Genomic DNA, 60,948 nt, shown 5'->3' on the forward strand with positions numbered 1-60,948 from the left:
AGCGAAGTTATGCCCCGCATAGCGGGTCAGTGCCCCGATCCCCAGTTGCGAATCAGTGTGTATGCCCAGCATACCAGGGAGGGTACACCCAGCGTACTCCCTCTATTGGGTTTTTCATTTTGGGCCTTAGGGATTGGGCTGTTATTGGGCTGCTAGATTTTGGGTCGTGACTGGACATTATGGATAGAGTATTATGGGCCCATTGGTTGTTATGGATCATGGGTCTAGGCCAATTTGGTGAGTTGGGCCCAATTTAGTAAATTGGGCCAATAGTGGGCTTTGCTTCGGACTTTTGGACTTTGGGCCATTAATGGGCTTGAGAGCTTATTCGGTGTTGGGCCGAAATGAGTTAAGGGTGGATTGGTCAATTTACCCTTGGAAGGGTTTTGTGCTAGCCTAATGTTTATTTGTGCTATGTTGGCTAGTTCGGGATTTTCGGTGAGGCGGTGATTCGGGAATCTGCTTCTTCAGTTCAGAGTTTCGGCAGTGGCGAGGTGGATTGAAGGCCCCGTGCGGGCTGACCAATCACACTGCAGACTCGATATATATGGCTAGATTCGGAGGGTGGACCAGGTGGACTGTTGGCCGGAGCGGCGGACCAGTCACACAGTAGACCCGAAATGCATGGCTGTTCTATGATCGGATATGATATGGCATGTTATGCGTGTATGGTATATGTGGTTGGTATTTTGGGGATATCTCACTAAGCTTTCGGGCTTACAATTGTTGTTTAATGTTTTTCAGGTTCTTCTGGAGACCGTGGCAAGGCGAAGGCGTGATCGTACCGCTCCTCATGTTTATGTTGTGATGTGATTCTGGGAATACTCTAAACAAATTGTATTGAAAACCTAATTGTAATAATTTAATGAAATCGGGTTGTTTTTGAAAAATTTAAATTGGTTGGAATTTTTCGGTCGTTACAAGTTGGTATCAGATCGTTGGTTTGAGTGAATTGGAGGAACACTCGTGTGACTTCAGTCTCAAATCGAGGAGGGTTTTCAAAAGAGAATTTAAAATGGTTTTCAAAATGAGTAAAAGGAGGACGCGGAGGTACGATCAGCCGGAGCCAGTAAGTAACCCCCAAAATACCATACATGATATTGTTTTTGAGCTTTGATAGAACAGCATGCTAGTATTATGCTAGGGATCTTCAGGATTCATGATATATGATGTCTGTTAGCCTAGGGTTTCCTTGTGGGATATTTCCAGTGTTCCTCTAGTAGTGAGGCTTGAGTGCTTGTTTTGTATGTTTTCACTAGGGTGTTGTGGTAGTACTTCATACAAATATGGGTAGGTGTGGAAGGTAGTATGGGCCCTTACTATTGAAAGCACAGGACCCATACGCGTATCAGGGAAACCATGACCTCTAGGGTTGGGTTGTGAGTTGGTTCCCGGGTTAGTGGGAAGTATCTGAGATTTTGTGGTGTTTTTCAGTATCGAGATTCCGAGGCATGCTGGGAGTGGATCCGGGTCAGGACCGGGAGCAGGAGAGGGAGTTCCGGGCGGTTCAGTACTGCCCGAGGTATTTGGTCACATGAGCACGTGCGAGTTGGATGTGAGGATTCGCGAGATCCTGCATGATGACGTTGTTGAGTTGTTCCGGGCTGAGTTGTCGGAACTGTTTGGGTCGATCAAGACCGCGATGGTTGAGTATTTTGATGAGCGCTATGCAGCTCTCACAGAGGCGGCTTCCGCGGCGGCTACAGCGGCTGTAGCAGCGGCAGGGGGAGGAGCTGGTCGGGGTTTTCAGTATCGGGACTTCGATAATACGAAGCCTCCCACCTTTGATGGAGTTCAGGACCCGATTGTTGCTATGAGATGGTTTTCGGACGTGGAGGGGTGTTTCTTCACGTGTTTCATGCCCTGCTGATCAGAGGATGAGGTGTGCTCTGAACCTGTTGAGGCTCGGGGCGAAGGATTGGTGGAGATTGACCACGGGGTCATATTCGGATGCACAGAGGGCTACGGTTTCATGGGATCAGTTCAGAGCAGCCATGCTTGTGGGAAGTGTGGGATGGGTCACACCGGAGTTTGTAGATCCGGTGGTGCATGCCGTAAGTGCGGAAAGGAGGGGTACTATGCGAGGGATTGTCGTCAGTCAGCACCGGTTCGGGATTTGAGGAGGTCAGAGCAGTGCCGGATGTAGCTGCAGGTATGTTTCTTTCTTGATATCCTGTTATCTTGTGATTATTGTGGAGTATTGTTTATCTGCTAGTCTCGTTTTTCCTTGAGGGTTTGGTATGGTTATGGGTTTAGTATTGGGAATTTCATTGGTTATCATTCATGGGGGTGATTAGTGGAAATCTGGTGTCTGGTTTGAATGTCGGGTAGCATATGTAGTCTGAGGAGGGGTTAGTTGAAGATCGAGTTTCGTTCGAGCTCGGTATGATCAGTGTTGATATGTGATTTTGTGAAGGTTGCTCGTGCTTGCGGGACGTAGTTCGCGTGTAAGTGATTGTGTTGTGTAAGGTTGTTGAGGGAAGTCGATGATGGCGACCGGTGATTGATAGTCAGTGCTATAAGTGGGGGAGAATTGGAAAATTCTCTGGAAGATCGATGAGCATGTGAGGTTGTTTAGCTGTCTAGGATTCAGCAGAGTTCTGTCAGCTAAGAGCGTAGGTTGGTATGAGTAAGTGGCAGGCATGCGGGGTGGGATACAGACCAAGGGTACTTGATTGTGGAGGGCCTGGGATCAGGCCGGGATTCAGTTTGTGTGATGGAAATAGAGTTCGGAACCCCTAGAGGGCTAGAACAGTATGCATAGGAGGATTTCCCGGAGAGATAACTCGGAATGATGAATGCTAGTTGAGCGGTCCGGATAGACTGAAGGCTGGTAGGCGTACCAATCAGGTTGAAGGCTCGGAGGACGGTCCAGCCAGACTGAAGGCCCTGGAGGGTGGTCCAGATTGGCTGAAGGTTCTGAGAGTGATCCAGATTGGCTGAAGGCCTGGTAAGGCGGTCCAGTCATGCTGAAGACTCTGCAGGTATTGTTAGATCGGTTCGAGGAAATGGGTTGAGTATGTCGCGATGTGTTAGCATTAGAGGGTCTGGCCCCGGGTATTGATCTTGATTAGTGGAGATGGTGCATGGACTCGAGGGTCCTTGTGAGTAGATTCAGAGCATGTGTGTGGCATGGATAGCGGTTATGCTATAAAGGAGTGGTGTAGCGCTGGGCGAGCACTGTGGCACTTGTCGTAGTGACAAGGCAGCCAAGTGGATTTCCTTGGTAAGGAAAGAGAGAGGAATGTAGCTCCGAGAGGGAGTGTAAGTTCACGGAAGTGAAAGCAGCAGCGCAGAGATATGATTGGAGTGGTCCAATTATGGTCATTGAGTAGCGTGTTGCGGCAGTGGTATGGGATCACATCCGGATTGGGTGTCTGCTGAGGTCGCGGAAGGAATTCCGCGGGTGTAGAGCCAAGAGGCTCGGAAGGGATGCAGGAATGGAGTCTTGGACTCCCAGTTTGATTCTGATCAAGGAATTGTGGATGTAGTGGTGGTTCATCCTAGGGGGATGATTGGAGGTGTCGTCAGTGTGACGGGTTTTCCTAACCCGAGGGTGCTAGAGCTAGTGCAGCATGTGCATGCGATTGCAAGAGGAGAACTCATGGGAATTGCTCTGAGGCTGAAGAATGTGTCATTCTGTCAGCATGGGATGGATAGAGTTGGACTCGGATCGGGAACCCGGTGGTTCAGGGTTATATCTAGCTTGTAAGAGTCAAGTGATTGTTGTGATCAGGATCGAGAAAAGTGCCATGGAGTGGTACTCGGTTGATAAGTGTAGAATCGGATAAGTGTGGTTATCAAAGGGTGAAGCCGGTGGCCGGCTTGAGGCGGTAGTCAGGACACCGCTAGAAAGGAGAAAGTGAGTTTCGAGTTTCGATGGTTGCGTCTTGAGGAACCAGGTTTGGTTAATGCCAGGTGGTGCGTGGCGGGAGAAGTTCTGGAGTAGGGATGCCGAAGACTTCGAGGGTGAAGCCTAATCTAAGTGGGGGAGAATTGTAACGCCCCGTTCCTAAGAGTAGTTAATTGTGAGTCCCCGGGATTTAAGAGGAAAGGTATTTTGGTCATCTTGTGGGAAAAGTGGAAAAGAGGGCCAAATATGAAATTTGGGGACACGTCGAGTACGCCCAGCATAAGCTGGGATTACGCCCAGCGTAAGGGCGTAAGTGGACGCGGGTGCAAGGTTGAGTACGCCCAGCGTACTAGAGGTATGCCCAGCGTACTCTCAGAGTTCTAAAACCCTAAAATTAGGGTCAGCCACTATATAAGGAACATGTTGGTGCATACCCTAGACTCCATAAGCACTCTCTTAACCTTAGAAACCCTAGATAGCCGTTCCACCTCCATTGTTGGGTGTGTTTGGCCTTGAAAAACTTATTTTGACAAAGGAGACGCTAGAAGAAGAAAGTGGAAGTTGTCAAAGAAGGAGTGGAGTGGCTGGAGCTTGTAGATTTGGAAAGATATCATCCTTTGGAGCATATCTGAGGTATAAAGCTTCTTGCTTGTCATTTATATTGCATAGATCTAAGTGTTGTGAAGTTTTGACATCATTCTTGTCCCAAAAGTCCTCATCTTGATGCATGTTTTGAGTTGGTCGAGATTATCTGTCCTTTCAGATCTTTGGAGAGGTCTTGAGTGAGAAAAATGAGGTCCCAAGGGCTGTGGTTGTTCCATGTGTGAGATATGTAGGTCTTAATAGATTAAGAGCTTGGATTAAGAGCTTTATGGACGCCCCAAGTGATAAAGTTTGAGACTTTATGAATCTTAGGAATATTTGGCCTAAGGATCTGAAGTTTGGGCTTAAGAGCTTAAGCCATTAAGAAGTTATGAGGACTTAATGAGCAGCGAAGTTACGCCCCGCGTAACATAGAGGTACGCCCCGTGTAGCGGGTCAGTGCCCCGATCCCCAGTTGCGAATCAGTGTGTACGCCCAGCATACCAGGGAGGGTACGCCCAGCGTACTCCCTCTGTTGGGTTTTTCATTTTGGGCCTTAGGGATTGGGCTGTTATTGGGTTGCTGGATTTTGGGTCGTGACTGGACATTATGGATAGAGTATTGTGGGCCCATTGGTTGTTATGGATCATGGGTCTAGGCCAATTTGGTGAGTTGGGCCCAATTTAGTAAATTGGGCCAATAGTGGGCTTTGCTTCGGACTTTTGGACTTTGGGCCATTAATGGGCTTGAGAGCTTATTCGGTGTTGGGCCGAAATAAGTTAAGGGTGGATTGGTCAATTTACCCTTGGAAGGGTTTTGTGCTAGCCTAATGTTTATTTGTGTTATGTTGGCTAGTTCGGGATTTTCGGTGAGGCGGTGATTCGGGAATCTACTTCTTCAGTTCAGAGTTTCGGCAGTGGCGAGGTGATTTATCCTCACTATATCAACAGGGTCTAAGGCACCAAGGGCGGCCCTTTATCGGATTGAGATCCGGGTATTTGTTGTTATGTTATTACTTTGATATGTTTGCATCCTGGTAGTTAGGATGGTATATGTTAGAGACCTGGTTGAGGTCGGTATCCTGTTATGTAGGGTGATGCTATGCTAGTGACCGGTTAGGTCGGTATCCTGGATAGGATGATGATATGCTATGTGATCTGCTTGATGGGCGTGTTGACTATGAATTGTTATATGATTGTATGTTTATGTGCACATGGTTGTTTGGATTGGAGTTGGGTTGAGGCAGGTCCTGCTTTGTGCTGTAGGCCAAGATACCCAGGGCGGAACGGTTGTCCCGAAGGCCCAGCGAGGGGTCCAGATAGGCTGTAGGCCCCAAGAGGGCGGACCAGACGTGCCGAGGCTTGGAGAGTGGACCAGACCGACTGAAGGCCCGGTGCGGGCGGACCAGTCATACTGTAGACTCAGAGAGTGGACCAGGTGGATTGAAGGCCCGGTGCAGGCAGACCAATCACACTGCAGACTCGATATATATGGCCAGATTCGGAGGGTGGACCAAGTGGACTGTTGGCCGGAGCGGCGGACCAGTCACACAGTAGACCCGAAGTGCATGGCTGTTCTGTGATCGGATATGATATGGCATGTTATGCGTGTATGGTATATGTGGTTGGTATTTTGGGGATATCTCACTAAGCTTTCGGGCTTACAATTGTGGTTTAATGTTTTTCAGGTTCTTCTGGAGACCGTGGCAAGGCGAAGGCGTGATCGTACCGCTCCTCATGTTTATGTTGTGATGTGATTCTGGGAATACTCTAAACAAATTGTATTGTAAACCTAATTGTAATAATTTAATGAAATCGGGTTGTTTTTGAAAATTTTAAATTGGTTGGAATTTTTCGGTCGTTACACCTGGAGTTTGGGCTTCATGCAATAGAGTCTTGGACAAGCGAAGTGTATATATGTGCTTTGGGGCCCTTGGGTTGGGCTTGCCTTTTTGTTTGGGAATTGGGCCGTGTGTAGGCCCATTTATTATTGGGCCTTTGTGGGCCCAGTGGGTTAGGACATTGATGGGCTGGTAGGTGGTCTACCTTTAGACCTAATAAGTGAGAGGATGGACTTAGTTTCTAATTGAGATAATTGCGAGTTTGGCACAGAGAAAGAGGCTGGTGCGTATCAACAGTGTCTATAGGAGCTGTTCATAATCTGAAGTGAGTCTTCTCACTATACTTTACCTTGAGTGGTAGTTATGTGTGACCGGAAGGTCTTATGTGCTTACATTGAGTATTATGTTATCCTGTTGTATGTGACATGCTATGCATTATGTCTTTGTGATTTATGTTATGCGGAGTTTATAGACCGGACCGGAGGGTCCAACGATTCATGAAGCCGGAAGGCTCAAGCAGAACGGACCGAAGGGTCCAACGAGCTTAGGACCGGAAGGTCCACAGAGTTAGGGCCAGAGGGTCCAGAGAGTTAGGACCGGAAGGTCTATAGAGTTAGGGCCAGAGGGTCCACAGAGTTATAGCCTCGAGTGGCTAATATGTATTGTATGTGGTATTTTGGGGAACTCGGTAAGCTTCGTGCTTACCGTGTTATGTGACATGTGTTTCAGGTTTCTCAGGATAGCAGGACGGCACCGGTTTGGTTGTACACACCAGAGGAAGAGTTATGTTTTGAGGATCCTGGATTGTTAAATTAATCAAATATGGAGTTATGTTTTGAAAATTGAACAAATGAGATTGTTATACAAAGTATCATGAAAATTATGCATTTTAGAAATGAAAATTTTGTTTTAAATTTTCATGTCGTTACAAGTTGGCATCAGAGCCTTGGTTTGAGGGATTCGGATGCACCTTCGGGTATATCTGGACTCAAACTGAGGAATTGAGGAAAATTTTCAAAATAAATGATTTTCTAAAACGAGCAAGAGTTTCTAAGAGAAAACGAGAAAAAGCAGTGTGTACAATCAGCCAGAGCCCGAACGGTGATTTCCCAAAATACCCCTACCTTATGTGTTATGAGATATTATGAGATATTATGCATGATAGAGATAGGCTAGGTATTTCATATTTTAGGACTAGAGTGGCCTGATTTGTGATGCCTTAGCCTAGGAGTTGCTGTTATTTGTGATGCGCTTTCGAGTATATGTTGAGTAAGAGTATCCAGCGGGAATCCTTGTAGAGAGGAATTTGAGTAGAGGAGTAATCTAGGAGGGATACCTAGATGAGCATTTGTGGAGCCTACCGAGAGAGTAGTTAGATACCCGCGGGGGTAGAGTTGCAGGGTTCGGTGACATCTTTTGAGTATGAGCAGAGCAAGTGGAGTTATCACCTAGAGCGGGTTATATGTGTTTATTCGATGCTCGAATGCTGCTTGCTTCGTGCTTTGTGGAACTCCCGGTGATGGGAGTCATCTACCAAGTGAATGTGACGATATTCAGGAGGTAGATGACTGGCATCATAAGGAGTTTCTCAGCAGTTGATGGCGGAGAAGTGTGAGGACCTAGGAAGAGCCTGGGAAGTGACCTTAGTCAGATGAGTAACCTAACAGAATAGAGCATTTCGCTGGGGAGCGAGCACGTGTATTGAGACTGGTGATGAGAAGGTTGAGCAGCTACTTAGGGAATCTAGGATGGTCCATGTAGAGAGTATGGGTAGATGTGGCAGGTAGTATGGGCCCGTACTACTAAAAGCAAAGGACCCATACTCGATGAAAGGAGTATTCCAGAGGTTGTAAGTAGCAGATTGAGAGGTGATGTCATGGTTCGAGTACCATGATTGGTAGCAGATTGAGAGGTAATGTCATGGTTCGAGTACCATGATTGGTAGCAGATCGAGGGGTGATGTCATGGTTCGAGTACCATGATTGGAAGCAGATCGAGAGTTGATGTCATGGTTTGAGTACCATGATTAGTAGCAGATCGAGAGGTGATGTCATGGTTCGAGTACCATGATTGGTAGCAGATCGAGAGGTGATGTCATGGATCGAGTACCATGATTTGTAGCAGATCGAGAGGCGATGCCATGGTTCGAGTACTATGATTTGAGTCGGGTTGAGAAGAGAGGACATGGTTCGAGTGCCATGATATGTGGCGGTTAGTGCTTCTGGTTTTACCGGTTATTCCATGGAGATTATCTAGACCGAGGTCGGATGTAGAGGGGTGTGGGGCCCGAAGGCCAGGATGAACAAGTTTTAGTGGAGCATCCCTTGAGAGGGGAATCGAGTTAGCTCCGAAGAATTGTTAGTGATATGCTAGTGGAGACGCAAGACTCATGGTTGAGCAGGGATGGTGCGTTATGGAAGAATACGATTTGAGCTGGGCGACCGGCCGATAGTGGAGATGTCACTTTCTGTGACCCGAAGGGTGCTATTCCCGTTTCCTGTGGGAGACGTAAGAGGTGTCGAGATCTCGGTTTCTGAGCTAGGGAGTGAGACTTGTGGGATTGCACTGGTGGAGATCTTTAATCAGAGTATTTGTCGGTAGGTTTGTCGCGAGGTAAACATATAGCTTGATCAGGTCGTCAGTGGGGACTGAGATGGTCAGGGACCAGGATACACCCTATTTGAGTATGGTAGGGCATGTGTTAGCTACAGTGTCGGACGATCAAGAGGAGTATATCAGGGGGTGACTCTTATTGTCTTTGACGGGTATCCAGAGTGGAAATGAGGGTTCTGCTCTTATGATAAGGGACGTGATGGGGCATTGGTTGAGGAGTCAAAGGAGGAGGAGAATGATAGTCTATTATTTCCAGACTAAGAGTCAGGGTTAGTACTGGACAATTGGGAGGTCCGGTGATGGAATGGTATGAGATTCTGAATGACTAAGAGGCCGTCATGATGGGAAGTTCTGAGGATTTCATACGAGATTCAGGGTTTTAGAGTTGCTTGACCTCTGTCAGAGAGATCATCGAGCGTTATGTAGCACCTTACGGGATTAGGTGCGATGTTACTGGTGGAGACAGTCTGTGGGATAGAGTGTTGGTGCACCAATTGGTGATGGTTCGAACCCTAAGTATGGGAGGACCGGGTATTTTGTCGGGGAATTCTATGTCTTACGAAAATGTTATTTTTGACAAAATTACACAATTTGTGATGATCATTGGTTCTAGTAGCCTCCTCTTCAATCCGCTTTGTGACATAGTCAACAACTACTAGAGTACACAAATTTCCAAAAGATATGGAAATGAATTCATGAAGTCAATTCACGACACATCAAAATTTTCAACCACAAGAATAGGGTTTAAAGGCATTTGGTCTCTCTTTAAGACCCACTCCCTCCAAGTTGTTGGCATTTTAAGTAGGATTTAACAAACACATATGCATCATGAAAAATTATAGGCCAAAAGAAGCTTGAATCAAAAACTCAGTACTCGTCTTTTGAGCACTAAAATTCCCTCCGCACATGTATAGATGACAATGAGCCAATAAATATGAAATTTCATGATTAAGAACATATCTCCAGATTATTTAATATGATCAAATTTTGAATAAGTATGAATTGTCCCAAATACATCGCTTTGCTTGCAACAAGAAATGTTTCATCTTTTGTTTCTTCCAATGCCATGACATCTTTCTAGTATCCAAATAATTCATAATGTTAGCAAACCAAGGTAATCCATTAATATTTAATAATTGTTCTTTCCGCTTATCCCTAATTTCTTCCTTGAAGTTGTTTGATATATAAATGGGAGTCTAGATGAGTGATCAACTACTACACTATTACTTCCTTTTTTATGTTGAATTTAGGTCAAATTCTTGTAATAGCAAGATCCATCTAATAAGCCTAGGTTTATCGTCTTTCTTTTGCATGAGATGTCGTAAAGCACTACGATTTGAAAAAACAATGATCTTTGTCTATAGCAAAGGCAACCCTAACAACTCTTTTTGTCTTTGTATAATTTACTTGTGCATCAGAAAAAGTTTTGCTAACATAAGAGATTACAACAAGTTTTTTATTCACTTGTGCACAACATCAACCACATAATCACATATAATTTCAAAAGGTTATCACCAATTGGGTGATCGCAATATTGATGCTTGGGAAAACCGCCCCTTTAAATTTTGAAAAGCCTTCATGCACTATTATTCATCAAAACAAATTTGGTTCGTCTTTTAGAGGCATACTACATGGACGTTTTGATTTTTTTTTTTTCATTTAGGCCCAATGGTAAGGCACAAAGCCAAACGCAAGGACATGGGTGAAGCCAAACATTCAGATGACATAAAAGTAATGAAGTCGAAGATCGCAGACCTAAATGAAAAATAAAGCAAATAGTTCGATTTCTTTCAAAAAAAAGAGCATACGAAGTAAAAACTTGTGACATTAGGCAAGATACAAGTCACTACACCCAACACAACATGGCTTTAGCGATAAAAATTAAAATTGAAAATATATATACATATATATATATATATATATATATATATATATATATATATATATAACATGTAGTTTTTTTGCTTTCATTGTTTAAATAAATTAAAAAGTAAATGTGGCATGCAATTGCGACCATTCCTTGTGTGACAAAATAATAAAAATGTGGTAAACTTGAGGTGTAACTACAAATGGGTTATGCCATGTGACATAGTTGGGTCTCAATCTCATGTTATGGAATGAAATAAATAGAACGACAAACTAGGACACATTCGGAATGATATTACAACAGGAATTGTTAAACTTACAACAATTTCATTATCTTTGAGGTACAACTTGAAACGAAAGGGAATGTAAATGGGAACCAACGACGAGAGTTAGAGTTGGAGTTTTCATAGTAAAGAACATGTTTCTTGGGCCGAAAGAGGTGCCTGGAAGCATATGACGAGCGAGTAACATCTTTTAACAGAGGAAATTGCAACATAGCAAATAAGAGAAGTGGCATGGTAGCAAGAAGGGTAGCAAGAAGGGTTATCCATTTCATGTACAACACAAAGAAGCCAACACTAAGAGCAACCATCATGGTTGTTATGGAGAGGAAAAGTGTTGCCAGACCTAACATTAGCTTTATGGGTAACGATTCCAAAAAATCACGTTCTGCATAACGAGACGTGAGGATAGATAAGAACAAGAGGACTGAAGTTGATGATGAGAACAAAGATATGGTATCTGCTACTGCGAAAACTATAAAGGTTCCTTTTCGGTAAAAGTAAGGGACAACATCAGCCTGATTGTATCCCCCTGGCGCTGTAAAAGTTGCAGCAAACACTATGGTGGCAACAAGGGTGGCAACCACCATACATTGGCTAGCCTTATCTTTCATCCAATTCTCACCTTGTCTGACTAGCTCTTTGTGTTCCTCGGTAAATAACTCATGTGGTGTTAGACCTACTTTGTTCTTCTGTTTCCGATAAGAAGGTGGGATCATCTTCTCTACTTCCTACAACATAAACCGAGCATATCAATTTTATTTTATTGAGGTGACAACTATGCATGTCCATCATATAAGAATATATATATATTAAAAAAAGTAGGGGTTAAATGCAAAAATATAGCAATGTACTTTGTTATCTGCTATTTTTTGCATTTAGCCCAAAAAGTAATTTAAAAGGAAAAAGGAGATAATATAAATGAAAAAGAGAAAGATAATGTGCATGAGAACTTCAACCTAGAAGAGATTAATGTACCTTGAACCATAAAAGTTCCCGTTGCATCTGTAAAGCAACAACTCTCGACACATCCTCAAGTTGCTTTTTCTTGGCAGTCTTCCCAACTAAATGCAACATAGTGTTGTCATTTTCATCTTTGAGAGGAGTTATCAGATCCTTCATTGATCCTATCTCATACATCAGATTGTAGATACCCTCATGGCGATGTTTTACAGCAATGTGAAATATACTTTGATTTTTATCATTTACTTTCCATATCAGATCAGGATACTGACGGATAAGCTCAACTAAATATCTGGTATTCCCCATTTCTGCAGCAACAAATAGTATTCTAGAAGAATACTTTCTAACCGCATTCGGATTATTCCAAATTGTAGCAGCAGGCTCTTTAACCGTGTTCCATATTTCAACAGGCTTTTTCTCAATATCACCTTGCATAATGGGAGGAGGAGGATCAGGGGGCCCTCTCAGTATGTCATCAATTTCAATCTTACGCTTCTCAGATATATTCTTCCAAATGATCCTTAGTAACTCCAATGCTTTAGCTTTACTTTCTTTTTCAAAAGCTTGCAACTTTGGATGAATGACTGAAAATTTTTTAAGTAACACAAAAAGTCATGATATACATACCAGATATTTACAAGTAAAAAATGAATGATCAAGGAGTAAGGATGCTTTGTTTACCCCAATTGAAGGTTCTCTTGAAGATATCAGATTCTGTTTCAGCAAATACATCAGGCTTTCGAGCCAAAACTCCAAGCACACTTCCATTACTATCAAGTTCAGGGTGCTCTTTCACTATCTTGAGTGCAATATCTAAAAATGTTAAGGAAATCATTTGTGAGGAAAAACTGCTATCACAAAAGCAACAAAAATCCACACTTAAAACAATAACAACGAAAGCATAAAATAAAGCTCTTTTAGTACAGCTAAACTAATGATAAGACAACACAGAGAAAATGTAAAATAACTACATATGCTTACCAAACATATTATTCTCGACACATTGTAAAAGAAGACGACTATGGTGCTGAGGTGCCCAATTATTTCCACCCAAATTTTCATACAGATACTTCACCACCTCATAATTTCCATACAGGGCAGCCTTATACAGCGGAGTCATTCCTTCACTATCAGTGATTGCCACCAAGGCCCTGTTCTTTTCCGCCATAATCTTAACCATTTTAACATTTCCAGCTGTAGCTGCTAAACAGAGGGCAGTGTTGGAGCTGCTATTTTCAAGTTCCAGGTCCTTGTTTTCCATGTAAGTCAGCAGATGTTCCAAAAAATCTTCACTCTGTTTGGTGCTTTTGGCCGATGCAGCAATATGAAGCGCTGTATCCCCATTCCCAGTGATACTATACCTTACCAACTCTGGCTTTCTATCAAGAATCTCTTTAGCAGTCTTCCAATCACCTTTGATTGATGCTTCATATAAAGGGATACAAGTTTTCATGTAATCCTTTCTAGATCCTTTGAAGTATTACCAATCACAAAGTTAGCACCACATTCATCTACAGACAATTGCAATATTCTTTTAACTTTTCAACAAGATTAAACATCAATTCTAGTGCATACGCCCAATTTTAATCCTTTGATTTAGTTGTGAAGTAATACTTAAACATTATACATGAGAACTAAATAGCGATTTCATCTTTTTATGAAAACAACAATCTATCTCATGTCGAATTTTCTAGGAAAAAAAAACGAAGAACTGTTTGTTATCATTAAGAAAGGAAAGTTTCCCTGGGAACAGTATTGCACTCTTGATTTAAACCATTTTTACGCTAAATTTCTCAAAGGAGACTAGTGCTAACAGAAACGGAATGGTAAGTATAAACACTTTCTTCAACCATCCGCAAGCAGTTCACATGAATCACCTGTTTCCGTGTGATATGCAGTGTAAATAGCAGTAGTAAATGACTAGCAGAAATTACCATTGAGCATATCTGGACATGGTTTTGAGGTGACAGAAACTTTGAATTCCTCCTGCTGATGGTGGCTATAGGATTTGTCCTCGTTCATTGATGCTAATTGCGCAGCTGGTTGAGCCATACTATTGAAACCCTAATTGCTTGATGGAAAAATAAAATAAAAAATCAAAGGATTTGGTGCAAACGAGAAATATCTTTCGTCACCAAGCAATAAAAAGAAGGAATAAGGGTAAATTATTAATCTTTTAAAATAAGGATAAATTATTACTATCATTCCATATGTTATCATACATATCTCAAAAGCACGCTTAATTTTATTTTAAAAATTAATTTGGATAGTTTCTGAATATGTATTCTCTTGCATCCTTAGTCCTGTTAACATTAAATGACTATTTTATTTTTAATAATTTTATTTTTAATTTTATTTTGTTTATTTATTATTTTTAGATTAAAAAAAAACCTAGACAGCGACGGCAGCAAGAGGGATAGTCCAATTTTATTTTGTTTATTTATCATTTCACGTCTTAGGCTTTATTAGTTTAGATAATAGAAAATCAATCAATAAATAAATAATAAACAAATAAAAATAAATGAAAAAGGAAATGAAATGGCATAATTGTCATTTTATGTCTAGCAATGGGTGAAATCGTGCATATTTAAACTAAAGAGGGATGAAACATATACTTTTTAATGATATGATGGACGGTTCTAGTTAATTTTTTAAAATAGAGATTGAACGTGCCTTTTGGCACCTATACGACACATAATTCATGTAATTTACTCAAGGAATAATATCATTTTAACCCAAAAAAAAAATTTAACGATTATTTAAGTTTTTTTTTTTTGTTTTACATAGGTATAATGTGGACTTTGTGGGTGTCTGGGTAAGCTTAAAAAAAGAGTTTTTTAACTTCTTATCGGTTCTATACCGATATAAGTTAAAATGAATATTTTGATAGACTGTATTTAAACACAAAAAAAAATAACAAAAAAAAATCAAAACAAAACAAAAATTTTAAAAAAAAAAAAAAAAAAAAAAAAAAAAAACCCAACAAATGTGACAAGTTCATTTTCTCAATAATAACCTTTACACCAAAAAGAGAGTTCATTCATTTAATGTACAAATAAAACAAATATAACAAGTTAAATGGGCTAATATGACATTTTCCCATATTTTACCTCATTTTGTCTGCCTTGTCTTTAAATTTTTTTCATAAAAAGAACACGGTGAAACATTCTCACTCAATGGCTACATGACGCCAAGTATGCAAGTTGAGATGGGTTGGTGACCTAAGATATTTTTCTACTAGCCCACATATTTTACAAGAAAGTAAAAACCAAATAAACTCATGTGTTTTAGAAAAGGAGCTTTGACACATGAAAGATAGGTTTATGGCACTACATACGAGGATGCGATAGGTCATCATTGTGTGTGTGGGTGGGGTAGGGTAGTTCACCGGTGGCGCAAAGGCTCTCGTCGAAGGTTATCCAAAAAAGAAAAAAAATACAGAAGAAAATAACAAGCGTTAATGGTTCCTATTATCTCATATATTATCTTTACTGTAAATAGTGGCATTGTGACAACTACTAATCTTATGGGTTAATTTAAGGTATGGTGATCGGAATGACAACCTTTATTTGCCAGACTATTCACAATTTTGACGCATGAATTGATAGTTTCCGACAACCATAATTGTTTCCGGCCACCACTATTTTTGCCGAAAACGAAACTCTGATAAAGAAATTACATTTTAATACATTACAAGTAGCATTACTAGAGTAACATTCATCTCTTAACTTGCAATTCTATAATTCCGACACAATAGCATTCAAAGTTCTACAAATATCACAAAACTATCAGGATTCATAGAACCTTATTTTATAATTAAAAGAAAAACAAATATAATTATGACAGTGATGATGGAATCTCCGACCTCATCTTGTTTTTATGCACCGAGTAGTAGTAGCCTAAGGAGACAGGGGAGATAACGGATTGATGGTCAGGTTTACCAATAAAAATAATGCTTGCTCTGAAGATAAAAGAACATAATATGTCGACAGGAGAAAGATGAATGGATTAGTGTTCTAGTTTTGTTTTAATTATTTTTTTAATATAAAATGGGAAAATGACTCAGGATGGTAACTAATTATTGAGTTTGTTCACATTTGGTCACTTTCCTTTTTCTTTGTACCCAATATGTCATCGAACTTGTTGTTTGTGCTCACCATAACCCTTTTCACCGGTTATCACAAGTGATAACCCGTGAAAAGGGTTATGGTAAACACAAACAACAAGTTCAATAGTATATTGGGTAAAAAAAATGAAATTGTTGGATTTTTTCCAAAATTAGTTTCCAAAAACTCAAAATAATAGCAACAGAAGTCTTGTAAATTTCGAACTTAATAACAAATTATGATCCACCAAGGATCTTCTTGCAAGAAATGAAAAGATAAAAACACAACCACAGAAGAAGTAAGCAACAACAACCTTTGAAGAACTTTTGGTCTTCTAGGGGAGGCTTGGATGTTGAAGAAGATGAATGAACTTCAAGACACCAACAATTGATCAACTTGAAGAGATGTTAGTTCTTTTGTTAACTCTTAAGCTTGGAAACAAATACCTAAGTATTTGACCCAAGAGAGCATGAAAAACAAATAACTTAAGAAGATCTTAATGCATGAAAAAAAGAAGCTTGAGAGAGAGCCTTTAGCACTTATGCATCTACCGTTTTCATCTTGTATAAAGACCAAAGATGAATACCTCACTTAAAGCATAAAGCATAGTTAATAACCAAGAGATATAAGCTCCATGTCTCTAGCTCATTATCATGTCTCAAGCATACTTCCTTAAGACATGTTCTTTTGATTAATTAAATCAAAAGACCATCCCTCCCTAGCCAAGGACAAGCCACGTTTTTGGGCACAAAAAGAAACAAGTTTTGGTTAACTTTATAAAAATTAGTTTATAAAATATAAACTTTAACATTTAGATAAAAGTCAAAAAAGTTTTTATAGTCCAAAATGTTGTACATGACTTGCTTAATTCATATCATATGAATTTTAATGTTACTTGTATTGTAAAGTAATTATTTCCTTGAAATGAATATTTTCCCAACTTATTTTAAGAGTTTATGAATATTTATTAAAATCAATTTGAAATAAATAATCAATTGTATCAAGTTGTTGTTAGTGTGACCCTTAGTAGCATATGTTAATTAGCAAATATTATTCTAATATGACTCTTGAGCATATTAGATCTTTCAAGGAGACCAAATGTGAACAAACTCAATAGTTAGTTACCCTCCCGATTCTTTTCCCCAAAAAGTTAAATGAAATTAAAGTTGCAAAAGTATCAAAGGTTGTAACCTTCTTAGGCTATAACATACATGAAGAGCGTTTCAGAGGGGTAGCTTCGTCAAAACATGGTCTATGTTACGCCTACCATGGTTAACTGCCAACAACTTTTCTGCAGAAGGATATGATTGTGTATGGGAGTTATCTTTATCAGCAAAACGTTTACCTCACGGTATATTAGGGCGATGTGTCTGCAAAAGTTGCATGATCTTGTACATACTGATGTTGTATCTTAGGGCTGGCAATTCTCGATACGACCCGCGACACGACACGAAATAAATGGGTTTGGGTTGAGTTTTTCAACCCGCCAATCTGCTAACCCGTCAACCCACCAACTCATTTATTAAATGCGTCATATATGGGTTTCTCAAAAAATAAACGGGTTGACCCGCCAACCCGTTTATATTCTTAATAAAAAAATTATTTTATTTTTAAATGTATTTATATATCAAGTATTAATATTTATTAAGTATTATATAATATATACCATTGATTCATAGACCATTTGACAATTTTGATATTTTGACTCGTGGTGGATGATCTAAGGACGTATGTCGTAACTTATAATGCTAAGTCTGTAACATGTTTCTATGAATGTTTTTAATTTCCATTTGGATGTTTAAGACTTAAATGTCTAAAATTTGGACCCACGAACCCGGCAACCTGTGAACCCGTATAAATAAATGGGTTGGCGGGTCATATATGGGTTTCTGTTCCAAACTCGCCAACCCGTGACCTGTATATTTAAATGGGTCGTGTTTGGGTTGACATATTTTGACCCGCCAACCCGAACACGACACGATTGTCAGGCCTATTGTATCTTATCCCATAAATTGGATCTTAAAGCCAACTAAACTAAAAAATCACAACACTTGTGATTCCACTTGTTTGTAGACTTGTCTAGAATCCATTATACGATAAATCATTTGTTTGAAAATATAAATGTAGTCATGAAATGCACCTGCTCAATCGAGATTTCCCTAATAAATATTCAAGTGCATTACAAAGTTATATATGTATGAATAATGTTCTTTCGTGGGTTATGTTTTGAAAAGAAGTAAGAATAAATCTCATAAAATCATTAATATGAGCAGGAGATGACATGGGATTTTCTGCAAATGAGTAAAGGGAAAATGACTCAGAAGAGTAATCAACTATTGAGTTTGTTCACGTTTAGTCCATTTCCTTTTTTTTACCCAATATATTATCGAACTTATTGTTTGTGTTCACCATGACCCTTTTCACCAACTATCACATGTGATAGCCGGTCAAAAAAGTTATGGTGAACACAAACAGCAAGTTCGATAGTATATTGCGTATAAAAAAAAAAAGAATCAACTATGAACAAACTCAACAGTTAGTTACCCTCATAAGTCATTTTCGCTGTAAAAATTAAAAAAAAATATGTGTCCACAACTATTTTGGCCAATATATTTGAAACAACCATATATTGATACTATTTTTTATGTTTGCTATAATTTGGTAAAAAAAACTCCGTTTTAATCTTCTAAATTTCTCTTTTGAAGAAACATATGAATTTGTTTTATTAAATCAAAATAAATAATCAAGACTACATATAAACAGGGGAGTCCTATAAAAAAAACACAGACTGCACAAGTTAAGCCGCACTGCATAATGCGGTTTTGAACTTTTACAGTGCAGTTTGTGGCTACGAAAATCTCAAATCGCAAGTGTTGTTTGTGGTTTTGACCCTAAGCTGCACTGCACCACAAACACCACTAGTTTTAAACAACTACTTTTGAATTAGTTTCCTGGTGATTTACGGGAATCTTCATTGCAGGGAGGGCATAATTTGTTCAGCTATCTATTAGATTTTTTTTTAGAGAAAATGACAAAAATAGCCAATTACACTAATTGCATTATAAAAATAGCCAAAAAAAATCGGGATTGCATATTTAGCCACCCATTTCGCAGATGAGAAGGCCCCATCTGCGAAATGGGCATCTCATCTGCGAATGTACAAGTGCCTGAAGCACAGTTGTGCTTCAGGCACTTGTACATTCGCAGATGAGATGCCCATTTCGCAGATGGGGCCTTCTCATCTGCGAAATGGGTGATTTTTAGGTATAAAAACGTTTTTTTTTTTTTTTTTTCATTTTCACCATTCTCTACACAAAAACTCTCTCTAACTTTGGGCTTCTCTCGGAATTTTGGCTAGTTTTTGAAGAAAATGGAGGATTATGTCAACAATCCCGCAAATATGGTTAGATTTTAACTCTTTTAATGTTTAAAGTTATTTTTTTTTTAAGTTAATTTTGTTGTGTTTGATAGTTTTAGTATATTTTTAGTATACTTGAAGTTTAAATGCAAGTAGAGACAAGTAGATAATGTTTACAATTTGTTATTTTTATAGTTTTTTTAGTTGTTGTATAACCTGAAATCTTGTAAATTTTTATCCTATAATTGTTTATATAAACTGCAAAATAGTTGTTTGTATATATATTTGTCGTATAACATTTGTATAAGTTGAAAATTTGTCGTATATATATTGTTAGAAATTGTTTTTATTTGTCGTATAAGTTGAAAATTTTGTATAAAGTAATCGTATAACTTGCAAAATTGTTAGTTTGGTTGTCGTTTTATTTTTAATTTTTTTTGTTTATATGGTTATATAATGTTAGTTTTAATTAGAAAGATAAAAATTGTTTATATATTTGTCGTTTAAGTTGAAAATTTGTTTAAGTTGAAAATATGTTTAAGTTGAAAATATTTATATAATTATGTATGATATTGCTTTCTATCGTAAATATATTTGTTGTATAATTTGGAAAATTGTTTATATATGTGTATGTTATTGTTTTTTATCGGGGAAATATATATATTAGTAATTAAGAAAGTATTTGCAGTTCGTAATCATATATTTAAAAATATATATATTTTTTAGTTATCTAATTTGTTTTTGTGTTTTTTTTTGCAGCATGATTTTAGTTTAATGAATACGAAAGCCTTTGCGAACCTAAAAGGCTCTGGCGGTAACATATGGGAAGTCTTTGAAGTTTTAGATGATGTCCGACGTGCTATTTTCAGAAATACCGTCTTTGGCTATTTTATTGATGTCCCTCGTTTACAAGGGGACGCTTTATTGTTTCATAAAATGTTCCTTCATCAGATCCGGCCGGACCCTGTTTTATCTCCAGATGGAATAAAACGTTTATATTTTCGAGTAGGCAATACCAAAATGGTTTATGGGCCGGAAGAGTTTTGTTTGATTACCGGGTTCAATTTTGGGGAGTATCCAAAAAACATTGGGAGAAAAGGGTCGGAAAAATTAATAAGCAGTAAAAAAAGATGTTTACTGCGTGAACGGCTATTTCCGGACCATACTAATAGTTCGGTGAAAATCGGCGACCTGAAAAGTTTAATTTTAAATCAAACATTCCTAGCACTTGACGACCTTGATGCAGTTAGAGTATGTTTGATATACATTTTGTGTGAAGGTTTTTTGGGCAAAGAAGTTAACGATCGGGTGCCACAAGATTGGTTTTATTTGGCTGAGAATTTGGATCTCTGGAATAGGTATATTTTCTTTACGTTAAAAGTTCTATTTTATTAAACTTATAATTTATATAATAATCAATTTTGTTTTTTTTGTTTTGTTAGCTTCGCTTGGGGTAGCTATCAATGGGATTTTACTTATGTTGACCTTGAGGATACGTGGAATAAGATACATCATTATTTATCACTTCCTGAGCGTGGTCAAACTTTAAAGTATTCCGTCTCAGGATTTACTGCTCCAATTAGGGTATAAAAATTTTATTATATTTAAATTGTTTTATTGTTATATTTTTTATTTTAATTTTAACTTTTATTACTGTTATTGTACAAAATTGTAGATATGGATATATGAGATGATTCCGGCTGTTCGTGCATGTGGATTTGCATTGAGAAAAAATAAAGACTTGCCTCGGATGAAAAGATGGAGCGGAACAAAAAAATTGAAATGGGTTGACGTGAACAAGATTTGGTCAAAGATGCAGGTTTAAAAATAATTCGTTTATTATTAATAAAGTTGATTATTATAGTTTTATATGCATTTTTAATATGTTTAATTTTTTAGGAGGGGCTACCACCAAGACAAAACATGTTACCGGGTGATGGTGAGATGACATCTTTTTATTATATGTCATTTCAAGAGTATGTATATGGTGAAGGGAAAGCAGTTCCATCCCCAGTACGGGACCATTTTAGGAGACAAGACGAATCTTCGTCTAGTATGTCGTCCAGTGGTCGCTCTCATGGTAGAGGTCGGGGCAGTGGGAAACACAAGCTAGACGAGTTGTTGAAACGGGTACATGCACTGGAGCAGCATGTGTTTATGAATCAACAAAAACCTACAGAGGTTTTTTATGAAGAAGTGAATAATGAACAATTTTGGAACGACATTATTTTTGAGGAACCGACAGTGTCACAAAGAAATTATGATGAACAGGTTAGTTACACGCTACATTATTTATTAAATTTTATTAACATATATGAATACCTGTGTTCATATTTTATATTTGAAAATATAGGTTGTGCAAGATGAAGTGATGAATAAAAACAATACAACTCAAAATGTTTTTGGTGATACTCAAAACGACAAGGTTGTTATAGATGTTACCTTTACGATTTTAATAATTACTTTTTAATAAAGTGTCTTTCGTTATTAAGTAAAAAGTTATATTTTTAATGTAGGTGTTGGAGGAGAGTAATCAGTATGCGGGGAACAAATTTGATGATGATGTGTTTGATGTAAACGATTATAGTGAAGTTAAAGAGGTTATTATATAGTTACATTAATATTAATATTTTGTTTATTTAGATATTATTGGTTATTAAATTATGTGTATTTCGTTATTAAGTATAAAGTATTATCTTTAATGTAGGAGTGGGAGGAGAGGAATGACAATGCAGGGAACAAATTTGATGATGATGTGTCGGATGAAGACGAACTTATAATAATGGGAAATGTAGATTATTTTCATGATGATGATGATGACAAAGAAGTTACACCCGATAAACCTAGGAGTCGAAAACCATCACAATTTTTATGCACTCCTTACACCGAGGTATTCGTTTTATTTATAAACTGATGATTTTATGTTTATATGAATTATCTGAAAGATATACATTTAAACATTTGAATATTGTTTTTAGTTGCACACGACACCGAAACAAAAAAGAAGAACAAAAAAGAAGGTTGGTATGAAATCAACAAGCCCCGTTCCTCCTCCAGTTTTTGGTGTTGCTCATGACTTCTCCATGTTGCGCCTGCAACCTTACGTAGCAGGCGGTGAGGATGTCATCCAAAATTATGTATTGCATTCATACGATGTGCAGCATCGTTTGTTTAATTTCGTGTTAGATAGAGATTTTTGGAGCTCATTGTTTGGGCATACACACGACGGATGGTTGGAGTCAGCGGTAAATAAATTGTTAATTAATTCTTTTAAAAGTTAATTGTTTTTTAGTCAATAACAAAAGTATCATGTGTGCAGCATATAACCATTTGGTACCGAGTTTTGATGGAGAGACGGTTTGAGAGCGACCGACATACAATAATGCCTCCAAATTTTTTTGTTTCTCATGCTTTGGAAGAAGGACAGGACTGGAGGGCATTTATGGCTGGTATTGCTACATACCCCAACTTCATGGTTGCTTGGTGGGATGTTGATACGGTAAACTTAATACTTTATATTGAAAATAATATCGTTTTTTTGTTATGTTTTTGTATTGTGATGTAAATAAACATAAATTTATTTTCTGATCCTTATACAGGTCTTATTGCCGATTCATTCATCCCCTAATCATTGGCTATTTGGGGAACTACGATTAGCGTCAATGGAAGTGCATATTTATGACAGTCTTGGTAGAGGTGCTTATGAAAAATTCCAATCCGAAGGAATCTTTTCCAAATTTGAACGTCGGGTGGCAAATTATTTGGACAAGATTAAGTATTGGGCGCGGAGGAACATCCCAAGGATTCCATTGAATATGCAATTCATTTATGAAGAAAACGTTCCCCAACAAAGTAGTCATTTGGGAGATTGCGGTGTTTTTCTTTGTATGTTTATGGAGCAATTGGTTTCAGGTCAACCAATACGTGTTCTTATTGACCCAAAGAACGCAGCTTTAGAGTTCCGTCTCCGGATGGCAAAAATTATTTGGGGGTCTAGTCTTGCTCCTCTGTAGTTGGATTATATAAATGTATATACAAATTAATGTTGGATTTCATTATTAGTTTATCTTTAGAGTTTACTCAACGGATGACAAAAAATATAACGTTACGACAATTACAACAATTTAATGACCTACTAATTACTTATCAATAAATTCAACATAAGAACGACCACAACATTTGTTTTAACGTTACAAATACAACAATTTATTGACCAAACAACTTCAAAACCATAAAAACAATATTGAAAAACTTACAACTTGTAAACAAGAACTGCCAAGAACAACACCCAACTACAAACCAACGCTATCTTTAACTTCTTATTTTCTGATTGAAAGAGCTTATTAGAGTTAGCTACTTTAGCTATTACCATAGAAGATTGATCCTTCTCTTCATCAACCCAACTGATAAACCCGCATTTTGGTCCCTGTTAAATTTAATATCCACAGTAAGAAAATAAATTTGTGTCATGTAAACACGAGGGTTTAAATTTGAATGACGGTAAGAACATGATACCAAATACGGGCAAGCGTAGAACAATCTTCCTGGGTTTTTAGCTGTACCCGAAATCCTAACGATACGTTCTCCTCCACAATTGCAGTATGCCATTAGCCTTCTTATTCTTTTAAATCGGAGGTAGTTTCTCAGTTAAATTTTTTCATAATGAGTGACACCCATTTATAGAATAAATCATATTACGGACAATTCTTTTTGACTATGAAATAAACTGGTTTGACTATGAATTCAAAAAGTTCAACTATGGAATGCAGACAAGTACATTTTGTAGTATTGTCATGTCGGTCAGTGAAATTTGACTATGAAATGAACTGGTTTGACTATGAATTCAAAATGTTCAACTATGAAATGCAGACAAGTACATTCTGTAGTATTGTCATGTCGGTTAGTGAAATTTGACTATGAAATGAACTGGTTTGACTATGAATTCAAAATGTTCAACTATGAATTTAAAGGGTTAAACTATGAATTTTGATCAGTAGAGATACAATATCTTCTATTTATAATTCCATTTGTGTGATCATTGTAGAGCACAATTATCGATATTGAAAATGAGTAGTCACAGCCAAAGAACCTTTTCTCAACTACCAATTTTCTTGCATAACCTTCAAAGAACAAATCCTAATACCTTCACAGCCATTAAGAAAACCGATAACAACCGCTTTCAATTATGTTTTGTGGCTTTAGGTTGCGTGGTATAACATACTTCTTTTATTGAGTTATACAATATTTCATGGTAATGTATGTCGATTAATTCTTACATAACACTAATATGTGTTCGTTTTTATGTAGATTCGTACCTTCCTTAGGTGCATGATACCGCTAATATATGTGGGTTATTTACCCCTTCTTGGGAGCTTTCTGACAACAATGTACTTCGCAGTGGCTTTAGATGGAAATCATGAGCCACTACTCTTAGCACTTGGTTTGGGAACCTTACAGTGTGAAGAATCATGGAGATGGTTCATGATGAGGTTAAGAGATTGTTTAGGTGAGGACACAGAGGTTGGTTTCATAAGCAACATGTGTGATAACATAGACTTTGGTGTTGACAGTGCCTACCCGGATTCCTATCATGGATATTGTCCTAAAGATATAGCTCGAAAGATACGTGAGTCTATCGGACATAACAATACGGAAGTCGAATCGTTGTTTTGGAAGTCATGCAATGCATATAGCGTTGATGATTTTTACTTGTGTTTCGAAAGGTTGCAAAGTACATGTAGGCAACCACCTTTCTGCACCTTGCTTATGAGTCCAATTTACTGGCTTGACGATATACCGATTTCAAAATGGACAAGAGCATTTTTCCCAAAAATACGTTACAATGTTAAATCAATTGACGTCCCTGAAATTTTGCAAATTATATCCTCACGTGAGTTTCCTATAACAACGATAATTGAGTTAACCACCACGTCGATAAAATCAAAGTATGCTGAACGGGCCGAACTGGCTGGTAAGGGAGATTGTTATATTTTGTTTTTTTTATTGTCATGCTATTTTTATTAAAATATCAAATTTTACAGGGAGGTTGTCTGGTGGGTTGACCCCTTACGTTGAGAGTAAGGTTCAAAAAAGTCTCAGCAAGTCTTACAATTGTAATGCAAAACGTTTGTATGGGGATACATTTGAAGTCCATGACACTTTTGCCACCAGCAACGTACAACTTGAACGAAGGGTATGTAGTTGTGGTAAATGGCAAAAAAGTGGTATACCATGTGGCCACGCTATAGCATGTCTAAGAACCCGTACATCTGAGTCCATTCAGAGAATGGTTGAATACAAGTTCACTAATTATGTGTATCGAGTTGCATATGGATCTGAGTTGGTGAATGGTATACCATCATATGAGCATTGGGAAATACCAAATGAAACGGTGGTCCTGTTACCTCCCTCAATGCAGTAGTTATTCATGTAGCATATTTATGTTTTATGTAGTATTATGTATTAGTTTTTTATGTACTCCGTTTTTATTTTACTGCTGTGTTACGTATTAGTTATCCATGTACCCAGTTTATTTTTTATGTCGTATTATGTGTTAGTTATTTATGTACCCCGGTTTTATTTTATTGCTTTATAAATATTGGCTATTGAGGGAACAACATACATTAAAAGAAATGGACGTTTATTAAATAGTAACGACTAGACACATACAACAACAAGCAACTTAAATAACGAAAAACAATTAACTTAACCAACATGCATATTAAAAATAAGGGACATTCTTTAAAACATTCCATGCATCTAAGTGGGTAAACTCGCTACCATCGTATTGAAAGCGGTATAGTTCCAAAGCCACCTGTCGTAGAATGTCTTCATCCGTATTTGCATGTTCGTTATCCAACTCGTTATAAATACGTTGAAATTGTTTCACCTTCATTTTCATATCCAGAAACTTCGCTTTGACATCTCTTCTTCTTCGATATTGAGTGCGGTTCATTAAATGGTGAAACAAATGACAGACACGAGACCAAAATGATCCGGCACGAACTTGTGGGGGACCCGGTGGAAAATCCACCTCTACAGTTGTAATCCAAGCTTGAACCAAAGCGACCTCCTCTGCGTTCCTCCATATACGTGGTGAGTCCATAATTGCAAGGAGGGAAGTAATAAAATACAATTACAACGGATATTGAAATCTATTTATAACGACTCCTTACTTTCCTGGTGCAATGAGTTGTCAACTCAAACAGCAATGTATTGTGTTGTCATTCAACCGGGGATGAATTGTCAACTCGAACAGTGATCTGTTGTGTTATAAGTATAGTACACTGCATTCGTCAGTTAATTTTGACTATGAATTGCAGACATATTAGAAGTTTGGACTGCGATTTTGTGTAGAAACTACTATAAATTGACCCTAAGTTACATGCAAAACGTTATTAAATTAACCAATATAGTTGTTCAAATATTGTTTTTTAGATTCTACCCTCTTTGTTTCAATCCAAATGACTTCTATATCATGGAGCAATGAAGAGTTCTTGGTTCTTACACATGCTTATATTCATGTGTACGAGACAAGCAAGTTGAATGATCCAATGTTTTGGAGCCGTCTAACAAATATTTTCAATGCTGAAAACCGAATGGCTACAAGAAACGATCGTGACGAACTAGACATCTTAGCAAGATGGTATGAAATGAAAACCGAAGTTCTATTATTCAACGATCTTTATACCAAAATTGACGACACCCGTTTAAATGCTACTGAGGATGTCATCTTGGAAGCTGCTAAGGAGGAATACAAGTCATTAAGTAACGGGTTGGAATTCCAGTTTCAAGCCCCTTGGAATATTTTGAAATATATCCCGTTTGTTTAAAATCTATTTTAGTTTATTATTTGAGTACTAGGTTATTTTCATGTACTAGGTTATTTTCATGTATTTCTTATGTATTTCGTATGTATTTCGTTTGTTTAAAATCTATTTTAGTTTATTATGTGAGTACTAGGTTATTTTCATGTATTTCGTATGTAATTCGTATGTATTTCATATGTTTAAAATATATTTTAGTTTAGTATGTGAGAAACTCGTATGATTAAGTTGAGTTAATATATTTTAGTTTATTATGTGAGAAACTCGTATGATTAACTTGGGTTAATAAATGGCCATTGCATTAGTTATCAAAATATATTAGAATACATTAGTAACAAGATTCCATGAACCATTAAAACATCACAACAATTACATGAAAAAAACGACATAATACGATCAAAGCATTAACGTAAAACACAAGTCCATGGCTTAGTCTTAACACAAATTAGAGCGGTCTACTTGAAATACTGTTTATCTCTAACAACCTTCCAAACTTCCTCATATTCGAAGTCTCTGCCTTCATGCTCAAAGATGTAAAACTCTGTAACAACTTCCAAGAACTCTTCTTCGTCACGACAACGAACATTGTTACGTTTCGCATAACTACATGCTCGATTGAACCATGTCACTTCCTCCTTTACATCCGTCCACTTAGTAACAACATCTGATTTTTCTCTTTTTTGCCCTTCTCCCATCTCATGGTTAAACAAAGATGTGATGCGACTCCATTCATCACCAATTAGGCAATGCGGGGGAGCAAGTAACGGTTCACCATCCTTAACACTTAGCCAGCACCGTGTTAGAACTAACACCTCGTTTGTCGTCCATGGCCTTTCAGAATTGGAACCAGGTACTTCATTCGAAGAACTTGTTGCATTCGACGACATTTCTAATAATGGGAATTCGTTTCGTTTAGGTGATTTGGGTGTTTGGTTTATAGATCTTAAACATCTATTTATATAAATAAATAGACTATGAAATAATACTTTGACTACGAAATGGTTATATTTGGACTACGAATTTCAGCTTTATGCAGTGTTTTGTCATGTCAAACTGTCATTTATGCAACGAAGTAGATTGTTACTACTGTGATTCGGTAGACCCTTTTTTTACACCCTCTTCAGCCGGGTCATATATGTCACATGAAAATTTTGAAGAATTAAAGAAGGCTGAAGCACAACAAGAAGAGGACAAAGAGTCATCCCGACTTCTCACTCAACTTGCTAATGATATAGGTTCGGAATGCAAACAAGCTGAAGAATGGATTGACCTCAATAAAAACAAAATCAAAGAGCATAAAGATTGGATAAAAAAGAGTAAGAAGGCAATCAAAACGACTGAAAAACGGCTTGCTGAGAAGGATGAGCAGTTGATACACATTATGGTAAAAAAGGATCGTTTCGAAGACAAAATGAGAATTAGGGATGACTATATAACAATGGAGAAAGAGAAGTACCCGTTGCAGTTCCCTGAGTTTAAAAATTAGTTATAAGTTGTTGTAATATTATCATGAAACATATTAGGTTGTCAAATGATCGTTTGTTGTTTTTTTTAAATAACATGTTGTAACTGTTAAAATAAATCTGCAAACTATATTTTATAATATAAAGGCTTCATTCATTGTTATAATCAACAAACTTAACTAAAATATGAAAGCATAGCAATGTCTTGTAAGAGTTAATAAAAATATTACAATACATAATAAGCTAACAACTCGTCATTACTCTTAATTTCAAGGTTGTTTAATATCAAAATCAGCGTTATGGGTTTGTGAGCAACCCGCTGAACCACCAATATTATATGCCATTTCTGCAGTAGAAATTATGTGACCTGCTCTGCTACCAGACGCCCTTCCAGTACAATTATTTCTCGTGTGTCCTAGGTGACCACATGTAGAACACTCTTTTATAATTGGACCCTCGCCTTGGGATGGAATGCGGTCTGTGTTTCTTGGCCTGCCTGGCTGACGTTTATCCATTATAGGTGGCTTAACAATCATCAAATCATCGGGGATCTCCCATTCGGATGGCTTCGGCAGAGGGTTTACTGATTCCTCATATGTTTTCCTCAGTGTTTCGGTAAAGTAAGCATTTAATGCAAACCTCGAGCAGTCTTGGTAATTGTTCACTGTTAAACATCTTATGACATGACCACAAGGTATCCCATCAAGTTGCCAATGCCTACATGTACATGTCATATGTTGAAAATCAACAATCACATTTTGTGCCCCCTTTTTGACCTCGCATTTCGTATTTGAGATCATGCGAACATCCCATTTGGTAAAATTTTTCTTGTTTTCTTTTACAACTTCATCCGCCCAAGGGGTAAGTGTTGTTGTTGCTTCCGCTAAAAAAACAGCCAAAATGAAGAAGTTAAAATCAATAACATCGAAACTAATAAAACATTAATATTACAAATTTACGTAATACCTGCAAAGTTACGTCTTTGAAACCACCATTGTTGCATTGTAGCACGAAAAAAATCAATCAACATAAGTATTGGCACCTTACGTGCGTGTCTAAATAATGCATTTATAGACTCCGCACTGTTGGACGACATAAGATTGTATCGGTTCCCTTTAAAATGTGCCCTTGACCAGGTTTTTGGATTTATACTTTTTAAGTACTCCCATACTGGTTCTTTTGTCTTTTTCATAACATCCATGGCAGCATCAAAAGCATCAACTGTGTACGCCCTACACGCCTCCCAAAAAATTCCTTTAACCGTTTTACTCTTGCTGAATCTAGATACTATGTTGAAATACAAATGGACACCACATATTCCATGATGAGCGTGAGGAAAAATGTTGGCAACGGATGTTGCTATAGATGGAGACCTATCAGATATAATTGTAAGCTCCTGCATATTTCCTATGCAATCACGTAGTTTTTGAAAAAACCATGTCCAAGAATCAGTACACTCATTTTTGCATATACCATATGCAACCGGTAATATTTGATTTTGTCCGTCCTTAGTAACTGCAAGTAGCATGGTACCTTTGAACTCGCCCTTTAGGTGAGCTCCATCTACTACTAGGGTTGGCTTACAAAAATTGACAAAAGCTCGTACCTACAATACATTGTATATCTATTCAAATACACCAAAATAAATATTAAAAAAAATTAGAACATGATAATACTAACCGAGCAACCGAGTGCGACGTACAAAAACTCAAACCGATCATCAGCATCTGTTTTAATATGTGTGACAGTACCCGGATTATGTTTGGCCAAGTTGTGACAATACGCCAGAAGTTTGGTAAAAGAATCCTCTTTCGTACCCCTTAACGACAACAATGCATATTGCTTCGCACGCCATGCCTGATGGTATGAGATATTGATATTCAATTGAGCATTCATATCATTAACAATTTCTTTTCCCCGATAAACTCTACTATAGTCTTTAGCCAAAACATCAGCAACATATTCACCCAAAACATATTTGTTTGCTTGTCGATGATTAGGTTGCAACAATGTTGAAGAACATGTGTGTACATCAACAAATGTATTCACTTGGAAAAGTCCATCAGTATTTTTAATTGCTTTTGCTCTTAGTAACCAAGAACAATTTTTCGAAACACACACAGCTTCATACCTTGATTTGGTGGATCTACTTGTCCTCGTCTGGAAACCTTCTCGAAGACATTTTTTACCAATACACCGCTTTAAAAGTTCTTTGTTTTTAAATATACTCTCACATTGAATCTTTTGAAGATTAATGTCTACCATCTGTGTTGGGATATCTTCATTATTATCAACTGGCCATGCTGGTACAGGGGGCATACCGTAAAAAAGGTTATCGGGATACTTAGCTTTAACTTCATCACCCAACTCATCTCTATCGGAATTACTTTGTAGCTCGGTTATATCTAAACATACATCACCAACATCAACATAATGCCCGTAAACATGATTTTTTTCATTTTTTTGAGTTGAATTTTTTTTCTTTTTAGTTTTATCTACCACACGCCTATTTATAAGTTTAACTTCTTGTTCGGCAACATCATCACAACGACCACCAACATGATTAAGATATGTACCAACATCATCATCCCCAACATACTTGTAATTCTCGGGATCCACATATTGAATAGGTGAATAACTAACATTAACATTTTCAGCAACACTGTGAAACTGAGGTACACTAGGAGTATTGAAAGTACCTATCGGATCGTTGCTCCCTTTAAAACTGCATAAATTACCAACAACTTCGTTTCCAATTTCACCGCCCCCATTAACCTCCTCAACTTCATCAACCACCACAAACACTTTCACAGCCCTTCCTCCACTACATTTGATTACGTTTATCAACATTCTAACATCCACGTCTTCAACTATAGCTATATAATAATTTAATTCAGGATGGTGGAAACGAAGACTAATTCTATATTTGTCTAACAAACCAATTTTGCTTCTTACCATAGATACAAAATCACTATAACTAATATACTCAGAAAATATCAAAGCAAATTCAGAAATACCTCCCTGTGGACATATGTATTCCAGATTAGTTCCATTAACTTGCCATCTTCCACCGGTTACAAGACAAACCAAATATTCAATCATTTTTTGAGCAAATTGTAGAGATAGAGAGTATTTCACAAACCAAATAACAACCAAAATGATATTTTTTCTACAAAAATTTTTATATAGCAAAGCCCATTTCGTAGTCAAACCAATTCATTTCGTAGTCAACCTTTAAAAAAAAAAAAAAAAAAAAAAAAAAAAAAAAAAAATTCATCATTTCGCAGATAGGATCAGAGGATTTCGCAGATGGGACCTATTCCATCTGCGAAATTACCCCTATTTATACCGAAAAATATTAAAAAAAAAAAAAAAATTCTCATCTGCAAATGTACAAGTGCCTGAAGCACAACTGTGCTTCAGGCACTTGTACATTCGCAGATGAGATGCCCATTTCGCAGATGGGGCCTTCTCATCTGCGAAATGGGTGGCTAAATATGTAATCCCGATTTTTTTTTGGCTATTTTTGTAATGCAATTAGTGTAATTGGCTATTTTTGTCATTTTTTCTTTTTTTTAACATTATCTACCAAGTGACAATAAGTAACGCTGTGTCATTACATTTTTATGTCTCCGTTTATAGAATAAAAAAAATCATTCAAAGAAAACCATTACAACAGAATGACAGATATTGAATTATATTACAACAACAATTCCTAAACTCACAACAGTTTTAATATTTTTGAAGTACATCTTGAAAAGTAACGAAATGCGAATGGAAAACGACAATTGTTTTCATAAAGGACACGCTTTTTGGGCCGAAAGAGATACCTAGAACCATATGTCGAAGAAATCACGTCTTTTAACAAAGGATATTGCAGGGTAGCAAACAGGAGGATTAGCATGATAGAAAGCAGGCTGGCAAGGACAGGCATCCATTTATGATCTTTATTGCATAGTATGAAGAAAATACTGCTAAAAGCAACCATCATGGTTGTTATCGCAAGGAGAAGAGTTGCTAGACCTGTCATCAGCTTCTTTGGCAATGATTTACAGAAATCATGTTCCGCATAACAAGATGCAAGGATGGCTAAGAGCATGATCACTGAACCTGATGCTGAGAAGAAAGATATGGCATCTGCCAGAAAGAAAATCATAAAGGCTATTTTTCGAGAAAAGATAGGGAGACCATCGTTCTGATTGTATCCACCAGGAACTGTAAGAAGTGCAGCAAACGTTACGCTGGCAATGAACACCGCAACCACCAAACAGTTGCTAGACATTCCTTTCAGCCAGTCCCCACTTTTTGTCGCTAGATCATTGTGTTCCATGGTAAATAACTCGTGTGGTGTTAGACCATCTTTGTTCCTCTGTTCACGACAAGAAGGAGGGACCATCTCCTCTACTTCCTGCAACATTAATCGAGGTGTCAACAACTATACATGCCAACCATTTATGAATGGAGATGACTGATTAGCCTCTTACAAGGTCAGTAGATAAAAAAAACAAAAGTTTAGCTACAGACTGAACATGTCACATGAAGGCCGAAACAGACAGTTGCATATAAAAATTTATATCTACACCTCAGCTAGACACGGTCACATCCACCTCTATATATGTTGGAGGCTCCCATATCTCCTTGAAAATACCTCGCACATCTCACAAATATATTTGCTAAAACACAACATGCATGAGAACCGTATGGAGAAAAATGTACCTTAAACCACAATAGTTCTCCTTGAAGCTGAAAAGGGGCTGCAAACCCTGACACATCCCCAAGTCGTTTTTTCTTGGCACACTTCCCGACTAAATGCAACATATTGTTGTCATTTTTATCTTTGAGACCAAGTATACGATCCTTCTTTGAGCCTATCTCGTACAATATGTTGTAGATATCCTCATGACGATTTTCAACAGCAGTGTGAAATATACTTTGATTGTTATCGTTTACTTTCAACATCAAATCAGGATATTGCCGGATGAGCTCAACCACAAGTGTAGTATTGCCCATTTCTGCAGCAACAAATGGTATTCGAGAAGAGTACGTTCTATCTTCATTTCTCTGCCATGGTGCATTTGGATCTTTCAAAGTTGTAGCAGCAGGCTCTTTATTTATGTTCTGTGTTTCAACAGTTTGATCTTCCTTGTCAGAAGCTAGCTTTTCATTAATGAAATCAGGCGGCCCTCTGAGAATGTCATCAATTTCATTCACAGGCTTCTCCGCAATATTTTGCCAAATGACTCTTAGTAATTGTGATGCTTCACTTTCCTTTTCAGCTCCAATCTTCGGACAAATAACGGTAAAAACTGAAAGCAACAACCAGCAAAAAAAAAAAATCCAAGTTAATGGTTTTAACAAGTACAGAAAGAAGGATGAAGTTGAGTGTTTGACTAATCCTACACCATAAAATACACAAGGAGGAAAAACTTGTTTAATCGAACCTTCAAATCACAACTTGCTACCCATAAACCACCATTGTGCTAAGCCTCCACCCGACACATATTTTAGAGAGGGGTATTACGGGAGAATCCTCAGAATAAAGAGCATCTTTAGTGGGAGGGGTGTTTTAGGTAACATTTTATATTTTGTCTGTTGCAAGTTGTAACAGCGGATATAAGTGGGTAGTGGGAGTGAGGGTGGAGTCATCTATCTGTTGTGAAATCTGAATACTGTTCCTTTCGGAGAGTGGCTTCTCGAATTTGCCAAATTATCCCTTAATTGTTTGTGTATTATTGAGTGAAATACAATTTGTTCTACATTTTTGAGTTGCAATTCTTGTGTTTATTTAGCTAGATTAAGAGAGTTGGTAGCACATTGGAGTAGAGATGCTTACCCCAATTGATGGTTCTCATGAAGATATTAAGTTTTGTTTCAGCAAAGGCATCGGTCTTGCAAGCCAAAACTCCAAGTACACTCCCACTACTACCAAGTACTTCAGGGTGATCTTTCACTATCTTTAGTGCAATATCTAAAAAAGATCTGAAGATCATTTTTGTGGAAAAAATGATATCACGAAAACATTAGAAATCAGCAATCAAAACAAGAATACTTACCGAACATATCATTCTCAACACATTTCAGAAGAAGCCAACCAGGTTTCTGAGGTGTCCAATAGTCATAATGCATCTTCTGGGATTCCTTGTATAGATACTTCACAACATCATAATTTCCAAACAAGGCAGCCCTGCACAGTGGTGTCATTCCTTGACTACCGGTGATTGACACCAAGTTCCTGTTCCTTTTCACCATAATCTTAACAATTTTAACATTTCCAGCTTCAGCTGCTAAACAGAGGGCAGTACTGGAACTGTTGTTTTCAAGTTCCAAATCTTTATCTTCCATGTAACCCATCAGATTTTCCACAAAGTCTTCAACCTGTTTGGTGCTTTTTGCTGATGCTGCAACATGAAGTGCTGTTTCGCCATTTTCAGTGATACTATACCTTACCAGCTCTTTCCTTTTCTCAAGAATCTTTGTAGCAGTTCCCCAATCACCAGTGATTGATGCTTCGAATAGAGGTATACCAATTTTGATGTAATCCTTTCTAGATCCTTTAACGCAGTTCCAATGCAAAGTTAGTACCCCATTCATCCAAGGACAATTGCAATATTCTTTAACTTATCAACAAAATTAAACATCAGGCGTAGTACATACACCCAATTTGAGCCCTTTAATTTGGCTGTGAATCAATACTAAGGTATTATATATAATATATGAGAAGTAAAAATCCATTCCATCTTAAAATAGGATTTTTATGAAACAAAAATGCATAACTCATGTGGAATTTTAGTCTAAAAGAAACTAACAGCCTTCCAAACAGTCACTGTCAATTTTTTATTATTAAGAAAAGGAAAGTTTCAGCCGTATTGCCATTTGACTCCTGATTTTAAACACGGAATGGTACATATAAACACTTCACTCGACCATCGGAAAGCCTGGAGAATTAGTTCACATGAATGACTGCTTTTCTTGTGAAATGCGTTGTAAATGGCAGTACATGTAACCAAATGGAGGAATAAATGGCGAGCTAGTTGAAGTTACCGTTAAGTAGATCTGGACACGGCTTTGAGTCAGCTTGTGAAGCAACAAAAATTTTGAATTCCCGCTGATGATGCTGGCTACAGAACTTGTCCTCGTCGATTAAGGCTAATTGCACAGCTGGTTGGGTCATCTGCAACAGGGACACTCACGATCAAAACCCTAATTGCTTGATAAAAAAAAAAACCCAGAGGTTTAGTTGAAGTTTATCCTAAACTTATTTACCAACTAACGCGCAAAGCTTTATACTGTAACAAACTTTTTATTTTATTTACATTTAAGTAATTTTTTTTAGGAAAATGAAGTGAAACTCTTATAAACGACTTTTTAATAAAATAACAAAAAAAAATTTCTTTGAGAAATGACCATTTTCTCCGGAATACCGTATTCTGGAGCACGTAAGAACATTCCGGACTTGACTCGGGTAACGTATTCCGGAATACGATATCCCGGAACATTTATTTTTGTTCTGGAGCTATGGGTGGTTGGTAGGATTAGGTCCGGAATATGACACATCCTACATTTCAGACTGAAAAAAGTTTATTCCGCATTGTACTCCGGAATGATCGTACATTTCGAAGGTATGTTTCAGAATGATAAATTTAGGGTATTTGTGTGGTTATGTTCCATATATTTCCATATATGCAATATAATTGTGTTTTTTATACCTTCATTACATGTTCCAGAATGTGTATGTATATGTGATTTTTTTCAAGTGTCAGTTTCTAGTGGAGGACAATAACAACGTATCGAAGGATGTATACAATATATTGCTCCATACTACACATGTTTTGGTGTAGATATAAACAATGATATCAACTTCATTTGGTTAATTACGTTGATGCTTCCAAGTTCAGGTTACACACTAACCAAGTACGTCTATTTTTTCAATATATTATATCAAATATAGTTATGTGGATTCTATATGATATTGATGTCAAATATTTTCTTAGTTTTGTTAGTAGTATGCCTTCAAACACAATACATTTTTTTGTTGTTAATAACGTTATAGAAAGTGGTATTCATCGATTTGTCGGCGAAAATCATTCCGGTGGAAATGGGTCTTCGGTTGCGCGACAATATTTCTTATATAATGACTTCTTTATATTTAATTTTGTTACACATGTGTTCAGTTTAATGATGTCATAGTCAATGCTTTTTAGGTTCGAGTGTTTCAAACAAGTTTGCATCCTATTATTATCATTGACGGAACACACCTTAAAGGGAAATACTTGGGCACTGTGTTCCTAGCAGTAGGCATGGCTGGTAATAACCAAATTCTCCCTATTGCCTTTGGACTTCAGAAAACTAAAAGTGGGGAGTCATGGATTTGGTTTTTATTGTTGGTGATTTTGTATCATTAATGTGTATTTAAGTGTAATGGATTGACTTGTTGACCAAAAATCAATCTTAATGAATATTCAACAAGGAAGGTGCGGAGTGCACACTTGTTTAAGTTCATTCAAGATTTAAAGTAGACTCTAATTTTAGGGGCGAAGCCCTTAAACTAACGGGGGTCCGGGGGCAGCGCCCCTCGGAGCGGGGTCCAAGGGGCGGCAGCCCTTGGCTGGGGTTGAATTTTCTGTAAATGAACCCGGTTTTTTGACTTCGTTTTGACCTTTATTAATGATCCGATTTTGTGACAGTTTATGACTGTTTTTGATAGTTGGAGTAGTTTTTGGACAAAGAAAACTGCATTGACAGTTTTTAGACAAATGAAATACTTAATCATTTTGGTCATCATTTTCCTGGTACAACAATCACGGAAATCATACTTCATATTCTCGGTTCTTGAAACTCTTCTGAGTCTTATCCGATTAAAGGTTGGGAGTACCACCCAAATACTTTAATCTGAAAGTGTAAACACGATTCTCAGAATTTCCACCCTTTTTATTACCTCGAATTCTAACATTTATAAATACTTAAAGAATGTATTGGGGACATGTCATCTTTGTCTATCATACCAAATAGAGCCAATTCAAATGAAGTAGCTATTCAAGCTGTGTTTTGGAATGCATATCATAGACTATATTGTCGCCATTTTGGTGATAAATATGAGAGAAAATATCGGAAAGCAAGAGATGTGACAACCCGAAATTTGTATTCTATACAACATTTCAATTCAATAGAAGTCAAAACAGTTTCTGCTAACTTTCAAGCTCTTTGGAATAAGTTTGAGTCTTTTTAAGTTAGTACTTCGGGAGATATCAGGAGAGAGGATGCTCTAGGGTTTATTGTGCAACAATAATGTTCCAAAAACTCCAAGAGTTTGGAGTTTACGGCCCAAATGGTATTTGGACCGTAAACCCTAGTGACTATATATATAGCACTTAGCCATTTTTCACACTTTTTCACCATTTCAAGCTAGAACTCAAATCCTCTCAAGTAGCATCCGACTTTTCCTCCTTGATCTTCAACTTGTAAGTCTTCCTAGACCTAATAAGTTGATATCTACCTTAATCTAGTGATCTAACACACTTCCATCCGTGAAATCATTCCAAAAGTGTAGATCTTCAAGTTTCACCAAGAACACCAAGAACACACACTAGTGTTCTTGGACTTTTAGCACCTTTTCAAGCTTCTATCTTGTAAGTACTTCTATCTTAGAGTATCTTAGAGTATCTTGGAAATCACACAAGAAACACCAAGATCAAGATGTTTACGGTCCAAGATGTTCTTGGACCGTAAACCCTAAAAAGGGTGCCAAAGTGTGCTCTAGTCCCTCCTAAGCCTTGGAAACTTGCTTAGATCCCTTCCTTGATGAGTTAAGGGCATGAAAACATCAAAAGACCATAAACCATAGGGGTTTACAACCGTAAAACCAAAGGAAAATGGTCTAAGGACCGTAAACTCCATTTAGGAGTGAAATGGTGCCCTAATCACTTCCATAGGCTTATATTTCAAGTGGAAATGCTTCTAAGGACTTGTTGTAACGTCCCAAAAATCCGTACCAAAAATTTTCTTTAAATCATTACCAAAGCCATATTTATAAAACATATCATAAGTCATAACATGAATTCATAGTATCATTTCCAAAACATATTTTCATTATTAGAGTAAAACATCCCAAGCTGACTAATCAATGGTGTGTGTCATGCGATCACCCCGAGCTCTTCCCTCCGCTACCGGAAGCACCTGAAACCAAAACTGAAAACCGTAAGCACGAAGCTTAGTGAGTTCCCCAACCTACCACATACCCTGCATAATCACATACAACATATACTGGGCCACGCCTGCTATTTCGGGCCTCGCCCACTACCTCGGGCCTCACCCGCTACAACGGCCCCGCCGCTCCAGCCCCCGCCTGGCTACGAGCCCCGCTCGGGTACAGATCTGTTTCACTTAGGCCTCGCCTGTCACTGGGCCTCGCCAGCTAACATATAATAGCACAAAAACATATCGCAACATATAAGCTAAACATATACTAATGGACCATGTCCTAAGGCCTCGCCTATCTTGGGCCTCGCCCTTGTCCTGCTACTGATGAGTCATGGAACCCCGTCCACGCTCCTACTGATAGTGAGATACGGGCCCAGCCCACACTCACTCTTTCCCTAACTTGGGCCTCGCCTTTGTTCTACTGCTAATGAGATATGGAACACCGTCCACACTCTGCTATTGGTGAGATACGAGACCTCGCCAACACTCACCTCCCTAACAAGCACCTACAAGTATCACGCAAACAACAAGTATACTCTATCATGCAAAACATTCCTTGGGCACCCGTCCGCTATTAATGGACCTTGGTCTCAAATATCATACTGGCATACAGTGCCTAGGGCTAACCCATGGGTCTTCCTACTCATATCTACATGGGTCGACATTGTGGCCTTAGACCCATTCACACAAAGGGAAACTCACCTGTACTGCTGAACTTGCTGATAACCCTTTGATTGTTGATCGACAATTCTCTGAACCGTTGCTCCACTAGCTCCCCGAGCTACCAATATCAATATCATATAACACTTAGTCCCAAATTGAACTCTTAGAAGCCGTCTAAGTCCACTCTTGCCAAAGTCAACGTCCTGGTCAAAGTCAACCTTCCTGACTGACTCTACTCGCCGAGTCACCCCAAGACTCGTCGAGTCCATGAATTCAGAAACTCCCATAATACGACTCAACTCGCCGAGTCACCCCAAGACTCGTCGAGTTCAACGATATCTGAGTCCCATCCTGTCCAACTCACTGGGTCACCATTCAACTCACTGATGCGAACCTTAACCAGAAAGGGTTAGTGTTTCGCGACCTGACTCGCCGAGTCCAAGAACAGACTCGCCGAGTCCATGACAATCTTCATCAGATTCGCCGAGTTGTTCTTCCAACTCGTCGAGTCCATGCCCATCTTCATCCAACTCGCCAAGTTCACCCATGTGACTCGCTGAGTCTCTTTAGTTCTTAATCCATACAGTGGCTTTTCGAGTCATGCAAGGGCTCCAACTCATAGATCCGCTCTTCCCAAGTCTATTCCTCACGTAAAGTTGCAAACTTTACGCAAAACCAAAGAGATATGGGTTTAAAACACTCTAGAGCTAGGGTTTGAGACCATGGGGCTTCACCAACAGCTTATTGGCATAAACTTTATGGCTTTCTGGATCCTTAATAGCCTATATCTGAGGTAGCAACCTCAGATCTACTCCACACTCGAAATAGATCTCCTCCATACTCAAAATGCCCAAATCTCAACCATAAGATAGATCTAAATGTAATTGGGTCAGCTCATTACCTCAAAGGATCTGAAAAGCCACACCAACTGTGTATCCAAGGCTTCCTCTTGCACCACTATGAACCTCCTTCTCTTCCAAGCTTCCAATCACTTCACCAAGGCTAGATCTTGCTCAAAATGGATATGGTGGCTAGGGTTCGGTATTCTGGGTGAAAGAGACTGTAAAGGAACCCTAGGGAAGAGAATGAGACGCTTAAATAGGGCACCAAGTCCCGAATTTAGGGTTTCCCATTCCAGACCGGACTCGCCGAGTCCACTCTCCGACTCATTGAGTCGGTCACTTACTCTTTAACCCAGATCCCGCTTCGACTCGTCGAGTTCACCTATGGACTCGACGAGTTGACCCCTTGACTTAGGGTTTTTCCTTTCCTTTCTTAGTCTTTCTGATTCTGGGTGTTACACTTGTAGAGCTTCAAAACAACATTTGGTCAAAGAAGTATGAGCTTACGACCGTAAACTCAATGGGTTATGGTCACAAAACCGTAAACTCATATAAGGGGTTCCCTTGAACCCGAAACTCAATAGCAATGTCCTACCACACTTAGATGCAATCATTAGGACTTATAACACTTATACAAGGTGTATAGCATGTCCTAGGATGTCTTAACTTTGTTTATTAGTTGTTTAAAGACTAATTGGATACATATATGTGTCATTATATGTTAACTCGGATCCTTGTGTGTGTTCAAGACTTCACTTGACACCTAGCAATACTGTTTCATTAGTTCATCCATACCACTCACTACAAGTGAGTTCATACCCCCTTAATCAATATTTTAAATGTTTTTAAATGCTTTTATGGGGGGATACAAGTTGAATCATGCTAGTTATTATATCAATCACATGTGATTAATAAGTAACATACAAATGGATTTACTACTCTTTTAGCTATTTTACCAGACAGATCACTTCAAATGGTTTTCCAAAACGTTTTTACTTGTTTAAAACTCTTTATCAAACTGTCTCACATACTGAATGTTTCTTTTCAAACTCTGTTACAATTGTGTTTCAAACAAAGGTTCCTTATACTTTAAACTGTTCTTATCAAACAAACTGGTTTCAAATCATTTTACAAACTGACACCAAGTCATACTTTCTTAGTTACTAATCTTTTCAATGGTTTTACAAAACTTCTTTTATACTTTTATATTGTCAAATGCATGCCTATGTATGTATAGTTATATAAGAAATGTTGAAATGACTTAGGAAGGCTAGCTCGCTTTATCTCCTTTTCCTCGTTGGGATGTGGCTTTAAGGCATCGGTTATCCATCCGAAGGTCGTCTAAATATTAGTTATATATTATGTATACATATATAGACATAAAAGTTCTATCAGTCAGTTCAATACCTTTGGGTAGCAAGGGTATACGTTCATGTTCATACGTACAGGTCATATTACTAGTAAACTACGATAGGCGTAGTTTAGGAAGTTACTAATACTATTACTAGAACAAAGAATCATACAATGAGTCAGTTCATTCATGAGTCAATACTTGCTAGATAGAGAGAACACACAGTACAGCTAGTACACACATCACATTTCAATACTTGCTAAATAGAGAGAGAACATACAATATAGCTAGTACACGCAGAACATTACAATACATATAGGCTAGATAGAGGGAGAACATACAATACAGCTAGCACATTCGTTACATATACATTCATGCAGTTATGTGAGCCACTAAACGGGGCATGGCACTACCTGCCATGACCGTTTTTGTATCCAGAATCTCCTTAATTGGGGAGCGTATGAGTTTGTGTATAGATCTATACTAGATTGACTATCATATACCTTGCTGCTCACTACAGTGGGACTTGCAAGTCTACGGGTGCCAAATGTCATTTCTTACAACGTCTTACATCGTCGTTTTACTAGAGTCGGTAGCATGATACAGTCCGATCACATGGTACTTTAAATTACAATTGGTTTAAGGTAGTTAGTACAGTAGTAGTTACTTATTACAATACTACAGTACTATAATATTTTTCCCATTACATTCACTTCGTGAACATTCACACGATGCACCGTAATGTAAAAGCTATGTTTTTGGTTAATGATAGTCGGATTTGGGAAAATACACACTCTTACAAGAGACACACAGAGATACTAGATGCCTTGGTATAAGGCTACTTTAGTAGGAAACATAAGGTTTTCTAGGAGGTTCAAAACTTTTACATACTTACACTTCATACTTACAAATACTTTCTTACAAATTAAGACACTAAAATACTTATGATCTCACCAACTCTAAAGTTGATACTCTCTTTCAAAATAACTTGTATCCTCAGTTCAACGGTAGACAAGTTCCGATGCAAGGTTTAGAGAAGATGGAGCTCGTTCAAGACTCATCTTTCATTTCTATTTTTACTTTAGGGTCTATTAAACATGTCAGAACACACTTGTATTAAAAATATATTATTAATGCAATGGATGACATTGTTGCTTGTTTACTACTATTCATTGTTGTGATACTGTACATGACGTCCTCCACCCCAGAACGTTTCCACCGTTCCTGGTTTTGAGGTGTGACAGATTGGTAACAGAGCATTGTTTATAGTGAATTGAGTATATCAACCCATAAAAGATATACAGACTATAAATACAATGAGATTAAAATACTATGACCAAGAGTTTATACTTTAAATAATAAAATATTTAATTAAGTATACGTGCCTGCATTCATACTAAAATCAATATCACTAGGACAGTACAAAATTATTACGATTGTTGGGCAGCACAAGTAGACTTAGAGACATATAGTCAAAACTTGGAAGATATAGCCTGATCAACTATATTATCCGAGGATTGACTAGCATGTGCCTAAGTGTGGTTGTGAGGTTGCAACAAGTCTAAAAACTTACCCACAATACCATAACGAGAACAATAGAACCTAAACCTAAAATACTATAGGAGTATTTTGTGTTACTATAAGTTACTTATGTGCTAGATTCTTATACCTCTTTTCTCGCATAGATAATATGGCTGGATTCCATCTTCCCGGAGACTCGTACTACCCCAACCACGGCAATGCAGGATGGCTAGAAGAAGAACCAGAAGATGATCACTCAATCCCTTTGGATGATCATGAAGCTGAAGGCTTTTCTGATGGTTCTGACTCAGAGCCAAAAGTCAACAACCTACCCCCAGCTGTTCAAAACCCAAACCCTCGTCCAGCATTTCAAGGACCCACACCCCTGTGGGCCACAAACTTGAATAGATGGAGTCAGGAACAAGGTCAACCTATTCCCTACAACGGAGACAGAAGCTTCTACAACCTCACTGAGGGAGGTTCAGCTAACAGAGTCCTACCCATCATAGTTCATAGGATTTCTCGGAACACAGAGCAGGGTCGAGCAGCTATCGGCCGAGTCATGGAGATTGACGCCAACTCTGGCGTTAACACAGCCCGCATTCGCCAACTAGAGTCTGCTCATGAAAGGACTCTGGTCCACAATGCAGCTCTTCAGAGGGAACTCACTGAAACCCAAGCTGAAGTTAGGGAACTTCGAGCTCAGCAAGCAAGATCTGATAGGCGCCTGAGGGACATAGAACGTCTTCTGACGGAGTCAAGAACTCACTATGGTAGTTCTCGTCGCCGATAGATTCTCATCAACTTCTCTCTTTTGGATATAACCTAGTTATGTAAAACTCTCGTCTAATTCCTTATCTTTGTAAATCTTAGGCCTATTAGGTCTTGGTTAGGTTGTAGTCCTGCCAAAATTTTCCCATTTTGGTTGATGTAAGGCCTCTTTCGGTTGGCCATTTTTCCCAAACTTGTTACATCTGTAATTCCAGTAATATTGACAGGTACCTAATCTCATGGGAATTATTATCCAAATGTTATCATCTATTAGTTATAGATCTACATTCAATCGTACTGTTAGGCTATAAAGAGTTAATCCATGAATCTTTCTCATCAAGTTTTCCTATCGATTTCTTATCAATATCTTCATCTTCGTAAACTTATAGTTCAAAGATGCCTCCACGTAAATCACCAAGACGCAATCCTCCCGTACCAACACCACCTACTCCTCAGCTTGACACGACAGCTCTAAATGCGGATGTAGCTGCAGCTGTGGCTACAGCCATGGCTCAATATCATACATCCAGTTCCACTGGAGGAGGAACCCCTGTCCTATCTACTCATGGTGAAATCCCTGTGCGCTTGAAAGAGTGCTCCTACAAGGACTTCACCAACTACAAGCCATTGTCCTTCAAAGGGACTGGCGGAGTCATTTCCCTCTCGCAATGGTTCGAGAAAACCGAGTCGATTTTCAAAATCTGCTCCTGTCCGGAGGAGAGCAAGTTCAAGTTTGCTGCTTGCACCTTTGAAACAAAAGCCCTAACATGGTGGAATAGACATGTTAAGTCACTATCTCTTATAGTGGCTAATGTTATGGGCTGGGAAACTTTGAAGGACCTCATGATTGAGGAGTACTGCCCGAGGGGCGAGATCCAGAAACTGGAGGAAGAACTGTGGAGCCTAACCATGAAGGGCTCCAACGTAGTCGCCTACACCGCCAGATTCTGTGAGTTGGTGGCCCTCTGTCCCAACATGGTTCATACCGAGGGAAAAAAGATCGAAAGATACATATGGGGGTTGGTGCCTCCATACCAGGGAAATGTGTTGGCTTCAAACCCCACTACATTTGATAGTGCCAAGCGATTGGCATAGCGGCTCATAGATCATGGGGTTCGTACCCCGGCCGCAACAACAACCCTGACCATCTCAGAACCTTCCAAAACCGTTGACCCCAAGCGAAAGTTCTGGGAGGACAAAAAGAAGATGAAGGCTTCCAAAAAGCAGCAGGTCATGGAAATTCATGCTGCGATAGCACCTGCCGCTGTTGTTCCGGTAAAGCAGTACGCTGGAAGTTTGCCCAAGTGCAACAAATGCAACTTCCACCACGTCGGTGCCTGCCGGGAAATGTAGTGCTTGAACTGCAATAGGAAGGGGCATACTGCTCGTTTCTGTAAAGCTCCAACGAAGCAATCAACCAAGTCCCCGATGCTGGAGTGGGCCAAACTTGCTACAGATGTGGTGAGGTAGGCCACTCCAAAAGGAACTGCCCGAAGGCAAGGTTTGCCGGTGGAGTGGCAAGAGTTCTGGCCATAGGCCATGAGGAGGCGGTTGTCGACCCCACAGTGGTCACTGGTATGTTCCTCCTCGATAACTCTTATGCATGCATTCTATTTGATAGTGGAGCGGAGAGGAGTTTCGTGAACCAAAAATTTGCTCATTTACTTAATCAAAAATCACGAGCACTTAAAGAACCGTTCACTGTAGAAATGGCTAATGGAAAGACAGAGAGCACTAGTAGCATATTCATAGGGTGTACCCTAACTTTAGATAGTCATTCATTTTCGATCGATCTCATGCCGATCTTAATTAAAAGTTTCGACGTCATTATCGGCATGGATTGGTTGAGCCTTCATCGTGCCGACATCATTTGTTACGAAAAGGTTGTTCGCCTTAATCTGCTGTCTGGCGAAGCCCTAGTAGTTTATGGCGACAAACCCGACACGAACCTTCGTATCATCTCGAGCATTCAAGCTCAAAAATTCTTGCGAAAGGAATGTCGAGCATAACTTGCTCATGTGGTCAATGTGAGCCAAGAAACAAAGGACATTCAGAACATTCCAGTAGTACGCGACTTTCCCAACATCTTTCCAGAAGAACTCCCAGGATTACCTCCGCAACGCAAGTTGAGTTCCGAATCAACTTAGTTCCAGGAGCTACCCCCGTAGCCAAATCGCCCTATCGTCTAGCACCTGCAGAGATGCAAGAATTGTCCTGCCAACTTAACGAACTGCTCAACAAGGGCTTTATAAGACCAAGCTTCTCACCCTGGAGAGCTCCAGTCTTGTTCGTCAAGAAGAAAGATGGATCGTTTCATATGTGCATCGACTACAGGGAGCTCAACAAACTGACCGTCAATAATCATTATTCGTTGCCTCGTATCGACGATTTATTTGACCAACTCCAAGGTGTTGGGTTTTGAGCATTCTAACACTCCTAAGTGTACATGCAACTCTAAATACCTTGGATTTATGTTTTCTCTATTATACATACAAATATGAACATCCAAGGTATTATCCTAATCTAGCATACAAAACAATGAATATAACAAGATAGAATACATACCTCTTTGATGTGGAATGTCTTCATGAAGCTTGAGTGCCTAGTGCCTCAAGTGTGACACCTCAAATGGTTCACACAACACCAAATACACTTGGAATGACTTAAGAGAAATCCACAACTCACACACTAGTGACCGATTTTGGTGAATGATATGATGCTTATATAGTGTGTTACAATTAGGGTAAACCCTAATGGTCATGGCCTTCCATTTCCTTGGATCCATGGGTTCAAATACACCATGGAGCATCCTATGGGTTTTAGCCCAACTTGATAATCCATGGAGCATTAGCCCACTATACAAGTATGGATGATTTACACAATCAACCCATATATTTAATTAGTCTTCTTTTGATCACTTAATTAATTCTAAATTAATTCTTGATCAATACTAATTAAATAATCCTATTAATATATTAGAACTTATAATATATTAACAATCATTAAGTGTTATTTCTCTCATTATAGTCTATCCAAATGCATGATGCCATGCAACCCAAATGAAACATGTCGGGTCGGGTCAAGTCTTACCAATTATAGTTATGGACTTAGACATTAATCCAACAGTCTCCCACTTGGATAAGTCTAAAAACTATTATTGCGTATGACTTTAAGAACCGACTGGCAATCGTAGCTCTCAAAAGCTTCTGTCGAACTCTGACCTTGTAGATGAACTCTGACCTTTGTCAATGACTTGTCCATTAGATAAGGGATCATATATTCCTTCATTCTAGATATTGTTGGAATAGTGTCTAAGGCTACAACTATATTTGGCAAGTATTTGACCCGATTGTGCATGGTCCTTTTGGGTTGCCTTCACCATAGCAACTTGATAGGATGATTTATAATGAGAGAAGGAATATTATTAATATTATAAGTATAATATAAGGAATAATAATATTGTTGTTTGATTGATATAAGTCATAAATTAATTGGGAATTAATTTGGTGACTTAAAGAGATTAATTAAACAAAGGGGTATAAACTGTCAATTGTTTGATAGTTGCACTTTGGGCTACATATCCTTTAAGGATAAGGGGTGGACGAATTCTAGGGCTTAAGATAGCCATAAATTCGTCCAAGGCTTATCTTGGAAAGGATTTGGATTGCTTAGGGCTTAAGTTATCCAATTAGGGTTTAAGGGTGAAACCGTAGGAGCCTTACAAGTATAAATAGACCCCAAGGGCTAAGGAAATCGGCACTTGTGCTTAGAGAAGAAACCCTGGACGATTTTACACTCTCTCCTCTCTCCTAAATCATCTTCTTGTTTGTTGGTGTTTGTAAGCCATTAGAGGAGTGACAATTGTGACTCTAAAGCCTCAAGGACAACAAGATCAAGCAAGTGATTCAAGGTAAACTTCTAATATCTGATTTCATATAGTTATTATTGTATATTAGCCATTAGAAGTCTTGGATTCAATGTATGTTCAATTAGAGAAACCTAGATCCAAGCATTAGGGTTGCATGTGCACATAGGAATGTTCATATGGCTTAAACCCATCAGTGGTATCAGAGCCTAGATTGGTTTCTATTGAATTGATACTTTGATTGCTTGTTTGTTGCTGAAAAATTCGTTTTTCTGTTCTCTGCCTGCTCTACTCGGCGAGTCCCATGGTGGTACTCGGCGAGTAGGCTCAACTCGGCGAGTCCATCTGGGTACTCGGCGAGTTCGAGCGTCAGAATGTGATAACTTCGGGATTTCTTGCTGTTTATCTTTGAGATACTTGCCTTTTTCATATTAGATCAATATAAATCCGATTTTATGATATATATGATGATATTCTTGACCTAATTGAAGATATTTATCAATTAATAAAATATTTGTTTCCTTATGTGATAATTGATTAATTATTTTATTTTAATTGGTAAATTGTTTTGCAAGAAATCATTAAATAAATCAAATATGGATAATTATGTGATTAATTGTTAATTTGAATTATTTGTTATTTGATCCTCTATGTTTTAAAAGATTAAAACTTGCCCTCAAGTTTTGAAATTTACATTTTGGGATTAAAAGTTTAATTTAGGAAAATTTAAATTTCAAACCTTAGAATTTTACAAGTTTAAAATTCAATCATATACTAATATAATATTACAAGACTAATATATATATATATATATATATATATATATATATATATATATATATATATATATATATGTATAATTAAAATGCTAGTCTTTCCGTTAGTAGGCCTCATTCACGAAGCCGGTCTATAAGGTGGGTATAAGGTTGCTGCCTATAAAATGACGCTTAATGGGTGAACACTCTCACCCACCGCTTGCTTGATCGGTGGAGTGTCGTTAGCCGAACGGGTAGGATAGGGCAACTCTCTCTCCTCATTAATAAGTATAATGAACCTATAAAGTAACTACATGTTTTCAAAATTTTCCCAATCTTAGTTACTTTAGGAAAAGTAAATTGATACAGTTCCATGAAATTATACTTTGCACCCTTGCTAAGAAGTTAGTGGAGCGTGTGTGGTTTACCGGCACACTAATTGGTTCTAAGCAAAGGTGGAAAAGGGTGATTCATTGTTTATCATAGTTCGATGGAGCGTGTGTGGTTTACCGACACATCGAATAGGTGATTGTTACAATGAAGGCACCATGTAAATTTGCATGGTAATTCACACCCGCTTTGTGATCCTCGGTATCCCAGTCACAAACAAGAGGGGCATATTGAGATTTAAACATGCCATTGAAAAGTTTCAATGAATCTCATCTAAACCTAGGAATTCTCAATACATTTAGACTTAAAGTTATGTTTTATGATGGAGAATTAGTGAATCGTCATTCACTTACCTTCAAAATTTTTGCATGTTAGATTACGATATCCCTTTTCTAATGTGTAAATATTGTTGTTGGATCCTAGCCCTAATTTTCTTATTGGGTTATTATTAGGGATTCAAATTCTAATCTATCTTTGTCCTTTCTATTTGTAGATGTCGAACGCAAACAACGTTGCTGCTAGTTCATTCACATTGATGAGCCTTTGTCAAAAGGTCACTTTCGATGGGACGAACTTTAGCGAATGGATAAGATACATTCGCACGATTGCTCGATATGAGGACAAGGAGTATGTCCTCGATGAGAAGCTCGAGAAGATCAACCCAGAAATTGCTACTCCGGCTGAAATCACCGCTTTTGAAACTCATGAGTGTGATGCAACGAAGGTACATTGCATCATGATAGCCACCATGAACTCCGAATTCCAAAAGTCCTATGAGGACATGTACCCGTACGAAATGCACCAAGACTTGTTGGAGCGATACCACCAAAACACGAGACAAGAGCGTTATGAGATTTTCACTAACATGATTTCCGCTAAGATGGGTCATGGAGAGTCTCTTACCGTGCACCTGCAAAAGATGCAAAGGTATGTCGACCGTCTTCGCAAGTTGAATGTTGACTTTGGGGAAGACTTGGCGATCGACATGGTGCTTCACTCTTTGCCTCTTTGTTACAATCAATTTAGGATGACCTATCACATGAACAAAGAAGAGGTCACCCTAAGCAAGCTCCAAGGTCTCTTGAGGGTTGCTGAAAGCAACTTCAAGGAAAAGTCTGTTGCACCAACTCCCAATCCACCAGCTGCTCCTGTTTTGGCCATTGGGCAAGGAAGAGGCAAGAAGAGGAAGGCTCCGTCTAAGAGCCACCGCAAGGGAAAGCCCTGAGATGGTTCCTCTTCTAGTGGGACCAAAGTTGATCCTACTAAACCCTGTCCTAACCCTAAGGAGGCAGAGTGCCATCATTGTCATAAAATAGGGCATTGGAAGAGAAGCTGCCCAGAGTACCTGCAAGCCATCAAGGAAGGAAACATCAAGCCGTCTTTCGTAGGGACTAAGAAGAAATAGAGACGTGGAGCATGGAAGAATAAATCTAATCATGGGGAACAGAAGATCGTCGCCTGTGACCAAGATTGGAGTGTATTCTTTAGTGCTTAGGAATGGTTTATCTTTAGATTTGAACAATTTTTGCTATTCTCCAGAAATGGCTAGAAACATCATTTCATTTCATGGTTTGTTTAGACATGGTTTCAGATTTACTTTTAATAATGAGAATGGTTCTATTTTGGCTTATCTAAATGGTGTCTTTTATTTTGAAGCTATACCAAGTAATGGAATTTATGAAACCGTTATGATTGTAGATAACTTAGGAAATGATGTTTTATGCATGGATTCTTCCAATAGTATGGATAGAGCATCCTTGTGGCATTGTCGTCTTGGACATGTCAACAAGAAGCGCATAGCCCAACTCCAAAAGGATGGAGTGTTGGAGTCATTCGACCTTAGGGAAGATGACACATGCGAGTCTTGTTTGCTTGGAAAGATGACTAAGTCACCTTTCACAAGTACATGTGAAAGGGGTGAGGGTCTATCGGACTTAATACATACCGATGTATGTGGACCGTTTAGATCAACCACGAAGGATGGGAACCGCTTCTATGTGACTTTTACCGATGACTATAGTAGATATGGGTATATCTACTTAATCAAGCAAAAGTCAGAAACTTTTGAAAAGTTCAAAGACTTCAAGAATGAAGTGGAGAATCAATTGGGAAGGAAAATCAAGATGCTTCTATCCGATCGAGGAGGAGAGTACCTAAGTCTTGAATTCCACGATTATCTCAAGGAGTGTGGAATAGTTTCACAATTAACGCCACCTAGGACACCACAATTGAATGGTGTGGCAGAAAGGTGTAATCGAACCTTGTTAGACATGGTTCGCTCTATGATGAGTCGTGCTTCACTATCTATCTCTTTTTGGGGGTATGCCTTAGAGACTGCCGCCCATATCCTTAACCGAGTCCCTACTGAAAAGGTTGCCAAAACACCTCACGAGATGTGAACATGGAAAGCTCCCTCGTTGGCACATATCAAGGTTTGGGGTTGTGAGGCTTTCGTAAGACGAGATACTGACGACAAGCTTGAACCTCGTAGTGAGCGATGTATTTTCATCGGCTACCCGCAGAAATCCTTTGGATATCTCTTCTATAGACCGAAGGACAATGTTATCTTCGTTGCAAGGAGAGGGGTTTCCAAGAGCGAGAACTCATAAGCCAAGGAGACAGTGGGAGGAAAATCGAGCTTGAAGAGATTCAAGAGTTGATAGATGAAGGAACCTCCACCGCTGGCACTCAACTCGAGGAGGAAACTCCGGTTGAGCCTATTGATCAGTCCTTACCTCTTAGACGTTCCGAAAGAGTTAGAGTTCAACCTCAGTTTTATGGATTTCATATTACTACCGAAGGGGACACGTATATTAGTGATGGTACACTAATAAATCTAGATGAACCTAATAGCTTTAAGGAAGCCATGGCAGGCTCGGAGTCAGCGAAATGGAAAGAGGCAATGGACAGCGAGATCCAGTCCATGTATGACAACCAAGTTTGGAATTTAGTTGATAATGTACCCGGACGTAAGACCGTTGGGTGCAAATGGATCTTCAAGAAGAAGACCGACGTGGATGGAAATGTACACACATATAAGGCGCGATTGGTTGCGAAGGGCTTTACTCAAACTCCCGGAGTTGACTATGATGAGACCTTCTCACCAGTTGCGAAGATAAAATCTATTAGAGTGATGCTAGCTATTGCCGCATTTTATGATTATGAGATTTGGCAAATGGATGTCAAAACCGCTTTCCTTAACGGGAAGTTGGCTGAGGATGTTTACATGGATCAGCCAGATGGTTTTGTTGACCCGAAGCATCCGAATAGAGTGTGTAAGCTTGAGAAGTCCATTTATGGACTTAAGCAAGCGTCTCGCAGATGGAATCTTTGCTTTGATGAGAAAGTCAAAGAGTTTGGATTTGTACGAAGCGAAGATGAATCGTGTGTATATGTCAAATCCAGTGGGAGCATAGTTAGCTTTCTCGTTTTGTATGTTGATGACATACTGCACATAGGAAACGACATCCCGACTCTGCAGGAAGTTAAGTCCTGGCTCGGGAAGTGCTTCACTATGAAGGACCTCGGAGAAGCTTCCTATATTTTAGGAATAAGGATAGTAAGAGAGAGAAGTAAGAAACTAATAGGACTTAGTCAGAACACTTACTTAGATAAGGTACTAAAACGCTTTAGTATGGAAAACTCGAAGAAGGGAGAATTACCAATACAAAGTAATGCCAAGTTGAGTAAGACTCAAAGTCCGAGTACCGAAGCTGAAATAGCAGAAATGAGCCGAGTACCATACGCTTCTGCAGTTGGCTCAATCATGTATGCTATGACTTGTACTCGCCCTGATGTAGCCTTTGCTTTGAGCATGGTTAGCAGATATCAAGGGAATCCTGGCAGAGCTCATTGGATTGCGGTGAAGAATATCCTTAAGTACCTTCGGAGAACAAAGGAATGGTTCTTAGTTCTCGGAGGGAGTGATGACTTGAAGGTGCAAGGGTATAGTGACGCCAGTTTCCAAACCGACCAAGACAACTATCGTTCGCAGTCGGGCTGGGTCTTTACCCTTAATGGAGGAGCAGTGACTTGGAAAAGTTCCAAGCAGGAAACCGTAGCTGATTCAATGTGCGAATCAAAGTACATTGCAGCGAGCGAAGCGTCGAAGGAGGCAATATGGTTGAAGAACTTCATTGGTGATCTTGGAGTTGTACCTACCATAAAGGAGCCCATGGAGATTTTCTGTGATAATGAAGGAGCGGTTGCCTTGACCAAGGAACCGAGAGATCATGGTAGATCGCGACATATCGACATAAAATATCACTTTATTAGACATCGTGTAGAAGAAGGACAACTCGTAGTGAAGAGGATATCATCAGAAAATAACCCAACAGATCCGCTTACGAAGGGACTGAGTAGGGTTAGGCACTTGCAGCATGCTAGGAGTATTGGGCTGAAGGATGATATTAGTATAGATTAGATAGTATTGGAAACGTGTAATAGATAAATGTAATTAACATTTGATGATTAAATAAAAGAGTATTATTTATGAGTAATGTTACTGTCTTATGTTAATCATTTAACTATTGTTTCATTTTGCATGTTTTGACTTCCAGAATAATTGAATTTATTAAGAATAATCGAATTGTTCAAATTATCCACAATCGTTCATATGTTGGAAGTAGATATGAATGAAGATTGTCATGAATTGGTGTGTAGATTGTCTAAATGGTATTAGACATAGCAAAGGGTTGCTACAACGTTCATGAGTGCTTATGAATTGGTTTTGAGCATTGGAACAAACCCGCGCTTGCTGGAATCACCTTATGGAATATGATAAAAAGGATGATCGCAAGACGATAATATTATATGGTCTTAAAACCTAGATATATGGTTTGTTATTTGTTAATTGGTTGTACATTGATAATGCGAAACCGCATCAGTAACTTGATGTTATAAAATGCATTGTTGTGTATAGTTGGTTAATGAATAAGTAAATGCATATAAGTTGAAGTTTATCTGTTACTTTTATCCTAAGATGTTAAAAGCGATATCTCGGCCGCTCGATGATTTGATTTGACTTATGTGCCAGGCCCGGTCAGAACTGAATTGATGTGTTCGATTAAGTTCTATGTCAAATGAATCGGAGATCGAGAAACCAAATGGTAGACAAAATTGATTCCATAAAATTGTCAGCATGATATCTAAACAGAGGACTGTACGATCCCTTATCTATAGGACAAGATTGATTAGATCAGAGTTTGACAACATCTTTGAGAGCTACGATTGCAAATCAAATTGTACTTGTGCATATAGTTACTAGACTTATCCAAGTGGGAGACTGTTGGAATAGTGTCTAAGGCTACAACTATATTTGGCAAGTATTTGACCCGGTTGTGCATGGTCCTTTTGGGTTGCCTTCACCATAGCAACTTGATAGGATGATTTATAATGAGAAAAAGAATATTATTAATATTATAAGTATAATATAAGGAATAATAATATTGTTGTTTGATTGATATAAGTCATAAATTAATTGGGAATTAATTTGGTGACTTAAAGAGATTAATTAAACAAAGGGGTATAAACTGTCAGTTGTTTGATAGTTGCACTTTGGGCTACATATCCTTTAAGGATAAGGGGTGGACGAATTCTAGGGCTTAAGATAGCCATAAATTCGTCCAAGGCTTATCTTGGAAAGGATTTGGATTGCTTAGGGCTTAAGTTATCCAATTAGGGTTTAAGGGTGAAACCCTAGGAGCCTTACAAGTATAAATAGACCCCAAGGGCTAAGGAAATCGGCACTTGTGCTTAGAGAAGAAGCCCTGGACGATTTTACACTCTCTCCTCTCTCCTAAATCATCTTCTTGTTTGTTGGTGTTTGTAAGCCATTAGAGGAGTGACAATTGTGACTCTAAAGCCTCAAGGACAACAAGATCAAGCAAGTGATTCAAGGTAAACTTCTAATATCTGATTTCATATAGTTATTATTGTATATTAGCCATTAGAAGTCTTGGATTCAATGTATGTTCAATTAGAGAAACCTAGATCCAAGCATTAGGGTTGCATGTGCACATAGGAATGTTCATATGGCTTAAACCCATCAGATATCATATGGACTGAGACATGGATTATAATCATTCTCTCTGTCCATTTGTTGTTTCCCAATTTCTGATTTATGACGACCGACTAATTGAACAAATCAAATCAATCCTGGCCCGGCCGAGCACTTCCATTTGTCATCATCAAATAATTGAGGGGCCCACAATTATCGCTTTTATCCCGAAGGTAAAAGGAATGGACAAACTTTGACTCATATGGCTTGTTCTACTACTTGTTGAATCATACACAAAGGCAGGTTTTATAACACCGAGTTACCGTATGCGTTTCCATGCTATCAATGTACAACCAACTCATAGTAACAACTCATATCTCTAGGTTTGAAGAATATAAGATATTATCGTCTCATGATCACTCGTGATAAAATCCATGACATGATTCCAATGAGCGCGGGTTGAATCCAATACTCAGAACTTATGAGCACTCATGAGTGTTGTAGCCCTTTGTCCAACATCTTAGACCTCTACAAGCCAACTCATGACAGTCTTAATTCATATCTACTTCCAACATATGACCGACTGTGGATGGTTTGAATAACTTAGTCGTCCAGTACAATGACCTAGTTATTCGGGAAGTTAAAACATGCAAAATGAAACACAAGAATAATTGAATCTAATATGGTATCAAAACCTATGAATATAAATAAAACACCTTTTATTTATCACCATATGATTACATATTATTCATTTTATAATGTTTCAGCTATCAACTTTATTCTTGAATTTAAAACAATAGTTGTCCCATGCTCCAAGCATTTACACTATGTTTTCTAAATACTAGTCATGCCATACACCAAGTATGCATACTATGTTTGTCTATGATATTTACTTTGTGAAATAGATCAATTGAACATAACTCCAATGATCCTCTTTTCACAGTCCCAAATCCTTACTGCACTTGCAAGAATTCCAAATTCATGCCATTTACAGAAATCCGTTAGATTCTAAACTTATATGCATTGATCCTCTTGCAATGATTATGCACAAAGTCAGAAAGACTTGACAACAACCATTACAGAGCATTCCAAAGGAGATCAGCTCCTTGGAAACATCCTTCTTGCATTAAGTTTCCTAATCTTACACAGATTGTATAATTTCTAACTTTGAAACATTTCCAGATTCCATTTTGACTATCACTTCTGAACAAGAGTTGCCTCCTTACAGATTATGTCAATATGGTCCTTCCACAATTAACATTATACTTCCAACTGTCCTTGAGCAACCAATCTTTGGTAAACCTTAGATTGTCCTCGACAATTGTTTAATCCTTTTAGTCATATCCTATTCTAGACCTTTTCCCTTCTTAATGCCCCAGGCATTTGGAAAATTTTAGAAAGGATGAATATAGCACATGTAATCGATCCTATATCCGAAGCATATGGGACACGATTCATGATGTCTCACATAAAGACTAAACCAGTCTTTTGCTATAATATTTCCATTTCAATTTGCCAAGTTCTCATAATTCAGATTATGAAAAGGGATGCCGTAATCATAATAGAATTTTAGAACGCAAATAATGAACTCATATATAGAATTTCCTTATGTTGAGCCATTCCAACATGAAATTCATATATATATATATATATATATATCCTTGACTAAATACGATTACAACCTCAATCTAAGCTTTTAGATTTTCATGAAGTATAATTTTCTCTCCCTTAATTATAGCAAAACAACTATTTTCCAATTGAAACTTTTGTTTTCTATAATTAACATTGCTAACTTGCAATACTTATCATAATTATCATGCTCCCACTAACATGATGATTATTAGCATAACACTTATGCTCCCACTAGCTTTGACATGTACTCAGAAATCAGCTGGACTTCTAGAAATCAATACTTTATTGACTTTCTTACCAAAGTTCAAATTTCTGATACTAGATTGCTTTGATAACACTTTATCAATATCATACACCTTATCTTAGATAGCTCACAGGTATGTCTAAACAATTTTAAGAGCTATGAAAAGGGATGTCGTAATCATAGTCTCGATTGTTTAGACCTTTTCCATTTCTCACAAGTCCATGTTAGTGTGCCGGTTAACCATACACGCTCCACTAACGACTTTGAGAATGTAAATATCACAATTGCTATCTAGCTAAAATCTACTTAGTTAAAGTGTTTCCTCACCATCAGTTTCATGAATCGGAGAGAAACCTTATGACACTTAGATTTAATGGTGTATGTGTTCTTATCCATGTGAATTGTCAAAACCATAGTCACAAGAAAAGGTTAATGACAAATCCAAACTCATATGGACTGAACTCAATCTTAATTTCTTGCCACCTGGCAGCTCAAGGACCTGCCATTGCTTCCAAGTTGTTGTGCAACCAATTGAGAACTCTAAGAACTCATATGCAAAGCCAACTTTAATTGGAATGGGCACAGAATATGTCAACACGATAGGTTATGAACCTCAAGTCGTGGGCTAGTGAAGAACTTTAGGTTTTATTCTTGATTAGTTCTTGAGACTTTCAAGACCTTAAAGACTCCTACTTTCCTCTTGACATATAAGACTCTCTTTTCAAATATTCAAGAGATAGTGTGGATTCTAATCAAGACAAACACTTCACACAATTGGCCTTAGTTGGTCTTTGTTTTATCCAAAACATCACAACTTACCAATTTCAAATGTACAAGAGCAGAAAAATTTTACTCTTACATTTGAATAGTGTTAACAAACCCTCTTTAAGATATGTCACTCAAGTTACAATCTTGGAGTATGACTCTAAGAATTGTTTTGGAACGAAGTATGACTCATCTTTTTGATTTAACCATTCCAACAATTCAAGATTCCTCTTCTAAGTCATAAGAGCGGACCTTAGAGGACCAATTGTGATACGGTATCTTAATCATTAAGATGATCATATAACATGATACTAAAGTACTCTCTCATCTTTTCAAATTTGAGAAACTTTTATCTTTCTGCCTAAGTTGATTCTTCTTATTCACTCTGTCATACATTGGAACCTTTTCCAATGTCTCAAAATTACACTTAAGCTTGTAAGTATAACTATATTTACTGAGCTTTAGTAAATTATGATGAATAATCTTATCGATCTTTTGTGGTGGACTTAATCAGTGCACAAGAATGTGTACTAGATCCCTTAGTCCGTTACTTGACTCACACATACATGTGAATAAGGAACTAGTCTTAATTTTCCAAAGATGAAAAATTCTCATTCATCATGCTATACAACTTGCATGATTCCAAGTTCCGGTCCAATTGAAACTTGGGTGATGAGGATCTTTCCTTATTTGGTAAATTTAGACATTACCACAAATGAAAGAATCAATTTCATATTTCCACTCTTGCTATTAATGGAATCATATATGCAACAATTTTTTTTCTCCTCAAATGTCATTGTAAGGATATTTTAAAATAAATAAAATCATCATTTTTTCCTTTTATTTTAAAAACTTTGCGGAAAAACTTATCCTTACAATCCATATGAAAACCTTGTTGTTATCTATTCCTAAGAAATATAAATATCATAACTCTTAAGTAATAGCCCAAAATTCTGATCACCGAACCATGCGATTGAAATCCATCTTTGCGATCAGAATCAGCATGTACTTAATAGAGTTAGACAATGGACTTTACCTGAAGTAGAGTCAAACTTATTGACTTAACATCCTTAGGTAAATTTGGCAGCTTCGCAACCAATGCCCCTTCCTTTGGCAATAGTTACCTATGGACCCTTGATAATGGGACTATCTCAAACTTAGCCTCTCTCTTTTCCATTTGGTCAACCGAGTTGACTATGGCCGATCCCTTTCCATTGGGAAGAGAGAGCTTTACTGGATATCCAATGTCATCATTGTCAATGTCCACAACATTTTAGGAAGTTGATCTTAGCAAATAGATAAGATCATTAAGGGTCTTGTCTTAGTCTGTTTCATAGGATTCCGAAAAGATCTCACTATGTGACTTAGAAAGTAGTTGAGCCACCAACTTTCTCAAGACTTTGACACCCAACTCTCCCGGCTTGTCATTATGTGACTACATCTCCAAGATGTGATCACACCTAGACCTTGCCTTGCCAATAGCGCTTGAGTGACCTTAAACTTTTTAGGAACTTGTGGGTTAGGGAGAATAATTGGAGGAGGTGAAAGAAGTATGATATCCATGGGACATCATCTTTATTTAGGAAAGCTTGTTTCAAGAGATTTGGGAAGGTCATAAATGTCTAAACCAGACATCTTTTTGGGAGATATTCAAGATAGTTGATTTAAAGTCCTTAATATAACACCCAATATGAAATATTAAGGCTACGACCCAACAAACTATTTTATAATTTAGAAGAGGGATGTCGTAATCCAAGCTATAAAATATTTGAAGGTAGGTGAATGACGATTCACCAATTTCCACCAAGATAAACGAAATGTATTATTAGGTTTTAATTGGTTTTGAAACTCCTAGATCTTTGAGATTCATTGAACTTTTCAATGGCATGTTTCAATCTCGAGTGTGTCCTTTAGGTTTTGTGACTGGGATGCCGAGGATCACAAAACAAGGTGTGAAGTAACCATGCAAATATACTGGGTACCCTTAATATTTACCCCTTAATCGATGTGTCGGTTAACCATACACGCTCCACCGATACTATGATAAATATTAAATTACCCTTTGCCTACCTTGTTAAATACGAGTTAGTGTGTCGGTTAACCACACACGCTCCACTAACCGACTTAAACAAAGTGCAAAGTGCAATTTCATGGATTAGCACCTTATTCACTTTTTCCTAAGTAACTAAGATTGGGTATTTATAAAAGGTTTAGTTACTTAGTATTTATCATTAATACTTTTAATGAAGGGAGAATTATAGTCCTTGTCCTACCCGTTCGGCTAACGACCCTCCACCAGTCAAGGAAGCGGTGGGTGAGAGTGGACACCCATTAAACTGCCATTTTATAGGCAGTAACCTTATACCCCCCTTATAGACCGGATTTGTGAATGGGGCCTACTAACGGTAAGACTGACTTTGCTCTTATATATATATATATATATATATATATATATATATATATATATATATATATATATTATTAACTTATAATATTATAAAGTATAAGGGTTAATTTTAACTTTTAAAATTCTAAGGGCTTAACTTGGAATTAAAGTATTCATGGGGAAAACTTTACAAATTCCAAAACTTGAGGGCAAGTTTTGAAACTATTCAAAACTCTTGGATTTTCATAACTTATGAGTTTAATTAAAGTTTTAAAAACTTTAATGAAGAGACTCTTGAACATCCATAACTTGAAGACAAGTTATGGAGTCATAAAACAATTTAAAGAGGAAAAAGACTCTTCATTTTGTAACCTATGTTAACTTTTATGAGTTTTAAGATTCATAAATGTGACTTTTAAGTTACATTAACACATTTTATGAACTTATTTTGGATTAATTTGGATTAAAACCAACTATCACATATTTTTTTTCATTAATCTAAATTCACTCATAAAACAAGGTAACACAAAAAACTTTTGGTGATCCATAACTTATTCTTAAGTTATGGAATTCTTTAAAACATTAACACCAAATTTTGTAACTCCATAAAAACTTTGAATCAATTTTTTTTAAAACCTTCTCATATCCATAACTTATGGAGGTTTCAAAAAATAAAACTCTTTAGATCAAACTTTTAAAACTAATAAAATAATCATATCATTTTATCTTTTACTAAATTTGACCTAATTCAACTCATATAGCAAATTATTCAAATTTTACAAATAATTAGTTTTTCACAAGAACAAGTAATTATCTT

At 37.9% G+C, this 60,948-nt stretch overlaps 5 protein-coding genes across 6 annotated transcripts; 2 read left to right on the plus strand and 3 right to left on the minus strand.

Annotated features, from left to right (window-relative positions):
- Positions 1–11,028: 11,028 nt before the first annotated feature.
- Positions 11,029–14,133, minus strand: LOC111883385 (uncharacterized). 2 transcript variants are annotated; one of them, XM_023879710.2, is made up of 5 exons: positions 13,933–14,133; positions 12,980–13,468; positions 12,680–12,811; positions 12,014–12,582; positions 11,029–11,766 (listed from the first exon to the last, which is right to left on the minus strand). In XM_023879710.2, the coding sequence occupies exons 1-5, from the start codon at positions 14,048–14,050 to the stop codon at positions 11,071–11,073; spliced, it is 2,004 nt and encodes a 667-aa protein (XP_023735478.1). In that variant the 5' UTR covers positions 14,051–14,133; the 3' UTR covers positions 11,029–11,070. The 2 variants fall into 2 exon arrangements, with proteins under 2 accessions (XP_023735478.1, XP_023735479.1); XM_023879711.2 differs by having other exon boundaries at positions 12,980–13,509; positions 13,933–14,068.
- Positions 14,134–19,419: 5,286 nt separating this feature from the next.
- Positions 19,420–21,844, plus strand: LOC128132066 (uncharacterized). The gene is made up of 5 exons (XM_052768108.1): positions 19,420–19,507; positions 20,222–20,820; positions 20,905–21,046; positions 21,138–21,281; positions 21,362–21,844. Exons 1-5 carry the CDS (start codon positions 19,475–19,477, stop codon positions 21,827–21,829), a joined length of 1,386 nt encoding a protein of 461 aa, XP_052624068.1. The 5' UTR covers positions 19,420–19,474; the 3' UTR covers positions 21,830–21,844.
- A 985-nt stretch (positions 21,845–22,829) lies between these two features.
- On the plus strand, positions 22,830–23,699 carry LOC128132067 (uncharacterized). Its single transcript, XM_052768109.1, has 2 exons — positions 22,830–22,961; positions 23,062–23,699. Exons 1-2 carry the CDS (start codon positions 22,845–22,847, stop codon positions 23,473–23,475), a joined length of 531 nt encoding a protein of 176 aa, XP_052624069.1. The 5' UTR covers positions 22,830–22,844; the 3' UTR covers positions 23,476–23,699.
- A 5,204-nt stretch (positions 23,700–28,903) lies between these two features.
- LOC128132068 (uncharacterized) lies at positions 28,904–30,392 on the minus strand. The gene is made up of 2 exons (XM_052768110.1): positions 29,718–30,392; positions 28,904–29,634 (listed from the first exon to the last, which is right to left on the minus strand). Exons 1-2 carry the CDS (start codon positions 30,277–30,279, stop codon positions 29,021–29,023), a joined length of 1,176 nt encoding a protein of 391 aa, XP_052624070.1. The 5' UTR covers positions 30,280–30,392; the 3' UTR covers positions 28,904–29,020.
- Positions 30,393–32,421: 2,029 nt separating this feature from the next.
- LOC111883424 (protein ACCELERATED CELL DEATH 6) lies at positions 32,422–35,979 on the minus strand. Its single transcript, XM_023879757.3, has 5 exons — positions 35,793–35,979; positions 34,805–35,302; positions 34,585–34,719; positions 33,468–34,057; positions 32,422–33,159 (listed from the first exon to the last, which is right to left on the minus strand). Exons 1-5 carry the CDS (start codon positions 35,920–35,922, stop codon positions 32,473–32,475), a joined length of 2,040 nt encoding a protein of 679 aa, XP_023735525.1. The 5' UTR covers positions 35,923–35,979; the 3' UTR covers positions 32,422–32,472.
- Between the last annotated feature and the right edge of the window lie 24,969 nt (positions 35,980–60,948).

Source organism: Lactuca sativa, chromosome 2 (assembly GCF_002870075.4).
Source record: "Lactuca sativa cultivar Salinas chromosome 2, Lsat_Salinas_v11, whole genome shotgun sequence".
In the NCBI taxonomy this organism is placed as follows: domain Eukaryota; kingdom Viridiplantae; phylum Streptophyta; class Magnoliopsida; order Asterales; family Asteraceae; genus Lactuca; species Lactuca sativa.

Coding starts and splice junctions, on each gene's coding strand:
- LOC111883385 (XM_023879710.2), bottom strand. CDS start 14,050: ATGGCTCAACCAGCTGCGCAATTAGCATCAATGAACGAGGACAAATCC. Junction 13,469..13,932: donor ATGTCCAGATATGCTCAATG/GTAATTTCTGCT, acceptor AATACTTCAAAG/GATCTAGAAAGGATTACATG. Junction 12,812..12,979: donor TGTCGAGAATAATATGTTTG/GTAAGCATATGT, acceptor TAACATTTTTAG/ATATTGCACTCAAGATAGTG.
- LOC128132066 (XM_052768108.1), top strand. CDS start 19,475: ATGGAGGATTATGTCAACAATCCCGCAAATATG. Junction 20,821..20,904: donor AATTTGGATCTCTGGAATAG/GTATATTTTCTT, acceptor TTGTTTTGTTAG/CTTCGCTTGGGGTAGCTATC. Junction 21,282..21,361: donor AGATTTGGTCAAAGATGCAG/GTTTAAAAATAA, acceptor TTAATTTTTTAG/GAGGGGCTACCACCAAGACA.
- LOC128132067 (XM_052768109.1), top strand. CDS start 22,845: ATGCCTCCAAATTTTTTTGTTTCTCATGCTTTGGAAGAAGGACAGGAC. Junction 22,962..23,061: donor CTTGGTGGGATGTTGATACG/GTAAACTTAATA, acceptor ATCCTTATACAG/GTCTTATTGCCGATTCATTC.
- LOC128132068 (XM_052768110.1), bottom strand. CDS start 30,279: ATGCTACTTGCAGTTACTAAGGACGGACAAAATCAAATATTACCGGTT. Junction 29,635..29,717: donor TCAAAGACGTAACTTTGCAG/GTATTACGTAAA, acceptor CTGTTTTTTTAG/CGGAAGCAACAACAACACTT.
- LOC111883424 (XM_023879757.3), bottom strand. CDS start 35,922: ATGACCCAACCAGCTGTGCAATTAGCCTTAATCGACGAGGACAAGTTC. Junction 34,720..34,804: donor TGTTGAGAATGATATGTTCG/GTAAGTATTCTT, acceptor GATCTTTTTTAG/ATATTGCACTAAAGATAGTG. Junction 34,058..34,584: donor CATGAGAACCATCAATTGGG/GTAAGCATCTCT, acceptor TGTTGCTTTCAG/TTTTTACCGTTATTTGTCCG.